The sequence below is a fragment of the Chenopodium album genome, chromosome 22, assembly GCF_948465745.1.
Source record: "Chenopodium album chromosome 22, dcCheAlbu1.1, whole genome shotgun sequence".
NCBI classification, from domain to species: domain Eukaryota; kingdom Viridiplantae; phylum Streptophyta; class Magnoliopsida; order Caryophyllales; family Amaranthaceae; genus Chenopodium; species Chenopodium album.
Genome location: NC_137855.1, coordinates 29,435,613 through 29,507,701, shown reverse-complemented (window position 1 = coordinate 29,507,701; position 72,089 = coordinate 29,435,613). Strand labels below are relative to the sequence as shown.

The following is a 72,089-nucleotide window of genomic DNA, read 5'->3' as shown; positions in this document are numbered from 1 at the left end:
TAGTGAAAGAAACGCCAAAACATTCAAACACATAAGTAAGTAGGTTGCCATATCTAACCTTCCAACCTTTTGGCACACAGTGAGAGAGGTGTGGGATCATGATAGAGGGAAAGTTTATTTGGATCTTTTTTGCTAGACAGTAAATTAAGACAGTGTCAAGCTTGTTGGCACTGTCTCTCTTTTGAGAGCGAGGGATTATGTCATTGAACACAAATTTCAACAGGATTTTGCCAAGAGGGGTCTGGTCATTGTGATTTATGTAGGTTTCTTCAGGGTCACCACCTAAATACTCCACTATTTCATCAATATTGGCATGAGGAATCGGGTTCTTTATCACATTATTTTTAAAATAAATATCATACCCAGTATTAGGCACATCAAACAACTCAGCCAAATACATAGCATCAAACTCAATTTCCTTCCCATACACACAACAACGAATAGAACCTTAGATTACTTATAACTTTTGCAGAAATCTCTCATAGCATCAACATAGAAACTTCGATTAAAACACTCACCCAACAGATTCACCCAATTTTGAGCTTTAAACAAATCTAACAATTCATAAAGCTTAACAGATCTACACCAAGGTAAATTAAGTGCCAAACCTGTCATGAAGTGATCACTGATCTTCTCCTGTTTCTTCATAGAGGCAGGCTTGTCTCGATAGTTGACACCCATCTCCGAAACGCTTTCCTCCTCTTCTTGCATGTCATCGATTTTCCTTTTTCGAGAAGAATTGGACTCAGTAGGAGATTCCTTCTTTTGAGGCTCGGGAATTTGAGTTTCGGGAATGATTTCCATGGTGATTTCTAGAATAGGGTTTATGTTTGCTTCGGCTTCAGTTTGGGTTTTTGGTGAGACAGAAATTGGTGAGAAATTTTGATCGGAGTGATGAGAGAGAAGGTAATTTTTGTGTGGTGTAAATTTTGGTGAGGCTGACATGTTTTTATGGTGAAGGTAACTTGGTGGAGTGAATAAGTGAGGTGTCGTTTGAGAGGTAAGGTGCATTTAGTTGATTTGACACTCCTATTTAATTCTTAGGGAATCGTAAAAAGTGTTTTAAGAGAGTAATGGATGTGGGCAACTTTTTGAACAAAAGGTAATGATGAAATTTGATATATTCATCCGAATTTAGTGTTTAGAAAAAAAAAATGGAATTTTGAAGATTACATTAGCACAATAATTTTATATTTTGAATTCAATTAATGAAAACCACTTGCAAATACAACTTGATACACGGAACAATTCAACAAGGCTCATGTAATCAATTTTGGACTTCCAATATCTATGACTTTCAAATTTACATGCCCTTAGTAAATTTTACTCCTGCTCACAACTTGCCTTAACTATGTAATTAAACATATAACACTTGTGCACAGTATACAATAGTTTAAGCATGTCAGTTTGAGTTTCATACCTGAGGGAACTTGATGCATTTTTCTTAGTATAACTTAATCATTCCAAGTTCCATTCTCATCTTCTCATGCCTTTCTCTATTCAAGGGCTTAGTTAATATATCTGCAATTTGATTGTCAGTTTGGCAGAAATCTAACTTAATTAAACCCTTTTCAACATTATCCTTAAGGAAATGATGCCTTGTATGAATATAATTGACTCTTGAATGATGGGTTGGATCTTTAGATATGCAAATTGCACTAGTGTTATCACAATAGATAGTAATGCAATTAAATTTAATACCAAAGTCACGCAACTGTTGTTTAATCCAAAGGACTTGAGAGCAACAAGCAGCTGCTGCTACATACTCAACCTCTGTAGTAGACAATGCAACAGTATTTTTTTTCTTAAAACCCCAAGAAACTAGACAAGAGCCAAGGAACTGAACCATACCTGAGGTGCTTTTCCTGTTGACTAAGTCACCAGCATAGTCAGCATCAATAAATCCTCTAAGCATAAAGTCATCACTTCTAGGATAAAACAGACACAGGTCATCTGTTCCTTTGAGGTATCTCAAAATTCTCTTAACAGCCGTTAGATGAGATTTCTTAAGGTTAGACTGAAATCTAGCACACAATCCAAGACTAATAGAGATTTCAGGCCTACTGGCTGTTAGATATAGCAATGAACCAATCATACCTCTATAAGTTGTTTGATCCACACTTGTTCCTTGTGGATCATCATCAAGTCTCATTGTTGTTCCCATAGGTGTGTGATTTGTCTTGGCATTCTCCATGTTGTACTTCTTCAAAAGTTCCTTGATATACTTCTGCTGGTGAATCATTGTTCCTTCTGCTATTTGCTTTATTTGGAGTCCAAGGAAGAAATTTAATTCACCCATCATGCTCATCTCAAATTCACCACACATTAGCTCAGCAAAGTACTTGCACAAACCATTGTTAGTAGCACCAAATATAGAATCATCAACATAAATCTGTACTACCAACAAATGAGTTCCTCTAGATTTAAGAAAAAGAGTTTTATCAACCTTTACCCTTTTGAAATCATTTTTTAGGAGGAACTTTGAGAGCCTTTCATACCAGGCTCTTGGTGCTTGCTTAAGCTCATATAGAGCTTTATCAAGCTTGAAGACACGATTTGGAAATTTAGGATTTTCGAAACCTGGAGGTTGTTCTCGAACACCTCCTCATTTAAGAAACCATTTAGAAAAGCACATTTCACATCCATTTGGTGGAGTTTGAAACCCATAAAAGAAGCAAAAGCTACTAGGATTCTAATAGCTTCTAATCTAGCTACAGGAGTGTAGACACCCATTTGTGTCTCCCCAAAACCAAACCCAGTGATGAATGCCTTTCGCGTCGAACCATAATCGAATGAGGTGAAAGTGGTTGAAAGTCAAGTGTTGCGGTTTAGTTTTATTAAAATTCTCTTCTCTCTGTTTTTGAAAATAACTCTATTTGTTTGAAAATAGCCAAACCAGTTTAGTTTGGTCCATAATTAAGGTCCAATAATAGTGTAGTTGGATGGGGATTGAGAAAAGACCTTTCCAACGATATATTATAAGCCCAATTCCGATGAATATTGAGGAAGTTTTGGCCAAAATACTAACCTAGGCCCGGTTAATTATTTACATACGGCCCAATGATCTAGAGGAGGGTCTAATGTTAATTATCATTCCTAAAATCATTAGGATTAATTATAATTTTCTAGAAGTTTCTAGAAGGTTCTTTTTAATTCTAATACTATTAGATTTAATAATTATTTATTTTAAAATAGACTTTTATTTGGAGTAAAACATTATTTTATTATTATTATTATCTTAAAAATACGTATTTTATCTTCTGTACAGATTCCGTAGATCAAGTTGATTAAAGATCGGATTTCGCGTGAAGAAAACGCGCTAATACAGGTTGTCGCCAAACGACAAGTCTGTCGCGTCGCGACAGAGTCGATTCCTGGCGACAGCATGTAGTTTTATTCCTTATCAAATTCTATATTTTTCCGGATTATTTTCATTATAAATAGGGTCCGAATCTCTCTTTTTCCGATCATCAACTCTCATCATAAATTCTCTCTATTCTCCCTCTAAGCAATATAGCTTAATTCTTTCTCTCTCTCTTTCTAAACTAGCTTTTATAAATACAATGTACCGCATTCACAAGATCTTGAATCTCTTAGCCAAGTTTGAAGTTGCCTTCACCCTAGACGTGCAAGGTTGATATTTCTGAGGGTTTGGTCCAAAACTAGTCAAAGCTTTATTTAATTTGATTTCAATTTAATTATTTAATTGTTCTTTATTATTTTCATTGAAGTTTACTAACTTGTGTATTTTGTTATTAGAAAGAGGTACGAGGCTTCAATGTAAGTAGATTAGCATACTCCATATTTCTTTCACAATGTAGATAGCATGTTTATTATTGATTAACTCCCAGTATCATGTTAGGATGTATTTAATTCCTAGTATCATGTTAGGATGTTATTTTATGCTCTCTAGTATCATGTTTAGGGTGCCTTTTTATTGCTTTACTCTTTCTAATATCATGTTAGTACCATTTTAGGTTTAAAGCTTTGATCTTTATTGTTTAGTGACATGCTAGGATTTGTTATTAATCTTGTTAGTATGATGCCTAGGATGTTGCTATTATTACCAAGCTTTATTATGCCTTATCATGTTATTATCATTGTTATTTATTATGATTATATTGTTATTTATGTTGCTTGATATATTATTATTGTTATTTCTTTGTTCCCACCTTTTATGCATTCTAAAGGGAATTTGTACTTGAAATCACGCTTAATAAGATAATTAATAATTTTGGTAAGGCCAATGTGATTTTAATTCAAGTGATCGCCAATAATAGCTTTATTTGTGCATTAATTTCAACCAATATAGATAAACAGGGTAGGTTTAATATAATGTTTGTATGTTATTCGAAAAGCGCACATGAATATGACCAGAACAAAGTAAAGGCCTATTTTATAGGGCGGGTCCTTTCTTTTGTAGATTGGATTCGTACCCTTATCCCCGGACCCTATTTGGTTCAAGACCTTATGGAGTTGATGGTCCTTTTGGATTGTCTTTTGGGTTTACAAGTTCCTAAAACTTGTTGGCGACTCTTTTGCTCTCTTTTCTTTCCCTTTGGAACGCCACCGTACTTTAGTGTATGATCACAGTGGGGTTCAAGTTTGTGGTCATAATGCTTGAAATATTCCCTACAGTTTTTGGCGACTCCACTGGGGAGGATTTCTGTTTATATTCCTGAAATTTATTTTGGCAATTATTTAGAATGAGCGGATGAGACTCGAAAAATTCTAAGTATTTCATGTGCGTGATTTGATTAACATTATTGTCATATGCATTAAAAGGTTCTCATGGGAGAGCCCCATGAGTCAATACCTAGGAATTTTACACGTAGGAAATTTGAGAAATATCTTTCATGACTAGAACCGAAAAGATGATGCGAAATCTGGAAAATTCTAAGAACACAGAAACTTACCAAGGCATGTAGGAACTAGCGTCTAGAAAACAGGGCTTGTCGCCCGTAAAAAGTTTCTGTTTCCTGGCGACAGAGGCTTTTTTGCGACGACAGTCCCTGTAGTTTGGCGCCAAGTTCTTCCAATACCGAGCCAGGGGTCTACCTTCTTGCTTTGACCATTTCTAGCATTGTTAGCTTGATTTTACTTATTGATTGAGTCCTTTTCTCACTTTTCTGAACCCATATGTGTTCTACATATGGATATAACCCTCTGGGGGTTCCTGCTTCACCTGCCCAATGGAATATCCCACTATCATGTTCAAAGTTCAAATTTGGGTACGTGCAAAGTTTGTGAATCCACCAAACCATGGACTCGAGTTCGATTTCATCATGAACTCGCAGAATCCTGTCCATTCGCTCCAACCCTCACGGTAGGCTTGTGTGCAATGCATATGGATTCATAACCATGGACCTTTTTGACTTAACCCATATCCTCGAACTTTAGAGAACTAGAGCCATGGTTAGGTTGCAAACTCATCATATTGTGACTATGTGAACTACTTGTGCATCCTTGCTTGTACATATTATATATGTGTTAACCGTTTGTTTGACTTGTGTTAAAGACTAAATAAATTGATTAATGACTAAAAGGACTTTGTTTAATTAATTAATTTTGAATTAATTAAAGGCTAATAAATTAATCAATTCGACTTAGTACGACTTTAGGCATGTCCACTTTGAGTAAAATTACTGGAAACAGTCCAGATCGATGTTCCTGCAATGGCACAGAAATTTGGACTGTGGCGCTGCATTTTAGTGTCTGTCGCCTGGCGACAATTTTGTCGTCTGGTGACAGGCTTTAAACAGTGGCGACAGTCCTGTTGTTATAGCAACAGTCCAGTTTTCTTGCTCGAGTCATCACGACGAGTCTAATTAACAGTCTACTGATCAGTTTATCAATTTATTAATGGTTCAAACCACGTTTAAGTCTTTAATTGAGTCTAGGCACTTAAAGTCCAATGTTCATACACTAAGAGTCAAAGCATGTCACTCACACACACACACATAACATGTTTGTCACATTATGACCATGTCTAGAGAGTCTTGTATGCGTGTTTTCCATAATTTTTTTAGGGGGGTAAGTCGGATATTAATCCTCCAATTTTAAAACTTCATTAAATTTTCCCTTAAAATATATACACCTTTTTTGCCTATTATTTTTTAATTTTTAAACTATAAAATAAAGTCAAGTCAATTAGAGTCAAGTATTAAAACAAATATGGTTTAACTTACAGCGCGTGGACAAGAAAGGAAGGGCGTTTAATCAAGGACAACACTTTTGTTCAAGTCTTACTTTTTGACAAACCAATCGGTAGGAAAGGAAAGCTAAGAAGGAAATGGCTAGTCAAGAAGAACTTAATGAGGTCAAGGGACAGGTAGCCAACTTGGCTGAAATGTTACAAAACTTATCGCTGCAAATAAGTGATCCTGCAAGACAGAAACAAATGGATCTAATCCAGGAAAGCTTGAGTAAGCTGTCCAACGACTTTAGAATCCAAGAGATTAGCTCACAAGGAGTTTCGGTGGATAAGGACCTTCTCCCACAGAAGTTCAATCCCAATGACATCCCTAAATTTAAGGCTATGGATAACCCTTATTTTCATTTAAGAGCTTTTGAAACTATAATGAACATTAAGGGGATAGATAGGAAAGCATTTCACTCTGTATTTTCATTATCTTTAGAAGCTGTATGTCAACAGTGGTACTTTTCACTTGATAAAGAAAAGACCTCTAGTTGGGAGTCTATTGTAAGTGTTTTCATTGAAAGGTATAAATGCAATATACAAATTGAAACCGATCATAGAGAGCTAGAAATGCTAAAGCAAAAAGAAAATGAAGGTTTCACTTCATTCTTTAATAAATGGAGGGAAACTACTGCAAAAATGGTTAAAGTACCTAGTGAGAAAGAATCTGTCAGGATGTTCATTAAGAACCTCCAAGAAAAATATTCTAAACACCTTAGGTACCAAAGCAATCTAAATACCTTTAAAGCCATCTATGATATTGGTATTAATATTGAAGATGACCTCGCTAAACAAAAAGCTGCTAATAATAACTCAAATAGTGGCTGGAAAAATAAGAAGAACGACAATCCTTCTTCATCCAAATCCACCCACTCAAACAATGTTAGCACCTTTAATCTAAATGAATTTCTAGCGATGAATAACAATCAGGGACAAAAGAAACCATTTAGGAAGAACTATACCCCTATTGGTATGAGTTATGACACTGCATTTGACCTCATACATGCAAAAGGTCTTATAACTCCCATTGGACCATTTGGGGACCCACCTGTCGAAAGGAGAACGGCTAGCTGGAACCCAAATGCACATTGCAAATATCACCAAAGTAGGGGTCATCCTACGGAAAATTGTTGGAGGCTAAAGGAAGCCATTCAAGACTTGATCGATAGTAACAAGCTCCCATTGCCCCCTGCAAGCAAGAAGCCAAGCATCAACACCGCACCGCTGTCGAATTCCTTGGCTATTTCTGACGAAGAAAATCAAGTGGACCCAACTAGCCTCATAGATCCTATCGAGACCATTGAAGAAGAAATCTTCGAAGATGCTCTCGAATCTCACGACCAAGAACCTGCAACTAAGCAAGAGGTTTATGCGTTGACATCAATATTGTCAGACATGTACAAGTTGTTATCCCAAACATACGAGGCCTTAAGAGAGAAAAACGAGTTACTCAAAAATAGACCTCCACCCAAGGAAAAGAAACCTTTTTCTCTCCAAGTGATCGACACTCCCAGGAAAATAAATAAATGTTATACTCCAATTTGGACATCGTACGCTAATATGTTCAAAATGCTCTCCGAGAATGGTAAAATCAACCTCTCGAACCGATACCATTTGACTCATTAAAAAGGATGGACAGATACTATTGTTCATACCATCAATCAGGGGGACATACAATAGAGAACTGCTTCAAGTTCAAAGACTTGGTTCAACATTTGATTGATGAAAAGAAACTGGTTCAACTCCCACAAGATGCTACAATCAATGGAGTGTGGGACAGTGATGATGAGGATGTTTACCTTAAAGATATCGAAGAGACTCCTCTATCAACAATATACCCAGTAAGTGACATTTGGGACGAGGAAGATTCGCCCATAGATGTCCTCACCAGGTCCGGGAGAATACAACCTCCCATTTCAACACAACCTATGCCTACTATCCAGCAAATTCCCATGCCTATCATGGAAGACAACGATGTTGTCAAACAACTAAAAAAGACTAAGGTTGAAATGAACATATAGAAGCTCTTAGCCACATCTCGAGAGCATAGAGTCGCAGTCATGGATGCCTTGGCTAAAGTAGGCATAGATTCGGACACCACTCCTGAGGGACTTGCTAACTTCCTCACGAGTGATCTTCCAAGTCCAATCAACTTGGTCACCTTTTCGGATAAGGATTTACCACCGGAAGGTGACAAACACAATAAAGCTCTAAACCTCACAGTGATATGCAAAAGGATGAACGTTCCTATGACTCTTGTGGATAATGGTTCAGCAATTAATGTTTGCCCACTTAGAACCACAAGAATGTTAGGAATAAGAGATGAGGATTTATCCCCATCAACTCAAGGAATAAGAGCTTATGATAACTCACGCCGTCAAGCGTTAGGAACAATCACTATGAACATGACGGCAGGTGCAATTGAACATGCCACCACATTCCAAGTAGTGGATATTAAAGCATCCTTTAACCTGCTATTGGGACGCCCTTGGCTTCATGATCTAAAGGTCGTCCCTTCATCTCTTCATCAACAAGTAAAAGCCATAGTTGGAGGAATTCCAATTACCATCGATGCTTCATCCATGAGAATCAAAACAGTAGAAAATCCACTAATAATGTAGAGCACGATGAAAATGATGATGATTTGTGGGGCTTTAGCGAAGAGGTCTCCTTAATAGAGTAAGATGAAAGGACCCCTCTTCATTACGACCTCCACTCAAACATGACAACTAATGCTATTCTAAGAAAACAAGGACACTTTCCTGCAATGACTCTAGGAAAGAAGAAAAGAATAGCTAAACATATGGGATTACCTGGCCTCCCTAAATTGGATACTTTCGGACTTGGTTTTGAACCAACTCAAGAAGACCTTAAGCGGGCCCAGGAAAAATCAAGAGCGCGGAAGAATGCTCGTGCACAAAAGAGGGAAATACCCATGGATCAATATCCTCTCACCTTAAATGGACAATTTATAAGAGAAGTAGAGGATTATCCTTGTCATGAATTTCCTAAACCTTTCGTTGTAAATGGCATAAGACAACCTGGGTTCGAGATCTTTTTGGATTGTTACTTCCTAGACAAGATCCCAGCTCCAATTTATAAGGAGAAAGCACCTCCTTGCTTTGACTTTAATGTCATGGGACTCCTCTTTGGAAGAGAAAAGAATGAGCCAAGATACGCGAAAGATGATTCTTCGCTCATTCAAACGGTCCTCCAAAGTGAAAGCTTTGATCCCTCGGAATTTATCACTCCAATAGAAGATCAAGAGCGTGGATGACGCAAAACGGTGAAGATAACCACTACAAATGGAAGGAAGATTTCAGTAACTACAGGACAAGGGCCAATGTTCGAAGAATCGTCTGAGTCAGAATCCGAGTTAGAGTCTTCCCCTGTCGAGTCTTCCAAATCTTTAGTTGTAGCACCCTCGCCTTCTATTTCTACTCCTAGGATAGTTAGCAATCAAGTCCCAACGGACATTTCTTTATTTGATGTAATGATTTCAGAATTCAATAATATGTCTTCTTCCCCGTATTCTTCTTGTTTTTCCTTATCTAAAGATAACGAGCATTGCTTAACTAATGATGAAAATGACAAAGAAATAATTAAAGCAATGAAAACACTTGAAAATAAGACACCAATAATTGAGGATACAGAAACGGTTGATATCTCAAAAGATCCAACCATTAAAAGAGAAGTTAAAATCGAACTAACACTAAGTAAAGATGAAAGAACCGATTTAATTAATCTTCTTACAGAATTTATTGATGTATTCGCTTGGTCATATGAAGATATGCCAGGCATTAATAGAGAGATAGCTCAACATACAATACCATTAATTCCAGGAATGAAACCTGTAAAACAAAAGTTACGTCGAATGAAACCCGACGTAGCTCTTAAAATAAAAGAAGAAGTGCAAAAACAAATAACTGCAGGTTTTATTAGGGTATCTAAATACCCCGAATGGGTCGTCAATGTCGTCCCGGTTCCGAAAAAAGATGGTAGAGTTCGAATGTGTGTCGACTATCGAGATCTAAATAAGGCAAGTCCAAAGGACGACTTCCCTTTACCACACATCGATATTTTGGTAGATAATACAGCAAATCATGCGCTTCTCTTGTTTATGGATGGGTACACAGGATACAATCAAATCCTCATGGCTGAAGAAGACATGGAAAAGACAACGTTCATAACACCTTGGGGTACTTACTGCTACACGGTAATGCCATTCGGGTTGAAAAACGCGGGTGCTACTTACCAACGAGCAGCGACTGCCCTACTCCATGACATGATGCATAAAGAAGTGGAGTTTTATGTGGATGACATGATCGTAAAGTCGAAAGACCGCCCAAGACACCCAATAGCCTTAAAAAAGTTCTATGAAAGGCTAAGAAAATACAACATGAGGTTAAACCCCTCCAAATGTGCTTTCGGAGTTACCTCAGGAAAACTCTAAGGATATGTCATAAGCTCTAGAGGAATAGAGATAGACCCCACCAAAATCAAAGCAATCATGTCCATGCCACCGCCCAAAACCGAAAAGCAAATTCGAGGATTCATTGGCCGGTTGCAATACATAAGTAGGTTCATATCCAAGCTAACCACAATATGTGAACCAATATTCAAGAAGCTTAAGAAGAATGTACCAATTATATGGGACGATGAGTGCCAAAAAGCCTTTGAAAAGATCAAAGCCTATCTCTCGAATCCTCCCGTATTAGCTCCAGCACTCCCTGAAATACCCCTAAGGTTATACTTGACTGTCGCAAAGGAAACAATGGGAGCCATGCTTGCACAAGAGGTAGAAAATAAAGAAAATGCTATTTACTACCTAAGTAAGAAAATGCTCGAGTATGAGACACGCTATACGCCATTGGAAAAGTTGTGCCTCGCATTGGTGTGGGCCACAACTAAGTTAAGACATTACATGCTTGTACATACCGACTACGTAGTCTCATGAATGGATCCCCTTAAATACCTATTCAAAAGATCTACACTTAACGGGCGTATCTCAAGGTGGATAGTGAACTTGGCCCAATTTGATATAAGGTTCATGCCTCAAAAGGCAATCAAAGGGTCAGTGGTCTCGGATTTTCTAGCAGATTTCCCAATAGAAGATTCGACACCCTTGGAAGAGAATGAATTCCCAGATGAAAGTTTAATGATGACAGAGGATGATACATGGACTTTATATTTTGATTGAGCCTCAAACCAAAAGGGATGCGGCGTAGGAGTCTTACTAGTATCACCTAAAGAAGAGCATGTTCCTATATCCATTAAGTTAGATTTCGACATCACCAACAACGCGGCCGAATATGAAGCATGCGTGGTAAGCCTCGAAACTGCCCTAGCCTTAGGAGTAAAGAAACTCCGGATATTTGGAGATTCATCATTAATCATTAATCACATCTCAAAGAGATGGAAGGTTAGGAGTGAAAGCTTAGCTCCCTACCAAACATATTTGGAAACTCTCACCGATCAGCTGGAAAAGGTAGAATACACTTATCTACCTAGAGAGGAAAACCAATTTGCTGACGCCTTGGCAAGAATAGCCTCAATGGTTAGAATTCCTAAGGAATTGAGCAAATGCCTTTAACCATAGAAAAAAGGCATAAACCAACATACATTCAAGCTATAGAAGACGATGAAGTGATTCAAGAAGAAGAACATGAAGAAGAACCATGGTTCATAGATATACTAAATTATGTCACCAAAGGAGAATATCCTCCTCATGCTGACAAAAGAGCGAAAAGAGCACTAAGACTTTTAGCTTCCCAGTTTGTACTCATAGGAAATGAACTACACAAAAGGGTACCTAAAGGTCGAGCTTTATTATGTGTAGGCAAAAAGGAAGCTCAAAGAGCTATGAGAGTAGTCCACGAAGGGATATGTGGAACACATGTTAATGGCAAAATGCTAGTCCAAAAGATAATGCGAGAAGGGTATTATTGGACTACCATGAATAAGGATTGTCATCAATATGTAAAAAGATGTCCCAAATGCCAAATTTATGCAAATTTGCAACATATCCCACCATCTCTCTTCTACACCTACACTTCACCATGGCCTTTCTCTACATGGGGAATAGAAATAATTGGAAAGATCACGCCTCCCGGAACAGGAGGTCATGAATACATCTTAGTCACAATAGATTACTTCACAAAATGGGTAGAAGCACAACCATATGCTAAACTCACTGCCAAGCATGTAGCACTCTTTATCGAAAGAAACATAATTTGTCGATATGGAGTCCCACACGAAATGATAAGTGACAATGGAACTCACTTTCAAGCCGAATGTGAAGAATTGCTACAAAAGTATGGTATTCAACATCATCATTCTTCTCCTTATAGACCTCAAGCAAATGGAGCAGTTGAGGCCTCTAATAAAAATTTAAAGACAATTATTGAAAAAATGACCGAAAATTATAAGGATTGGCCTGACAAACTTCACTTCGCACTGTGGGGTTATCGCACGTCATCCAAACATCAACAGGAAATACGCCATTCAACCTAGTATATGGAATGGATGTCGTACAACCTGTAGAGTTAGAAATACCTTCTCTACGCATTGCGTTAGAAAGTAAACTTGATGAAGTCGAATGGACTAGAGCACGGTATGAAGAATTAATTCTACTCGATGAAAAACGACTATAGGCTCTACATCACACCCAATGCTATCAAACCCGCATGGCTAGACATTTCAATAAGAAGGTCAATATTAGAAATATCAAGGTTGGGGACTTGGTACTAAGCATTAAGGAAAAATGTTTTGGACCCAAGAAGCAAATTTAGGCCTAATTGGTCTGGACCATATATTGTCAAAACAATCCTGTCAGGAGGCGCATGGTAACGAATTTTCAAACATGACAAATCTTGACCAACTTAAGAAATACTACCCATAAGTACTTGAGTAAAACACTCAAGAGAGCTACGTTTGGCCTGATTCCTTGAACAAAGGATACGTAGGCAACCCCGACGGGTGCGGCCACTTTAATTTTTCAAGATTCTGTATCCAAGAGATAAAAGATACATGTCAGCAAAATTTCAAGATTGGCGCCAGCAGATAGTCTCTGTCGCCAGACGATAGTTTTGTCGCCAGGCGACAGAGCCAATTCGACAGCGACAATGAATCGGATCACAGCGCCAGGTTTCTGCGAGTGTCTGGGCAAATTTTGTATATTCTGGAAATTTATTTCGACCTCCGTACTCGAATTAATTCTCCGAAAAATAAATATTGTAATTGTTTTCATTGCTTTAATTAAAAAAGTTAATTGGAATAAAAGCTGAAATTTTATTAATAAAGAAATTACATTATTGATAAAATAAAAGCTTAAAAATTAACTAAAACAAATTAACTTTGTCTAATCAAAGGAAAAGCAATGCTCTAATCTTTTTTCTCTTTCTTGATTCTCTTCCAATTTTTGTCCTCATTCTCTTCCTCTTGATCCATAACCTTTGCTAGGAGACATCCATTAGAAGATCTACACTCTATTTTAGTATAGATAGTTTCCCCTTCCGCTAAAACCCCATGTTTCTTCTCTACCCAAACTTTCTTTTCCGTGGAGTCAACCTTCCTTTTTCCTTTGTCTTTCTTAAAGCTTTTCTTCTTTGGCATAATAGGAGTTTTGAATTCGCTCCTTTTCCCTAGGTGTTCTTTAGCAGGGACCTTTTTGTCACCTAGACGATTCTTCACATCGGTCTTCTCAACCTTGACTTGAGATTATTGAGATTTTCCATTAAGCCATTGTTTCACTTTGTTTGATAAACAAGGTGGATCCTTGTGGGTAACCACCTCCCATAAGGGCCTACCACTCCAATATTTGTCAAATCTTTCAACCTCTTGTGACACAGGAAATTCATAAGAACGGCGGAGATCTTCCGTAGGGATGGTTTGTGCAAGACCATATTGTCTCCTAACTCTACAAGGAAAATAAAAGGTCAATTTTGATAACCTCGGGAGACGACAGTATGCTTGGCTATTACAACCAACCATCGTCTCAATCCTCCACCAAGGGATGACCCAGTTTATGGTAAAATCACCAGCAGCAAACACCATGCTCCATTCACGGCGACCTATCTTCAAAAATCGTTTCTTTCGCCGGACTATGCAATTTGGAATGTATGTGTGTATATCGTCAGGAGGATTAATAAATTTTAACCTCTCCATGAGCCATATCTGTAAAATATACATTTGATTAGTATTACAGTGTAAAAATATTTTTTAGTTCTTTGTAATTAAGAATAGTATTATTTTATACCTGTAATAAAATTGGAGAACCTCGAAAAGGTGCTCTTGGATTCTTTCTCAATGCATCTAACCACAGCATGGTCTCTCCAACAATTAGCGGCATTGGATTTCTCCCGTATTCAACTTGTTCTATAACAGATATAATTATTGCTTGGCCTTCATTATCTTTACCACTAACTAAAAGGAATTGGCTAAACATACAAAAGAGGAAAGCTCTTCTCTTATGGACACGAAATTCAGGATTAGGATTGTCATAAAAATAATGTGCAAATTCTGTCAAATCAACTACATTGCCATGCACTATATTTTTAAGGCCATACCTCTTAGATCAAAGAAGCATTTGAAATCTATAATCAGCAAGGTTCTAGCCATTTCCTCCTATTCTTCCTTTCCACAACCCCATTCTGTTGGGGAGTTCTTGGAGGTGAGAAGTTATGGTTCATGTCATTTTCCCTGCAAAACTCATCAAATCTTGAGTTCTCAAATTCAGTTCTGTGATCTGATCTGAGATGGACTAGTGAGTGACCGCTGATTTTCTGTATTTTCTTGGCAAAAGCGTCAAAAGTTTCATCTTTACTTGCAAGAAAAATAACCCAAGTGAATCTGGAATAATCATCAACAATAACCAAAACATATTTCTTGCCACTCCTGCTTTGAATTCTCATGGGACCACACAAGTCCATATGGATTAGTTCCAAAGGCTTTGTAGTGCTCACCATTTTCTTCAATTTAAAAGATGAACGAGCATGCTTGCCTTTCACACATGCATCACAAACTTAATTCTGTAGGAAGTTGATGATAGGAAGTCCCACAACCAAGTTCCTTGACCTCAGTTTGTCCAGTAATGAAAAGCTAGCATGTCCAAAACGTTTATGCCATAGCAGGGGATCATCTTTAACAACACTCAGACATGTAAGGTTGTTCATTGGGATTAAGTTGAGGTCTACAGTATATGTATTCCCTCTTCTTGTTCCTTCTAAAACAACCTTTCCTGATTTGTTGTTGATGATGTTGCAAGAATTAGAAGTAAAACTTACAGAGTTTCCCTTATCACAAAATTGTGATATACTGAGCAGATTGTGCATTAAGCCCTCGACCAGGAACACATTATCAATGGAATGAGATTTTGATCTTCCAATTTTTCCTTTTCCAATGATCTCGCCCTTCTTGTTATCCCCAAAGGTTACTGTTCCTCCAGGGTAGTCTTCTAGTGAGAGGAATTTTGATTTATCACTTGTCATATGCTTTGAACATCCGCTGTCGAGATACCACGAGTTGTTCCCCCTCACTAGAACCTGCAAGAAAACTAAGCATTAGAATCAGGAACCCAGGTTTCCTTGGGTTCCTTTGACGTGGATGCAATATCAGTTTTCTTGACCCACACTTGTTTTATATTTCTTTTATCAGCTTCTTCTCTAATCCAACATTGACCATAGAGATGTCCAGTCTTACCACAAAAGGTACACATTTTCATGCTAGGAAGTTCAACATATTTCTTTTGTTTACCTTTTCTCTTGGTCATATAACCAAGTCCTTCTGTTCTTTTCCCTTGAGCTTCAGCAATCCATTTTGGGTCAATACTCCTATCCTTTCTAGCATTCAGTTCATTTTCAAGTTGATTCTTTTGATTTCTTAAAGTCGAAAATTCATTTTTCAGATTTTCAAAATCAACATTGAATTTAAGCAATTGATCACTCGAGGAACTGCTAGAACTGATATCAGAATTCATGAGCTTATACTGAGTTAATTCAACATTCAGAAGAATACTTTCATTCTTGATTCTATCAGCTATCTCTTTTATGTGTTTATACTTAATATTCAGCTCTTGCAATTTGCTTTGGGACTTGGCATAAGCTGTTTCCAACCAAGTGCCATGTTCCTTGCAAACTTTAAGAGCCTTCTCACACTTTTTCAGTTTCACACAAGTATCTCTAAAGAATTCTTCTTCTTCTAGACACAAATCTATTAAGACATCTTTAGAGAGAGTTTTAAGCTGTTTAGGATTAAGAAATACCTCTTTGTGGAGTTCCTCAAGGTAGGCCTTTTCATCATCTGATTTGGCCATCAGACACAAATTGGTTGTCTCCTCTTCTAGTTGGTTATCCTCATCTTCTTTACTGTCAGAATTACCCCAAGCTGCTATCATGGCTTTCCTCATGTCCGACTTTTGAAAGTTTGCTTTGCTGAATTATTCTTTTCCTTCCTCCTTACCCTTTCATTTTCCTTTATCATTTTCCTAGAGGGGACAATCCCTGATAAAGTGATCTGGGGATCCACACTTGTGGCAGCTGTAGTCAGGTTTGGCATTGAAGTTCTTTTTCGCGAAGTTCCTTGAGGTGCGGCCTTTCTTGAATATCCTTTAGAACCTTCGTACAATCATGGCAGCCTCATCCTCGTCCACTTCTGAGTCTTCCTCCTCCTCTGCTTTCAGAGCCAACCCCTTGTTCCTCATGGTTTCAATGTTGACTCCAAGGTGTAACTCATGAGTCATGAGAGAGCCAGCAAGTTTCTCGATGTTGAACTAAGTGAAGTCCTTAGTTTCCTGTAGGGCTGTTACCTTATCTCTCCATCTCTCGTCCTGTGGAAGACTTCTGAGAACCTTCCTAACCTGCTCGTCTGTAGGAATCATGTCTACCAAGGGAAACCAGCTCATTTATGATGTTAGTAAAACGAGTTAGCATCTCCTGGACAGTTTCCTTAGGTTGCATCTCAAATCTTTCATACTTAGACATAAGTAGATCGATTTTTTAGCGTTTAACCTCATTAGTTCCTTCATGAGTAATCTGCAGCAAATCCCAGATTTCCTTAGCGTTCTTGCACCCCATAACACGATTGTGTTCATGAGGTCCAAGCGCGTAATGGAGCAATTTCATAGCCATAGCATTGATGTCCATCTTGTCAAAATCCTCTTTTTCATATTCAGACATGGGCTTTGGGATTACCTCATTCTAAGCGTTTATCTTGGTGACTTCGAAATCACCAACTTCAATGACCCTCCATACCTTGTAGTTCTCCGCCTTGACAAAGATCTCCATACAGTTCTCCCAGTAGGTGTAGAACTTGTCGTTGAACATAGGAGGTCTCTGAGTTGAGTATCCTTCCTCGAGCTTTTTGTGAGTATTCATTTTCTCCAAGACATTTCTTCTTCAGGATTTCCTGATTCTCTTAGAAGTTAGGCTCTGATACCAATTGTTGTTTCAATGAATACTACAAGAAGGGGGGTTGAATTGTTGTATGAGAGTTTAGCCAAACTTTTTGCGGAATTAAAATTAAGTAACCTAAAGGAACAGAAAGATAAACTGGAGGAACAAAAGTGCACGAGAGATTTTTACGTGGAAAACTCCTTGGCCCTAATCAAGGAGAAAAACCACGACCACTTGGGATTTTAGGAAAAGAATCTTCACTAGAATAGGGCAGTAAATCCTATTACAAACTAAAGACTCTTACCTCAAGTTCCTCAACAAACTTGAAGCCCCGAGGAACAAGTCACCTAACTTGTTACTCCTTCTCTTCCCTTTCTCTCTTCTCACTTCTCTCTGCTCTTTCTCTTCTCTTTCTCTTCTCTTTCTCACAATACAGAAGTTCACTCAAACTTCCCCATTCCACAAATTACAACTCGAAAGAAAGAAATAAAAACTCTAGTATAAGAACATTAAGAACACTCTAATTAACTTATGTGGAATTGGACTCTTAACTCGATTAAAAGCTAAAACTTATGTAAGCAAGGGTAAGATTTTCCAACTGAAATTATGAACTATTTATAGAGCAGTAAATGTATTGGAAAATCTTCATTGTGCAGCCAATACACTACGCCACTACTCATACCCACTAAGAGGATCATGTCCCTTGAATTAAGGAAGCATGAACTCCTTGATTTGAGCATTCTCAATCCACTTAGGAATACCAAGCTGACCAGTGCTTCTTTCTTTTCTAATAGTAAGTTCCTTTTCCAATTTTGCCTTTTCAATCCTTAACTCATCAAGATCATTTTTTAATTTTTCAAAATGCTCATTAAACTTAGGCAAAGATTCAGAAGAGGAACTTGGAGACAAATCAACACTAGCAAGCTTGTATTGAGTCAAATCTACATTAACAAATATTTTCAAACTTGAGTCTTTTATTCATTTCTTTTAGAATAAGATTTTTGTCAAACAGATCAAAGAATCTGCTTTGAACATCAGTCCATTGATTCTTAATCCATGTACTGTGTTCCTTGCAATCTTTGAGAGCTTTTTCACATTCACTTAATCAAATATTTGCATGGGTGCAATCATCTTTCATTTCTAAAAGCAAATCAATGAGTGCATCTTTAGGGAGATTTCTAAGTTGCTTAGGATCAAGGGATACCTCTTTTTCAAGCTCATCATTATAAGCCTTGTCATCATGTTAAGCCATCAATCAGAGATTGGCTATTTCTTCTTTAGGTTGTTCCTCTTCATCTTCACTCTTATAATCTCCCCAGGCAGCAATCATAGCTTTCCTGATGTCTGTTTTATTGAACGGAGTTTTGTTGCTCTTGCTTTGTTCCTTGGCCTTCCATTTTCCTTTCTCGATATTCTCGAAGTGGACACTCTTGAATAAAATATTCTTGAGATCCACATTTGTGACATCTAGAGTCGGCTTTTGAAGTAGAGGCTTTCTTGATGAAATTCCTTAATCTATTGTTTTGATTGAACATCCTCTTTAACCTTCTCACCAACATAGCAACCTCCTCTTCATCTACCTTTGAATCTTCTTGTACACCATCTTTGAGAGCCAAGCCTTTTCCTCTGTTGCCTTCACTATTACTGGTTCCTAGGTTGTAACTCATGAGTCATGAGGGAACCAACAAGTTGCTCGATGGTGAAATTCATGAAATCTTTAGTTTCGTGCAAGGCAGTCACCTTGGTTTTCCATCTCTCATCTTGAAGGAGGCTTCTCAGAACTTTCCTAGCCTGCTCATAAATAGGGATTTTCTTTCTAAGAGAAACTAGCTCATTAATAATGTTAGTAAACCTAGTTAATATTTCCTGGATAGTTTCTTTTGGATGCATTTCAAAACGTTCATATTTAGACATAAGCAAATCAATTTTAGAGCTTTCACTTCATTAGTTCCTTCATGCGTTACTTGAAGTAAATCCCAAATTCATTTAGCATTTTTACAACCCATAACACGATTGTGTTCATGGTGTCCAAGACCACAGTGAAGTAATTTACCAGCAAGTGCATTAATTTCCCATTTTTCAAAGTCTTCCGTTTCAAATTCAAGACATGGGTTTAGGAACTACCTCATTTTCAGCAGTGGTTTTGGTGATTTTGAAATCACCAATCTCAATGACTCTCCAAACTTGGTAGTGCTCAGCTTTGATAAAAATTCCATCATATTTTTCTAATAGGTGTAGAATTACCCATTGAACATAAAAGGTCGCTGTGTAGAATAACGGCCGGTTCATATTTACTTAATTTCAGTTCAGTTCAGTTTAGTTCATCTCCAATCAGTTCAGTTCAGTTCAGATCCTAATTTTCCTCTCCCATAAAATATTCATTTCAGCTCAGTTTAGTTTAGTTCAGCTCTAATCAGTTTAGTTCAGCTCCAATCAGTTCAGTTCAGTTCAGTTCAGCTCAGTTCAGTAAATGTGAACAGGCCCTAACCTTCTTCCAGCTTCTCATGATTGTTCATCTTGATTCCAGGAACTTAACTCGTTAGGGTTTCTCGATTTCTTCCAGGAACTTGCTTTGATACCAATTATTGACTCGAATGAACAATACAAGAGGGGGAGTGAATTGTATTGTAGAAGAACTAGGGTATTTTTTGTGGAATTAGTAAAGAAACTAAACAAAAACTTAAAGTGCAAGGTGATTTTACTTGGAAAACTTCTTGGCCCTAACCAAGAAAATAAAAACCACGACCACAAGGGATTTTAAACTAATTCTTAATTATAATAGGGCAAACAACCTATTACAATCTAAGACTCTAACTTGAGTTCCACTACGAACTCACGTCCCCTTCAACTGATCCCTCAACTAGTTGAACACTCTCAGTTCTCTCTTTCTCCTTGCTTCACTCAAAGCAATAAACACTTTATTATAGTTTACCCAAACTATAACCCAATACAACTCAAGATTAAACTCTAATACTCTATACAAAGACACTCAAGGACTTAAGTGGACTATAACTCTTTTCGGAGACTAAAAGATTGTAATACTCAAGTGTGTTTTTCTTAACAGAAAACCAAGTCTATTATTTATAGAAGATAGAGGAAGTTAAAATTGTTGTTGCTCAACCTCCACTAAGTCACAACTTCCTCAAAACTAGGAAGTGCAAGTAGTGGGATCATGGGCAGCAAGCAAAACCAAACCTACAAGAAGTGATTTTACTGCTTCCTTAATTTTCTCAACCTCTTTGACAATGTAAAACACACGTTAAATAGATTTTCCAAACGATAAGCCTTAATAAAGTTAAAAAATCTTATTAACTAAAAGATATTTAAACTAAAAGATTTTTTTAAAATTATTTTCAAAGATAAAATAAACAAGTTAAAATATGGAAAATAAATCTTTATCATACAAAGTAAAATCCACTTATTTCCTATTAATCATCAAAGTACTTAGCATAAACATAAGAGGCCTAAAATACAGAATAAATAAATTAGATTTCTTGAACACTCTTTGAAGCTTCGACTCCGAAGCTTCAGTTCCTCACTCAAGGAACTCGTCTTCTGATTGTTTTCTTTATCCTTCTTAGCAGACTTAGACCTTGTTCCATGCTCCTTTCTTACTCCAAAAATTCTTAACATACAACTCGATTCAACTAAGAACCTATCATCAATCACAGCTAAAATAGAAAGTTAAACTATTATGAATTTGCTTAGGTTCCTTTGAGTCATCATCAAAACTTAGGGTCAACAATACTAAATAACATGATCTATTACCTCATAAGATACCATTCATAACTTTATTTGTTAATTACTACTAGAACAAAATATACCATGGTATATTTGTATCATCAAAAGGTATTATAATATCAATACATCATCTAATGTCTAATAGTACTATATTTACTTATTGATACCTTTAGAAAGTTAACAACATTTACAAAAATGCCTAAGTTTGCAACAATGCTTCTCCATCTTTTTCAACAAATGTTAGGTTGTTGCATTTTCATGATAACCTTGCTAGCCAATTCAATCATGATTGGCGATGAATAAAAAAACATGTTTGTAAGAACTTCTCCTATAACATATCCACGTTGGTGACATTGTACATTATTGAGAAATAGATTGAAAGGGTCCCTCAAATTATCTTTGAACTCATAATGTTTGAACATATGGCCTGATTGGTCTTTAAAGGAATGGTCCATTTCTTGTCAACAATTATTTTTGTCTTTTATTTGACTCACCAAACTTAAGTATATATAGATGCTGAGTAACAACTCTAACAAACACCATTACACTAACCGTCGAAAGACCATGTCATTGTTAGTTGTTATTTTAATTAGGTCCTTTTAGACTTGTAGTCTGCCTAAAGTCTTTGATGCAACGGATCTTGTCGTTGCTTATTCTTGGAGGCCGAATAGCCTTATAGTTATAATTGTCGAAAATTACTTTCATATGATTCTTCCATTTTATCTTCAACTAGGCTTTGGCTTATTCGATACACGGGTTATTTCTTATAGATTATCTTAGATGTATGTTTTTTAAAAAATAAAACACCTTAATTTGTTACTTAAATTATGTAAAATGGAATGCCTAGGGTCTAACATTTAGCCATTTTAGCGTAATACAAATTTTATTTAAGTTAGTAGGAATGTGAAAGAAATATTTGTTGATTACATGTAATGAATCAACTTTATTTATTGATGATTTAAATATAAATGTTTTATAAAAATAATAAGAAAAAAAAAAGAGTTTGGTGAGTGTGTGATGTACGTAAGTACTATTGGTTTGTGTGATAGTTTGTGTTATTACACTTGCAAATCATCATCAATAACTATATACTAAAAGATACACCAATTTCTGGTGTGTCCTTAGTATTTTTGTTTTTTTTAAAAAAAACAATCCTTTAATAAAACTTTTATATTTAAGGAAATTATTATATACATTAATAATTGTCATAATTAAACATATAAAATAATTAAAGATCTTTTACATTCTATAGATGGGTTCACAACTATTATAGGTATGAGTTTTGGCAACATTACCATATAATTATTTTGAAAATGCAATCTTTGTGAATTTTTTTTAAGAATATATAATCTTAAGAATGTACTGGACAAGAATAATTACTAAATTAGGAAGAAAAAAAAACTATATAATTTATACATACTTCTTTGATTAATAGTAAAAAATAAAAAGGATACATCAATTTTCTCTTTGAAAAATTAAAATGACGGGCATCAAATTAGTCGATAAAATGAATATTAGCAAATGATTATAAAAACGATCGCTAATTACCGACCGTTTTTAAAATCAGTCATTCAACATAATTTTAATATATTCATTCGACTAAAGTACTAAACAACTCTTTAACATGATATTAATACAAGTATTTAAATATTTTTGTAAAGACATGATATAAGAAGAAAATAACTATTTTTTGGTAAAAAATTGCTCACAATAGTTTTAGAAATTTTTTAATTAAAAATAATGTTATTTAATGATGAAAATTACGATATACCGTGCATGGCACGGTACCTAACCTAGTAAATATAGGTTTAAAAGTGCTCAAAATTGTGTCTAGGTTGGGCATTGGTATCAAAACTCTTGCCCAACCCCGTAAAAAAAGTCACGAGCTTTTTGGGCTGAGTTCGGATTTTTAACTAAAAATGTGTTTTTAAGCTTGTCCAAATATGCATTTTTTTCAGGTCGGGCAAAGCATGCAGGTCTTGTCATAGTTGATCACCTGTACTTTATTTGTAACATTTAGGCTATGTTTAATTCTCCTAATTTTTCTTACCCCTGACTTGATCTAAACTTATCTTTTATGATATAATCTTAATGTTTAATTTGACTTAAATTTGACCTTATGCGTACGATAATTAAGAAGGAAAAATATATTAAATGAGTCTTATTTGATTTGAATATAAATGTGTTTTATAAAAATATTTTTTTTTTCAATTATTTTATTACTGAATTTTGGATATATCACGATGAAAAATCAAACAAAAAACGATAAGATATATTCATAATTTTTTTATATCTGATTTAAACTTTTTTTTTTGTATCCGATCTAAAATAAGTAATAGAGAGTACTTACATAAGACGAACTCTTATGAGTAATGTACGAACTACGAATTGAAGCAATAAATTATTTGTATTTATTCATAAGAGAATGTGCATTTGCAAATATCAATAAGGTTTTTTAATTTGTTGAAGTTCCCTTAATACTATAATTTATTTTTGAAAATTTTGTCAAATAACACCTTTTAAAAGACTTTGGTTGTGAAAATCACCTAATATTTTTTTTTTTTTTAAAAACACACCTAAAACCAGATTTTTTTTTTTTTTTTTCTTGTTGCAAAAACACACCTTCCCCCGGTTTCAGACATTGACTTGTTTACCAGCATGGACTGGTCACGTGAGCCTCACGTGCTTCGATTAAACCCCCCGCCCTTTCTATTTTTTTACCTATTCCCCTCTAATTGAACTCCCTCCAAAACTTGCTCCAATTAAACCTTCTCAATCCCTCCCTTGTACTATTCTTTCACCCAAACCACCTTTTGTTCCATTGAAGAAGGAAACTCCATTATTTAGCTCGAATTGCTTCAAAGAAACTTAATTCACCTAATTTCGAGGCAAGTAAGTTGTTTTAATTAGTGAAATTGGTTGTTAATTTTATTGGGTTTGTGAAATTTCGTAAGTTACGATTTTAAATTGGAATTAGGGTTACAAATTTGGGGCTGATTTTTTCCCACCAATGTTTTGTAGGATGGAGTTAGCATTGATGTCGAGGGGACAAAAGTCCTATTTGCAGCAAGCTTCCCTTTTTACCCATGGTAAGCACAGAGAAAAAGACATAGAAAATTAGCAAAGTATAAATAAAAGCAAAAATTGAGTGGCGCAAATGAGGAGAGAGAAAATTTTACACTTACTCTTTCACTTGGACAGAATTCACCCACTAATTGAAACATTCGATCAATTCGTTCCTGTCATGGCACACGTTCCTCGCAGAGCAATAATGGTGAGGTGAGGAAGACAGAGAGAAGTAAATGATAGGAGGGAGAAAGTTCAATTATTGGCGGGAAAAAAAGGGGGGGGGGAATTAGAAGGGGGGTTAATCATAGTATGTGAGGCTCACATAACCAGTCAACTGGTCTGAAATCACGGTTAGGTGTGTTTTTACAAAAGCATACAAAAAAATCTAGTTTTAGGTATGTTTTTGCAAAATAAAAATTTTATAATGTGGTTTTTCACGACAAAAGTCCTTTAAAAAGTGTTATTTGACAAAATTTTCTTTTTTTGGATCAGAACATCTATTAAGCATTGAAGCCTTGAAGTAGAATAAAATTTCTTACATTGTTAGCTAGTTCATCAAGGAACTCAATTTACAAAATTTGTGACCTCTGGATTCTGGACTTACTGGATATTTGAAGTAGGATTAATAGTCACCTTTTGAGTATGTAAGTTTTTTAAGAAGGGATAGTCTACAGTGCATGACGTGCAATGCGCACTATATACTGTAACTGATATGTACCGCTATGTATTGGTAATTTTTTTTTTAAGAAAAAAAGTTTATTCCTTTTAGATTCCTTTTAAATTTATATTTTTTAGTTGGATATTGTTTTCTTTTTTTTTTTTGGATAGTACATTTATTTATTTATTTATTGTGAAGTTAAAAAAAAAAAAAAAAAAAAAAAAAAAAAAAAAAACGACAACAACAACAACAGATTTAATATAAACCTGATTTATATTCAATGGCTACAATAATTTGGTAGCCATTGTAACAGATTTAATATAAACCCAAATAAAATTTCAAAACTGAATAAATATCATAAAAAAAAAAGATATTAGTGCTGCTTTTCATACCTTCGATTTAGTATGATTATACATTTTTTTTTTTTAGTTTTATTATTCTTCAATAGATTGCTTTGGCTGGTTAATCTGAGGAGCCAAAGTCTTTTAATTGAAACAACTATTCTCGTCAAAAAAGTAATTGAAACAACTACCTAATACGAATTATGGAGACCGAAAGTTTAAAAAGAAATATATATGCTTTTAATGAATTTCCTTACAATTATCAGAATTATATTGGTGAAGTCCTTGCCCCAAAAAAGGAAAAAAAAAAATCAAAATTGGTGAAGAATATATGTGGGGTAGAAAATTGATATAGATTTGACATTTATAATGTCATGATTTCCTTATACAATATAATTTTTATCTAATCTCTAGGTGTAAATTTAAAAAAAAAAAAAAATTATAACAAAAAAAAAGGTATGGTGAGTATACATATTTGATCCTTAAACCACAAATCAAAACAATAATGCAATTTACCATCTTAGCTAGAGTTGAATCATGTTTTTAAAATGAAATAAATATAAAATATATATAATTAATAGTGGTGCATTGCGGTACGTTGCTTTAGTGGTACACGTTGTTTAATGTAGAATTTTCGTTTTAGGAAGCTAAATTATCGCTTTGCAAATTGAAAAGTCTACGTGCTCCTTCACAATGATGCCAGTTTCCGGTTTTTTTTTTTTTTTCGGGAAAACATAATTTTCTAGATTAATTACTAACCAAAATCTTTAATTAATGAAGATCAATGTTGCGGTGTTAAAGCATGCATATATCATACCCACGTACGTACTTTTGTTAAATATCTTAAACTACTTAAAGACAAATTTTATTACTAACTAAAATGTTTAATATTCATAGCAATCATTTAATCAGAGTGGATCCCAGTATAATTTTTAAAGGTCATGTGATTGAATGCTTTCAACTTAAAGTATCATAGAACCAATTAGGGTCTGTTCACATTTACTTAATTTCAGTTCAGTTCAGTTCAGCTCTAATCAGTTCAGTTCAGTTCAGTTCTAATCAGTTCAGTTCAGTTCAGCTCTTAATTTCCCTCTCACATAAAATATTCATTTCAGCTCAATTCAGTTCAGTTCAGTTCCAATCAGTTCAGTTCAGTTCAGTTCAGTTCAGCTCCAATCAGTTCATTTCAGTTCAGTTCAGCTCAGTTTAGTAAATATGAACATGCCCTAATTCAAAGTAGAAGATTTTGGTTTATTATAAGATGGAAAAATTAAAATAATTTTAAATTAATTGCATATTATGCAATTGTCTCACTATAATTTCAAAATTAATATATATTCCCTCGATCTCTTTATTAATGTCCACTTTCTATCATTTATTACTCACATAATAAAGAGAAATTGGATATTAATAAAGAGACGGAGGGAGTACGGAGTAATAATAAATAAATAAACCAATATGTATGCATATTAGAATGTGATTTTCTTATCTAACGTTAAATGTCTAGAATTTAGCAATATTTGTTTATTTTTATAATAAATTGTGACACTATATCATGTTCCACCTTGCTAAATGGAATCCCTTTTAAGCTTTTTGTAACTAGGGAATGATATTCTTTAGGTTTTTTTTTTTTTTTTTTTTTTTTTTTTTTTTTTTTTTTTTTTTTTTTTTTTTTTTTTTTTTTTTTTTTAAATTATTTGCTATGTTAAAGTTGTTTCCATAATGTGGTTAGACATTTAGGTGATAACTTCTAACTCAAGCATGTATGATTAGGCATCACCCATTTAATTAATTTGTAATTGCGGATGACTTGTTTAGATACATTGTTCTTTTTTTACTAGTGTATTCAAGCAACCCAAACTACTTCTTATATAAAAATCTTTGCGATAATGACATTATTAATTTTCAAATAATCCCAAAAAAATCTTGATAGGATTCTCTAATTGTCATCATTATTGGAAGCATTGCAACTAAAATTTTTAAATCAGAACTTTCCCTATGAATCATTAAAGCTAACAATATTTTTTACATGTAAAGAAGTTGCAAGAAAATATCTCAATGAAAAAAATTAAAAATAAACACACGATATTGCCAAATCATATTAGACAAATATGCTGCTGGCAATATCTTGGACAAGTGTAGGATAAGAGGAATAGGAAACTCAATAATTATTGTAAGCAAGAAAACGTGACACTACTTTCTTGGCCCATGCATTATTTATGCACCAACTAAGTAAATACTAATAGCCTAATCCAAACCAAGAAGATATTATCATATTAATACTTTTTTTTTTTTTGGATTGTTTTCATATCAAGGATAAACAAATTCTAATATTATATAGGCCAAATATCATAAAAATTATTTCGTTAGTGTTATAAAGGTTACTTGGCCAGTATTATAGGACTACTTCGTCAGAGTTATAAAGATTGTTAGGTCAGTTTTATAAGAGTTTATTTTTTTTTTACAAGTGACCATATAGTATGGCAAGCTAGAAACTAAAACGTAATGCATCATATTTAAATATTTAAATGGAAAAAAAAAAGGTTAATAAGATAAAATAGTATGTAGGACACATCAATAAAAAGTTAAAGAAAATGGAAAGTAAGACAATATATGCTTTCCAAGTTTACACAACTAACGGCTCAACGGCTAAAAACTGTCAAGCCATCTGTTGAATGCCACGTGGTCCATTGTAACAATAATTCCAAAGAGTGTGACATGAAGCAAAGTGTATTTGACCAAACTATAATTGACACGTATGTAAGACAATGTTGGGGCCGTTAGAAACCGAGTAATCAGCACTCTTTTTATTATAACGGTCGAAATCCCTTTTAATAGATAATTGCCCATTAGCCGACCGCACTAATGTTTTTGTTTGAGTTTATGCATTTACGTAAGACAGCTTCATGCATATGGAAAACACATGTTACATCATCATATTGTATTTCATACAGTTATGTAACTTATGTTATGATGTTTGATTGCCACGCCTATTGTAACTTCCTACCCTACAAATTACTCCCGGCCCTTTGTTTCCGTATAAAAATTTTATATACAATTGAATGCAAATGCATTTAAAAAATACTCCCTCCGTCCCTTATTGATAGTTTCTTATGGACAATTTTCACGGGAATTAAATAAGAAGTATTCCGTAGTAAACTACATTATTGGAAAGATAAATTTACATTGGCTATATAAAAAAGTAGAGAGAGAAAGTAATAAAAGTATATAGAAAAACAAAATTTACATGAGAAAAATAAATTTGCACAATATTGTTGCAAATTGGAGGGGATTTTGGTCAAAATTAATATTAATAGTTGTAGGAAAAGGCTAATAGACAATATATTTTGGCACTAAAATTTAGCAAAAGAGACTATCAATAAGGAACAAAGGGAGTATGTTTCAAATAAACAAATAATATTAAATAAGCGAGCAGAAAGTATAAGTAAGTGCATCATCTTTATGTGCACCCAAATATATATAAAAAGTGCATAATACTTAATATTAAACTATATTTTCTCACTAATCTATGCGTAACAATTTACTCAAGAGCTAGTAAAGGGAATATTTTATTGTATTTGTCTAAAAAGTTCAATTTTAATAATTTTCACGTGTATAAAACTGGAGATATTTGTGTCTTTAGATGTATTTTATAAGATCATGAAAAGTGAAATGGGACAAACAATTAGATTCCAAGCAAGTATTTTGTATGCATGATTTTGAATTTTGTACTATTCGCACAATATATAGCTTAATTTTTTTTAATTATATTTAGTGATAAATAATTAAGAGATCGAAAACATAATCATATTGTGTGAGATCTTGTTATGTTTATCTTATTTTATACTTTAAAATAATTTTTTTTTATAATAAAATCATATAATAATGGTTGAAATTAAGCATCAACAAACTAATCTTGAAATTGTTGCATGCAAAAAATAAACCAATGAAGTACTACATTTGTGTTTATATATTTGTAGAATTACAACAGTTTTAATGATTTGTATCTTCAACTTTTCGAGAATAAAATAAATAATAAAAAGTTGTTGATACTCGTATATTACATACTTTTTAATACTTCGTACCTTTCAAAATAAATAAAATATACTTTGTTAATACATTACATACCTGTGAACAAAATTTAATCCAATAGTATTTTTATAGTTAAAATAAGTAGTCAAATCTAACATATGAATAATTTGAAGATAAGATGCTACAATTATCTTTACATAAATAAATAGAATATATGATTATATAACTAATAACCATTAATATGTGAGTAATGAAAGAAGCACAGATGTAGTACATGTTTGGGTTTAGTGTAGTACAAAGTGTATGGAAAACTATCAAGAGTATCTACCCATCATTTCCCAACATGTGTACTTAATATTATGTGCATGCTTATCAAATGTTAGCTTCTTCTATGGTGATGTGACAATCCTTGTCAAAATAGGTGTAGTTTGTGATGATAAGGATATTGACATGTAATTTTGATTGGTATTTCTAAATCAAGAAAATGCAATATAAAAAGCTTTACCATATTATGATATTAATTATTGAGAAGATTAAAGATATACTTCCTCCGTTTTCTTTTACTTGCAACACTTTCCTAAAAAGGAAATGTCACAATACTTGCAACACACTATAAAAGGAAAGTTACTTTAGGGATAAACTATACTATTTCCCTTATTTAAAGCACATGATCCACTAAATTACACTCCTAACAACCACTCATCCCATTTTAAAGTGTATTATATCATGTAAACCCCACAATTTTTAAATACCGTGAAAAAGTGTGTGTTGCATCTAAAAGAAAACGGAGGAAGTAATAATATAACATCAAAAGTTCTCTAAAGATTTTTTTTATGATTATTGTTTGTATAGTATAAGATTTGGTATTTTGTTAAGTATGTATACATTATGCTTCAATAAATCTTGTTAAATTAATTTTTTTTTTTTATCTATTTATTTATTTATTTATTTATTGGCAACTACTCTACAAAAAATACCATGTAATAACTAATTACATTATTTCCATATATATCATGCACTTTTGAGTTTTTTTTACAACATTCATATAATAACTTATTTACATTTTGTCCTTGTTATGATTATATGAAATAAATGTCCTAATTCTAATGGTTGTCGTGTGAATCCAAAAAATAAGTCATCAAAAAAAATAAAAAAAATAAATCTCAGATACATAGATAAAGCTATTAATAAAGATTAGAGTCATTAGTTAAATGAAATACTATATCAAAACGATACATGAATTATAATTGAGAAATTGTTTATATTTATTATAAACATACACGTAATAAACATCAATAATTTTTTGTATAACTAGCTTTCAAATTTATGCTTGTTCTAATCTAACAAAATTATTTACTCGATAATGTTTGAACTTACTTTCATACCTAAAGTAATACATATACATATATATATATATGTATATATATATACATATATATATATATATATATATATATATATATATATATATATATACATATATATGTATATATATACATATATTATGTATATATATTTCATCTAGATTGAGCATAATTACATTACTACGTAAAACTTATAAATTTTGAGTAAAAGCAGCTCAAAACGAGTACTCCGTACTATATTCCTACATTGCTCAATAAGGTGAATTATTTTTGATACGCTATAAGACGTGCATTATTAGCTATTACATACTCCATATACATTTAATTTTGTATCCTTTTTTGTCAACCTTAAGTCATTGCTACTAGTCTATAAAACTTTTTTAATAGCTAATCTCCTAACAATCTTGATTTTTCCATATTATGTCTTCTTATATAAAAATACAAAAACTTGAAAACTTTAATATCAATAATTATAACAGATTTAACATCCATGAAATCGACGTTGAAAAATTATTTTAATTCAGAAAGATAAACCATCCTATCTGGCTATTTCAGCCGTCAATAAGTAATTTGTCAGAGTTTTTTCTTTTTCTTTTTCTTTTTATCTTATCTGATGAAATAGGATTGGTAGGTTAGATATCTCAAAAAGAATGAATTGAGGAAGTTTCTATGAATTTAAACAAAGATAATGCCACCTGGCAAATAGAGATAAGAGAAGAGAAAGCAAAAACCCACTAATAAATAGTAGACAAAAAAAGGTGTCTTACTAAGAAAAGATAAAAAAGAAAAAACATAGAAAACCTGTTGAAAATAATGTATTTTTGTGTGATTAGGTAGGTACCTTCTTTTCAAAGAGTCATGCATGACGTTTTCATAGAGAACCCCATTAGCCCCATTACAATTACAATTCATATATTTCGTATCAAGAATCTCATGCATTTATAAACTCTAGTCATTGTAATATCACCTCAAGTATATCTGTATATATACATATATAAATTTTAAGATAGAAAAGGAACAAAAAAGTCGAAAAATACGAATGTGAAAAAAAATCTAATTAATTCTCACTCCTTGTCGATGTTGTCATCGGCCTCATCGCCATAGTTGTTCTCAATCAATTATTGTTTCGGCATGTCGCGTTAATCAAGTAATGTTAATGAAATTTTTATAAATTGTGTCAAAAAAAATGAAATTTTATAAATTATTGATTGATTAGATTAGTACAAATAGAGTACAAGTGTGAAATAGGCTCAAAGAAAGTACCAAATGATGCAAATAATTTACTTAGATTTAATTATATTTTTTTTTTTTTGGAAATTAGATTTAATTATAAATACAGCACAAGAAAATAATATTGTGCTAATATAGACTTGACTTAGCTACTACTAGTATTAAATATGCATTGCTACCACACTTGGACTATTGGACATATGACAATTGATTAAACCATGCAATATTGAGTCCCCTAATTTCTCACTTTTATAATATACGAAGTATAATATTGTTTGGATCGTCTAACCCTTTTCTATCATTATGTTTTTAAGCCATTAAAAAATTAAAATCATTCTTATATATTCTCAACCAATTTATTTGCTCTGTTTACTAATTTCTTTTAGTCATTTAAATACACTAACACCCTTGGTATAATCCTCTGAGACCAAAGTTGATACTGCTTAAAAATGTCTCACCACTAAGCTAAGAAGTCATAACAATAATAATGCTAACTATTACGTGTAAAAAGGCGTGTGAATTATTGCAAAAATGTTATAATTGCAAAAACGTTAAATTTATATTTTGAGTATGACCGCCCAAAGACTTTATGAGTGAATATAAAATGAATATGAAAAGAAAAAGATATGGTGCTAAAAGGTGAATGGCTTGAGTATATATAATTGCTAAAAATAAAATAAATTAAAGTTGGTGAAAATTTCAAAAATATTTTAAAAGAAAAAAGCGATCCAAATGATTCTACGTTCCATGTGTCTCTCTATCTTTCATATTTTAGATATTGTTTACTCCGTATACAAGATTGGATCATACAACTTCAATTTCTATTATTTGATAAAATACTACTAAATTGTGTCATATTTCATGTTTGCTTTTGCAAGCAAAGAAAAAGATCAAAATTTTGTGGAATGACAATGTGATAAATATAATAAAATTAAGAAAAGATTAGGCCATGAACTACACATATAATTGAGAATTTTGTGTAATGACCCTGGGTATTGTTTGAGTCTAGATACTAGTTCTAATCAATAAACCTTAATTTCAATTGCAAAAGTTGAATTTAGTAAGAATAAATATTTTGTAATGTTCGATTATAAATAGTTAAATAAGCTGCAGTTAGTAAAAACAAAACAAGGTTGACAATTAATTTTTATCATTTACTGGTACAACTTATTCTCAAATAATATAAAACTAGTTATTGGCCCGGGCGATGCCCCGGGTCATTATAAAATTTATTACTTTGATCAAAATATATTATTTTTGGCTTGTTTGTCACTAAGAGTTTAAGTGGTTTATAATTATTTTTTTAAAAAAAAAGGTGATAGTTTAAGTAATTTTTTGTTTTTATGAGCTGATTTGACTATAAAAACATTTTTTTGCATTACTAAATATAGGGTAAATGATAAATCAATTAATTTGTTGTTAAAAAAATTGATAAATCAAATCTATAAATTTGATGTCAATATTACTTAGTAATGCACAAAAAAATACTACGTAGTACTCAATAATCACAATTGTAATATATGTATATATAAATCAACTCGTTTATTCTATAATTACAATTTTATTAATTAATGCACAAAAAATGGAATAATTTTTAATTTCTTACAATTTTTATTATTGTGCAATTATTTAGGTGTTACATTCAAAGTGAAATTTAAATAGGATGTTATGCACATGAAGAGTTTTTCAATTAAACTAAACATTAATACTATTAATGCATGGAGTTTTACAATCATTTATGGGCTGATATGATGTGGCGCCAAATGGCAAAATCGGTGACACATGGCAAAATAGCATGTTTTGCCATGTGTTTTAATATATATATTGATATTGATATTGATATTGATGTACTATCATGTAATTTGAACTTTGAAAGAAGATTGCAATGGTGCAAAATAAGTTACTCTAATAAATAAACTATCTATTATAGCCAAAATATTGAAAAAAAAAAAAAAATTGCGTTGTCACGTTGTGCAATTTTCATGAACCGTATAGTGTGCCGATGACTATGAGGCACGCCCAGGATAAATGGGCCATAAGGCCATGGCACATGCAAAGCCAATATGGGCTACAGGGCCATGGAGGCATGTTTAAGCACCATGAGTCTAAAGGATTGTGTCACATACTCACATGTGTTCACACAAGGCAAGCACCATGAGCCTAAAGGATTAGTAATGTCAACGGGCGGGGCAAATGTTGGTCTTCCCAACTCTCCATCTAACATTCTTATCCACATTCCTATTCCCATCTCCATCCCCTCAGTGTTCAAAATTAATCCTCATCCTCGCCCAGATGGGTACAATTTCAAAACCATCTATGTCCCATCCCCCACTTAGATATCCACACCACCTTAATCCCCACCCAAGATCAGCTTAATATCCGCCTCCTAAATACTACTACCTTCGTCCCCATTTGATAGTCCCTAATGGGCAATTTTCACGGGAATTAATAAACACAAATAAGAATAGTTAAAGTACATTGAAAAAGAAAATTGACATTGGGTATGCAAAAAAGTGGAGAGAGAAAGTAATAAAAGTACATGGGAAAACAAAATTTACATGGGAAATTTAAATTTACACAAGTATTGCTACAAATTGGAGGGAATTTTGGTAAAAAATTAATACTTCCTCCGGTCCACTTTACTAGCAACTTTGGAGGGGTTTGCGGAGGCCGAGGCAAAACTTTTAAGGGGTGATTTAGAAAAAGTAAGGGTATGTAATTAGGAGAGTAAAATTGGTGGGAAATGTTGTGGTCCCTTTATTGACTTTTGGGACCATTGTCCTTTTTGTGATTTAAGTGGGAAATTTCCCATTAAATTTCTGGCAGGAAATCAAAGAGTAGGGATTTTTGTTTCCCTCCTTATTCCCTCCCAAAAATTTAGCCAAATTCAAAATTTCTGCCAAGTTCCCCAAAAGTTCAAATTTTTCATTTCAATTCAAACAAAATGCCCTATATAAAAGCAGGGCTTGTCATCCAATTCCCCATTTTTACGAGTTCAATTCTGGAGGAATTGGGGAGGGAGGAAGGGGATAGAAATTCATTGTCATCACCAACAGAAATTAAGTTTAGTTAATCCAAAATACAGGCAGCCCTATCAAATTACAAATTTCTAATTTTAGCATTGTTAATTCCTAATTCCTAAAGCTGTGTTAGTAGATGCAGCTTCATTATTTACAGGAATAGGCTCCGTGAAGACCGTCAAAAAACCACCAGCCGCCACTTCATCACCAAAAACAGTCAGTCCTGAAAAAAAAAAACAAAGGGACTCATGGCAGAGTTCATGGATGAACTAATGGATGAGTTTTATCAACAGCAGCAGCTAATTCAAGATGAATTGAATGATGAACAATTCATCCAAGCAGTATATGAATGAGACTCAGATTCTAATCATGAAGCAGAACAAGATGAAGATGAAAATCATGAAGACCAACAGCAAGAAGGAAGACACAACAGAGAGATGACTGTAGAACAAAAAAGAGCTATTGTTGATGAGATTATGTTGCACATGGAGGGGGACTCATTGCCTAGAGGCTTTTTAGCCAATTTAGCAAGAAAACATTATGTGCACAAATCCACAACAACAAGATGGTTTCAACTAATCAAAGTTTGTCTATCTCAAGGTGTTGTTGTTGATGTAAACACCAAAAAAAACAGGCAGAACATGAAGGAAAGCAAATGTGTACACTGATGAGTTTCTGACTTCAGTGCCTTTGTACAAAAGGACAACTGAAAGGGGATATGCTGCTGCACTGAAGATACCAAAGACAGCTTTGCATAGGCTAAGGCAGCAAGGTAGGCTAAGAACTCACACAAACACAAATCACCCAGCATTGACAGACAAGCACAAAATAGCAAGACTGAAATGGGTTTTAAGTCACATAGATCCTGTTCCAGCTGTAGGGGACCCAACTTTCAGAGATATGCAACAATGGATCCATCTAGATGAGAAATGGTTCTATATTAATCCCGAGACAAGAAATTTCTACCTACTGCCAACAGAAGAAGATCCATACAGGGCACAACAATCAAAGAGGTTCAAGATCAAAGCAATGTTTATGGGGATGATAGGAAAGCCATTGTATGATGATGCAAATAACTTGATTCATGATGGAAAATATGGTCTGTTTCCTTTTGTGAAGTATGAAGTGGCCAAAAAAAAAAAGCAAAAACAGAGATGCAGGGACTCTTGAAACAAAGGCACTACAAAGTGTAACAAAAGAGTGCATAAGAGACATGCTGCTAACTCATGTGCTACCAACAATTTATGAGAAATGGCCACAACAACTTCCTAAAGACATCATTATTCAATGGGATAATGCTAGGCCTCATCAAGTGCCCAAGGATGAAGAATTTCAAGCAGCATGTCATGCAAATGGATTCAACATTCAGTTCATTTTCCAACCAGCACAATCACCAGAAACTAATGTTTTAGATTTAGGACTCTTTAGTGTGATTCAATCTTTACAATATCAATCATTTCCAAGGAATCTAGATGAGTTAATCAAAGAAGTTGCTATAGCTTTGAAGAATTTGATCCTATATTAAGCAAGTACACTTGGATCACACTTCAGTCATGCATGATAAAGATTTTAGAAAAACAAGGTGGTAATAACTTCTCCCCCCTACACATGAAGAAAAGAAGTTTGGACAGTCAAGGTATCCTACCACAACTACTTCAGGTGGACAGGGATCTCATTGCACAAGTTGTTCACTTTTTGGACACTGTCCCAAATACACATGATGATCAAGGGTACATGGAAGTTGATGCAGACTTAAGATGAGCAACATAGTATAGGTAATTTACTTTTCTGTTTTACTTTGACTGCCACATATAACCTTATCCTTTTCAAACAACTTTTTGAGTTAGATTATGTATAGGTTATGTCTACTTTTGGTAGACAATTTGAGATGTATTTTTTGGCAGTCATGTAATGCATTACAAAATCACTTAACATTTAGGAAAGGTGTATCTTTTTTTAAAGTGAATTCCATCAGAATGGGTATGTATTCAGTCAAAGCTTTAGTGAATGTTGGTACCTCTACAACAACCTTGATAACAAGGGTGTTGGAGCATCCAGACCACCCAAGTAGCTATCAGATGAGTCCCATCATCACATGGAAAACAAATTAAGGAGTATGCATTACAAACAATAGGGACTTAGTGCATACAACACAAGGTATCCAGATCTAGGGCCTGCATTCAAAGGGACTCAAAGCATACACCCCAAAAAGGGACTCAAAATGGTTCAACACAACAACCAACACCAAACAACACCTACAAGCAAAAAAGACCATATTTTTAACAACAACACAGTTGTATTACCAGATCTAACACAAGCATTCAAAGACTATCAGCAAACAACATGCTTTAGTAGATAAATCCACACCCACAACCATGCAAAAACAACATAAACAACAAAGCAAAGTCCAGCACACGATTTAATTGCAGATCTGTAAATAAAAAACAGAGCAAAAGTAAACTAGGGTTTATAGAATATACGCTGCGCTTTTAATTACGAGGAGGACCAAACTGAGGGTAGTAGATCTGCAAGTATGCCTCAATCACTTCCTCCCTCGTCATGCCGTCTGGGGGACCAGATTTGATGCGTTTCGCTCCAGAGGAAGGGCCCTCATCAAGCTCCAAGGACTCAGGTGGCTGAACCACCTCAGCAGGCTCCAGATCTGGGGGTTCGTTTCCCCTGTTGCAGATCCGGTAGCAGAGATCACTGGGGAGGTAGAACCCCCAGCAGCAGCAGCGGGAACTGCAGCAACCACCACAAGTGGTGGTTCTTGGTGGGTAACCACCACCTTTGGTGTCTCCTCCTCGTCGCTCAAGTGTTCGACGAGCTTCGCTCCCCTGATCCTCCTCCGCGCAATTATGGAAGCGCGTCTCACTGGTTTCATGACACTAGTACTGCGCCGCGGCTTGTACAGCACAGATCCAGAAGGTCGGGTTGAGTCAGAGGACTCAAGGGTCTCATGGCAGGTGAGATCTACTTTTTTTCCAGAGGAGGAAGCCATTGAATCAGTTAGAAGGAGGATACTGAGAGGGAAGCAGAGGAGAAAACAGAGGAGAAACCACGAGAGGAACAAAGAGAGAGAGAGAGAGAGAATGGTTCGAAAACGGCGAGTGAGGAGAGAGAATTTTAGATCTAGGGTTTATGTTGGAGGGATTTATTCTGGAGAAATCTCCAGAATAAATGAACTCCAATTCATCCATCAGATGAATTGAATGAGGAGCATTCAATGGAGGTAGTTGAGGAGTTGATGAATTTAAAGGGTTGGGGTATAATTTTGGTGGGAATGATTAATCTAACTAATCAGTGTTAGTTTTTAATTTTATGTTGTTAGTAAACTAATAAAGATGAATTAATAACATAGTAAGGGTAAATTGGTAAATTTGCCTTTAAAAATTTACTATATAAGGAAATAAATTGGAAAGTTGCAAGTAATGTGGACCATCCGAAAAAGGAAATAGTTGCGAGTAAAGTGAACCGGAGGTAGTATTAATAGTTGTTGGATAAAGCAAATGGGGTAAACATTTTGGGACTAAAATTTGCCCATAAGGGACTATCAAAAGGGGACGGAGGGAGTACAATACTACATAATATAGATTGTAAATTACAATTATATAAAAAAATAAAAAAAAAAATTCATATATCAAAAAAAAAAAAAAAAAAAACATTGTTAATATTACATTTTTTTTTGGGTTTATTGTACAAGTCTATTACTTTATCTAACTTAATTTTTTTTATATAAATAAAATAGTATAATAATATACAGTTTTTTTTTAATAATATATACAGTTTTTTTTAATTCACCTTGCCCCATCACACATGGCGGATATGATTTTTATCCCAATACCAGCCCCACCATTTGCCAAATCAGGACTCGTATCTGTAGACGTCGTTTGAAGTACGCCTACGTTAAGCATGTGTGAATATGCTTAGCACTTATAGGAAGTGGGTACGATTAGGGACAACGATTAGGGACAAGGAAAGTAGGGAACCGCCAACAAGTATTTAAGGAACTTGTAAACTGTTCACGGATCATTTAAGTCAACTACGATTAAGAGACAACAAAAGGCAACAACGATTGACCCGTGAAGGTTACACCCCATTCATAATCCATGAGATTACTAACTCCATATGGTTAGGAACCACGAAATGAGGATCGAGGATGATGGTACGAAGTGATTCATGGAGTCACATTCGCCCGTATTGGCCTTTACTCGATTCTTATTGTGAAAAGCATTCCTGTGATCTCAAAGGCATACAAACAAAATATTCAATTTGCTCCAAACTATTATTATGCTAAATTGGTTGAATATTAATGCACATATAATTCTAAAACATTTGTGATCACTTTGATTAAATAACAAGATTAAAGGAACCTAAATGGTTGTATAAATTATCTTATTAGTCGTGATTTTCAATTACATATTCCCTTTAACATGCAATATGGTGATCAATAAATAATAAGAGAATCAACATTAATATTGAAAGGAACATAATTCCTTACTTTGACTTTGCTTGTTTGCAACTATAAAAACAATAAACGCATTGGCAACTTCAAGCAAAATTAATAAAACAATAATTAAAATTAAATTAAGGGGTCAAACCCTCAAATAGTTCTAGCTTTCACGCCTTGATTTAAGGACAAAACCTCGGGTAAAGTACGAACTCCTTGGAGTGCTAAAGAAGGTATTAGAGAATAGGGTAGGCTAGTGTTTAGGCTATAGCATAGAAGAAAGAATGAGAGAATTCATTGATGCCCCGAACATCAGAAATGAGGGGGTATTTATAGGGAAAATGAGCAAAGGGAACACACGGAAGCCTAAGAAGATAAAAACCCTAAAAACTACTGCCGCGACATGACAAATATACCGTGACACGGCGAATTATGTCATGACACGACGCAAGACAACTTGGTGTAACGCCGGACAGAAAATAGGCTACATTAAGTAAAACACGTTTAGGGGTTACGTGGAGAAAACACGGAGCAGTCCCGTGTCACGATATATGCACCTTGTCACGGGAGAATATACTGTGGCGCGGCAATATCTCCCATGAAGCAGCACAGCTTGCCGTGACGCGGCAGACTCTGCTTCCTTTTTTCCGTCCAAATACATTTTAACCCTAATTACGTTCAGCATTTTCAAGTGCCTCTTCAAAATTTCGGGCTATTTCAGGTTTATTATTTATTAATAGGGCTAAAATAATATATAATGTGAAATAAATAAAAAAAGGTTTGGGCCAAAATAAAAATTGAATTATGCTTTGACTAAACATTAGGACTGATCCGTTGAGTATTTTATAAACTAAATTTGATTGAATATGGATTTTAAGCACTCCTGGGATTAAATACTCAACCCGACCAATAATGGCGGTGAAAAATTTTTCATCATCAGGTTTGGTTTCAGGGAGACATTTTTAGGTGTCTACAATATCCGCTTCACTTGACCGCACCCCACTAACATCCCTATTAAAATAATGTGTCACATGTGTGCACATCAAGGAACCATAATACTAACCCTATGGCTGGGTAGATTGATATAAACACATCTTTAGCCACCTATCCTTGAGAGAAATTAGATCTCGGTGGTTACACAAACTTTTAAAGTTGTCCTTAAATGAACAAGAGTTACTTTTAAATTAAATAAAAATTGTCCTAATATAAATGAAAATTATCGTAATACAAACAAAGGAATTTATGCTTTATTGGAAAAATTACCATCTTTCAATGAGTAAACAATTTTCAGTAAGTAAAAATAACTATACTACCCTTATAAAGCTGATCCCACTATCTAAATACAGCTTGATGATTATTATTGTAAATCGGTGTAAACTAAAGTTTTAGCGGTTGTTTTAGGCTACCATACTCATATTGTCCCAATGGAATACCTATAAAATGACAACAATTAGTCTTAAATTGCCAAAGGAATGCACACATCAAATGTATAATCAACTCTTGTTAAAGATTCTAATTAGGGTTATTTCCGTACATTTATTAAATTATCTCAAACCCCAGGAACAATAAAATGATACTTCGTATATACGTAGATTCCTTACCTCACTATGCCCACTTCTCCATCATGAATTCTTCCCAAATCTACATCCCATCTCGTCTTCTAAACTTCTACCCAGATCATAGTCAACTTCCCCACTCTTGTCCGGAAAGTCTGATACAACCGCTCCCTTGATCGACTTTAGAGGGATGAGCTCAAGGTCGAATTCTGCGAGCATGACCATGCATACCACAAAGATCCCTTCTCATTTCTCATTGCATTCAAAGCTAATTTGATTGTTATAAAACAACGGAACAATATTAACATAAAAGATTGGGATTAGCCCAAGTCAAATTTTACATGATTATATTGAACATATTTCATTCAAGGCCTATACTTCCTCTTATAGTAAGAATTAAAAGATTATGCTCCCAATTGTTACAAGCTAAAGGATTAAAGTATTTCTTCGCATGGCTTGATTCTTGTTCAAACGTTGTTATATGGATTAAAGCTCAGACCTAACTCGGAATATAACAATCAATCAAGCTCGAGCTATAAACTTATACTCTGTGAAATAGTTGAGCCGTTTTAGAGTTAGCTCTGGTATGCTCTCGACTGACCTCACAGTCTAACTTGACTTGTAGCTCAGTCAGCTCTGGTATGAGGTAAGTTTTGAGAGGAAACCCAGTCTAAGCAGCTCTGAATCTAATAATAGCAGTCTAATTAGTGTCAACGCGAATAATAATGTCACATGGGCTCCTAATGCTTCTAACACTGTAAAAACTCGCAATCTAGTTTGCACAATACACCTCTTCACTTCGCAATGGCACGAAGTAAAAGACGTATCATGCAGGGACCGTATTAGCAATTGTCACAGCTTCCACCAACAGCAACTCCTAGACTAAGCTAGGGGTCAGCATCCACAAATTCTTATGAGGTACAAATGATAATGAAGGTTGTATTGTCACCCAAGTGGCCAAGTATAAGTGCAGTTACTGTCACCCGAGTTATTAGGCTTGAGGGGAGTAACTTTCGGAGCATTAGCAAACGGGAGAAATGAGAACTTGACAGGGACAAATTGATCGGTTGTTTTTTTTCAGGGAAAAACGAACAAGTAAACAAAAAAGGAAAACTGAATCTTAGAGTACTGCTAGTGGTACAGTGGTACCAAAGTTATCAGGTTTTTCAGAGCATCACCAAGGGAGACAAAAGGGGGGTTAAGGACATAAAATGATCAAAATCAGATACTCAGGCTCAAGGTCATCCCTATTTACGGTTGCACCAGAACCTCAAAATTGTTCCTTTTGCTAATCCTAACAACCCAAGTAGAGGTGACAAAAGTACATTATTCTTGTGTGCAGGAATTATCGAATAACCATAGATAAATGGGTTAGGCAATAAAACATTAAAGTCGGATACTGTCCTGAAAAAACTTCAATTGAAGCAGAGCAGGGTCCTATATGTTTGAACCTCATGGCAGGATGACTATTGTTAAAGGAACAAGAGACATCAAAGAGAAATCAAAGTTGTTCACCATCCCTTCAACAAGGTGGTCTTTTCCTGATTGCATTAACTACATGTTGGCCGCAATCCACGAATCGTGGATTTGGATGAGAGCTAACTCAATTTGATGCTGGTCGAGGGAGTCTTGGCCTCACTGGTGTCTTTGAAGGACTCACCCTACAAATTTCACAAGATTTAAACATGCTTATTAGCACTTTCAAACCATACACATGTCATTTTCTAATAAATATACGAAGTTTACACGAAGTAATAAATTCACAGCAAATGGAGCACTACTTTCTGGGCAAAACACTACCTGATGGGTTGAGTTCCTAAAATCATCCCACTACAGTTCAAGGCCATGATAGCACTTTCAGCCTGCAGAAGAAATACAGGTGTTATATAATGGAAGCACCATGGAGAAGGGGGGCAATATTATTATCTTATAAAATAGAGCTTTCCATTTGGAAACAAGAATAAATTGGGGAATAAATAAGTTGGGTAGGCATATGATTGTCGCTAGCTCGCTACCAGATGATAAAATATCAAGCTTACTAATTTACTATTAGAACTTGATATTATTGAAACTTGAGGGAGCTTAATTTCCCAAATCACTACACTTTACACACCAGATATACATGATTATATAGCAAAAGTGCAAAACAATTAGAGCATGTATCGTCCCCCATGCTTTAGTGATGCCATGTAATATACGAAGTATGTAATAGTCAATTAAATATGATCATAAAATAAAATTTCACTTGTAGGACGCCCAACATCATGCTACCACACTTGAAAATTTCAAGGAAACCACACAAATATATGCAAAACAAGAGCCCGGTACTTGGCAGGGTCTAGGAAGCTCACCTTAACCATGTATTGAACTGACTAAAAGCTAATAATAAAAAAATAAAAATAAAAAACTAAACATAAACACTTATGAGGGTACTATATTCAAAAACATGAAAAAAATTGATTTCCAAAAAATAATCTTTCAACTAAAAGGGTAACAAACACAATCCTTATTCCTTATCATAAGAGGGAAGGTAGACTTGACACTGCATTGAAGTGGAAAAAGGTCTGCTTGCCATTGGCAACTAGTTGTTAGTACTTAAGTCAGTTGTAACATTAGTTATTTATAAAATTGTTTGGACAAATCTGGTGTTGGAAGGAAATCTAGTTAGAGTTTGGTCTACATCTGACTGATCAGAAGATATAATCCAACCCAAATCCAAAAAAGAATCTGAGTCCAATTCAAAAGTCCAATAGTAAGATTTATTTGGTTAGGATTGGACCCTGTGTAGAGTTCATTTCAATGAAAGATGCGGCACAAGTTCTCGAATATCCTAGTCAAAGTAGTAGTTATAGTTAAGACCTTTTTACTTCTTCCGCCTTAAATAAATAGGATTCCGCAATCCTAACTAATGAATATTATGTCAATTAACTTCAATGTAGAAGAGATTGACCCAGCAAGAATTAAAGATCACAATGAGCAATCATGTCTTATATTTTTCCACTTCATATTTTTTATTATATTAGTCAAGTATTTGCATTGAAAGTTGAGTGTATAAATTTACTCAGATGCTCATGCTTGCTAGATTTCATACCCAATTATTTCCAGCTAATTTCATGCCCAGGTTGAGGGAGCTTATAGACTAAGGAAATGGAAGGAAGGAAGTGGGGAGTTGCATTGCTATTAGCTAATACAACAAGGATAACAATTGCATTGGAGTAGACCATAACTCAGAGGCAATGAAGTCCACTAATAATCACATTCATATTTAGGTGTACGTTCTCCGACTAAATAAGAGAAGAAAAAAAAATCAGTCAAAAGATAAATAAAAAGATTTTTTTTTTTAAAAAAAAAAAAAAAAAAAAAAAAAAAAAAAAAAAAAAAACAACGAAGGCCGAAAAAAAAAATCAAATAATTGATATTCTGGTTAGAATCAGATCAGTCCAAAACTCCAAAAAGAGTCATACCAAGCCAGACCAGAAATCAAATCCATTAATACCAGATCACCTTGTTATAAGAGAAGCTATGTTACTCGGACTCTTTCATTTACCTCACGTGTCCGTGTTGACACAACACGTGTCGGACACCGACACCGAAATTTCATTTTTAACTAAAAACACACCTTTTTTTCAAGAAAATGGGCGAGTCCGATGCTTGTACACCCGTGTCTAATTTGACACTTCATCCTCCCAAGTAGAAGAGAAGAGAAGAGAACAAAACTAATTTAGGCCAGATTCAGATCAAACAATATCTGACAGTCTCACGCTCTTACCCATTATTTATTAGTACACACATGGCAAGCTCTTTAAGCAAAATTTTCATTCATATTAATGAAAAAAGCAAAAGACAAAAAGAATTCAATCAATCAATCAATCAATCAATCAAAGCCTTAATCCCAAAAGTGGGGTCGGCTAACATGAACCAAATTTGATTATTCCGTGTAGTCATCAACATAAATCTTTCTCCTCCATCCCTTACGATCCAAAACTTCATCCTCACGTAAATCCATGCACTTCATATCCTTCCTCACTCCTTCCAACCAAGTCATCTTTGGTCTCCCTCTTCCTCGTTTAATCCCTCCATGGTCCCACTCTTCCACTCTTCGCACCGGTGCACCCTCGGGTCTCCGTCTTACATGTCCAAACCAACGCAGACGATTTTCCCTTAATTTATCTACAATGCCCGCCACACCTACTTTCTTGCGAATAACCTCATTTCTGATTCTATCTCTTAAAGTGTTTCCACACATCCACCTTAACATGCGCATTTCCGTAACCTCCATCTTTTTAATATGCTCTTTCTTAGAAGCCCAACATTCTGTACCATAGAGCAACACTGGTCTTATGGCAGTCCTGTAGAATTTTCCCTTCAACTTTAAGGGAATGCTGCGGTCGCATAGCACTCCCGTGGCCGCTCTCCATTTAAGCCACCCTGACTTAATCCTGTGGGTCACGTCTTGATCAATGTCACCATTCTTCTGGATGATCGACCCTAGGTACTTAAAACATTCACTCATGGTCAAATCCTTTCCATCCAAACTCACCACTTCATTGCTTGTCCCCCTCTGAGTGCCAAAACGACATACCAAATATTCAGTCTTACTCCGACTTAGCTTAAACCCTCTAGATTCCAACCTTTGCCTCCATTGCTCCAACTTGACATTAACCCCATCCTTAGTCTCATCCACCAAAACGATATCATCTGCGAACAGCATACACCATGGAACCTCATCTTGAATTGGTCTAGTTAATTCGTCTAGAACCGTTGCAAAAAGAAAAGGGCTTAATGCAGACCCTTGATGCAATCCGATTGTAATAGGGAAATCTTTTGTCAACCCTCCGCATGTCCTCACATTTGTTGACACATCCCGATACATATCCTTAACTAGGTCTACATACCTTCGTGGGATACCTTTCTTCAACATTGCCCACCAAAGTATCTCTCTTGGCACCTTGTCATATGCCTTCTCTAAATCAATAAAGACCATATGAAGATCTTTCTTCTTTACCCTATAAAACTCCATCATTTGTCTTATCAAATGGATTGCCTCCATAGTAGATCTCCCAGGCATAAAACCAAATTGGTTATCTGAAATGCTTGTGCATGCCCTCAACCTTTGTTCAATCACCCTTTCCCACAACTTCATAGTATGGCTCATAAGCTTAATTCCTCGATAGTTAGAACAATCTTGAGCGTCTCCTTTGTTTTTATAAACCGGGACCAAGGTGCTCTTCCTCCAATCTTGTGGGATCCTTGTAGCCGTCCATATCTTGTTGAAAAGGTTTGTTAACCAATCAATACCAATCTTACCCAAACACCTCCACACCTCTATCGGTACCCCATCAGGGCCAACCGCCTTCTTAGGTTTCATCTTCCTCAGTGCAATCTCCACCTCTACTCTCCTAATCCTTCGCACATACTCCATGTTGATTTCTTCATCACTCATAGAGGTATCTCCTATCACAACTCCATTACTTCCATTAAATAATTCATCGAAGTACCCCTTCCACCTGTCCTTGATGCCCTCCTCTTGCACTAGGACCATTTGGTTCTTATCTTTGACACACTTCACCATGCCAATATCCTTCCTTGCCTCTTGTCTTCTCTTTGCCATCTTATAAATGATCCTTTCTCCCTCCTTGGAATCAAGCTTTTCATAAACCTCCTGATATGCCTTTTCTTTTGCTTGGCGAACAGCTGCCTTTGCCTTACTCTTAGCCTCCTTATACGCTGCAAAGGTTTCATCACTCCTACATTTTCCTAAGGCTTGATAGCATTCCCTTTTTTGCTTAATTACTGCTTTCACCTCTTCATTCCACCACGAAGTATCTCTCTGTACCGAAGTTCTTCCCCTTACTTCCCCTAAGACCTCTTTGGCCACTCTTAGGAAACAGTTCTTCATTCGTAACCAGGTCATGTCCGGATCCACCTCTCCATCCCAATCCGCTTCTTCAATTACCTTTTCTGTAAAAACCTTAGCTTTTGCATCCCTTAGGGTCCACCATCTTATCCTTGGTTCTTCTTGTCTAACTTTTTTCTTCGCCTTCTCTTTCAGACGAATAGTCATTACCAATAGCCGGTGTTGGGTGACCACACTCTCCCCTGGGATAACCTTACAGTTTATGCAACTTTGTCTATCTATGCTCCTTGTGAGCAGGAAGTCTATTTGAGTTGCATTTGCTCCATTCCGAAAAGTTATCAAGTGTGAATCCCTCTTCTTAAACCAAGTATTAGCCAAAATTAAATCATATGATTGGGCAAAATCCATAATAGCTTCACCACCGGCGTCCCTCTGCCCATACCCAAAGCCTCCATGGACACTCTCATAGCCATCTCGGCTCGCCCCAACGTGCCCATTTAGATCCCCTCCAATATATAACTTCTCTGAGTGGTTCTCGATGAGAGGTTGGCAAAAGAGGTGATCGAGGTCTATCGGAAGAACGATAGGTTGATAAGGCTGAAGTTGCTATGTGGCAAGGAGATTGTGAATGTTATCAGTGCTTATGCTCCCCAAGTGGGTTTAGATGCAGAAGAGAAAAGACAAAAAGAATTAAACTGCTAAAAAGACAGCTATATAACTAATGGAGGGAAAATCAAGATTTCTTCATTCTTCGCAACAGAAAATAAACTTGGTTCGACTCACTATATATATTTTGCCAATTATCAGAAAAGATAGCTAGTGTGACAGATATTTTGATCCAATCGGAAACAGCTTAAGAACTTTGGTGCCACAATGCTAAGAGGCTCAAGCAGAGCTAGCATTTCGTCAATGGTAAGGAACAGAATTTATTTGACAACTAACAGGAGACCCAAAAAAAAAAAAAAAAAAAAAAAAAAAAAAAAAAAAAAGATCAGTCAAAACCAACAAAATATAGCAACCGGCAGTGCAATTAATCTCTTTAGCATTTACTAATTTCTGTCACACTAGCAAGTTTAACACTCAGATTTACTATTATAATCAGAATCAGGAAAAAGATTTAACAATTAACGCCATTAAAAAAAAAAGGTAGTAATTTAATTATCTATATTATCAACTAACCCCTGCCACCTTTAATTATCCATTTTAAAAGGTAGTAATCTATAATCTAGTCCGTTGCTACCTTTAATTTCAAAAGTTAATAACTTATGTTTCTACAGTGGTCATCCTTAAAATGACCACCACTATTTTGAAATCTGATTGGCTAATTTTTCCTTTTTTTTGCTTGGTCAAACCTCTTTTTTGAATTTTTTATTCATTTTCTTTTTTTCAAAACTTAATTTTTCATTTTTAAAAATGTATTTTTTGTTTTCATAATTAATTTACTAAAATCAATTTTTAATAAAGCCAAAAAATAAGATTTCATATAAAAATTAAAATCAAAATATTATTCTTCGTTGTTATTTAATGTTCTTCAAGGTTCTTCATGGATGAAATTAACCATCAATTCATGATCTTTGTCCCATACATACACTCACGAATTGACGAATATTGAAAACATGCCCCGATCTACACATTATATGCAAAATTTTAAGTTTTTGGAAATCAGAGTTCATGCGAATCTAAGTTGATTTTTAATCCTACGGTCTACATGATAATTGATTTATTATTTGCATAATAAAATTCATTATGAAAAATATGTGGGATCTTTGCATACTTGAACTTCAATGCTAATAAAGAAATGCGTTACATTGTTGAAGTTCTCTTCAATGGATTACAGCGTTTAAAGTATTGAGGTTATGATTCTGCCGGAATTTCAATCAATTCTTCTTGAATCGGTGGTTAATTTCATCCATGGATGAAGAACCTTGAAGACGTTGAAGAACAATGAAGAACAATATTTTGATTTTAATTTTTAATTTAATATAATTTTTTGATTTTATTATAAAGTGATTTTAATAAACTAATTATGAAGATAATTAAATACATTTTTGAAAAATCAGAAATTAATTTTTGGAAAAATGAAAGAAAAAAAAAAAGAAGAGGTTTGACCAAGTTTTTTTTTTTTTTAAAAAAAAAAAGAAAAATCAGCCAATTAGATTTCGGAATAGTGGTGGTCATTTTAAGGATGACCATTGTAGAATTTATATTTGGTAAATGTACCTCTACCACTAAACACTACCCACCACTACATTGCCAAACACTCATTTTTCTTTAATACTTTTTCATTAAATAGAAAGCCAAACAACTAAATTTTTCCTAAAAGCTACTCAAAAACTACGGTTAAAAACACCCGTTGACCATCTTCTGTGATTTATAGGCAATGAAAGATATGTTGTTGAAGTTATGCATTGGCAAACATGAAAAAGCATCATGTTAACTAAAAATAATGTATGTGCCAACTGCCAAGTATATCTATGTTATGGTATTATTCTTGCATTAACAGTTTTAACACCAAAAGATAATGCTCACACACAAGCTTTGAAGAATGTAAGCCTATCATGGGAAACGTAGATGTCTACTATCAGCAGATACCATGCTCAAACTCAACTACTAAGAAAACCAACATTGACATATAAACATTTAATGAAGGATAAAACAATAAACTGAAAACAGGTTCCACAAAATTTGCAGGCCTCCAGTAAAGTGTTACTTACAATATCAAATTCAACAAAAGCAATACGAGTTGAATGCACATTGTCCCCCAAAAGCCTCAAGCGGGAAACCTGTGAAGAAAAAATCATCATTGTAAATATATATTATTGAGGCTTTATTGCATTTGAATAAAACTGAGTTCAGTATATATATGGGCATACCTCACCACAAGCACTTTCAAAGAAATTCTTAACATCCAACTGAGAAACCTAAAACAACACGATAAAAAATAAAAATAAAAATAAATAAAAACTGGTCAACAGCATTCCAAGGTTCATCATCATTGATACACAAACAAGAACTTGATTGAAACATGCAGTGTAAAAACAATCATTGATTAGGACTTGTTATACCTTTTTATCAATATTTGTACAGTAGACAGTTCTTGCACACATTTCTCTCTCATCTTCAGACTGTTGTAAATCATTGAAATATAGAATGATTTTATTTGTGTGAGTTATGAGGATAATACCGTTAATTTGGAAACATATAACCAAGTACACATACCCTGGGAAGAAATGTAGGATTCACAGGGAGTATAGCAGTTTTTGAAGGCAAAACCCTGACTGGATAGTAACCCAGCATTGTTCCACCTAGGCTTAGAGCAGCTCTAGCACCATCTGCTTACCAAAATTCAGACAATGTAAGCATGAGATCAAGGAAATAGAAAAATGGAAATCAAAGGAGAGTCAAGATCACCACTTACGCTCATCAGCAAATTCTACAAAAGCAAAACGAAGAACTGAATGAGGGTCACCACAAATCCGACAGTCAACAACCTGCAAATCACCACAAATATATGCCAATTGGTCAGACAAATTTGGACTTTTCATTTAAGCATATAAATCAAGTACACCAATCACTTCAACTACAATCAAATTATAAATAATACACAATTTGTCCCAAAACAAGTCAGAAACACGCTGTCGATAAAGTCCCATAAACAACTGAGAAATTAAGAGTAGCTTGCAACTAAATCCCATAAAAAATTAAAAAAAATCATATAATAGAAAGTAAAAACAAAAAAATAAGCATCGTTTGGCATGTACACAGATCTAAGAGAAGAGAAGTTGTAGAAGGCGAGAAAGTTTATAAACACAGCTGATGTGGTTCACCATATACCAAACCCATTACAGGGCATAAGCAAAAATAGGTGATCATGGGTCGGATGGGGCCAGACCAGAGGAAAATAATACCCACTATGTCGTGCCAGGCCAAAGTACGGCCAAAATTGTTTGTTCAAAGCCCGTAAAATTGGGGTGAGCTTTTCAGGCAGGCCGAAAAAAATAACTAAATATCTTAAGACACCTGTCCACGGCCTGCCCAGCCCGGATATTAATGTCCAAAGCCCACCCAAAATCGGTCTGGACAGGACCAATTGATCAGCTCTAACCAAAATGATAAAAAAAATCCCAAATCATACACTTAAACAGAGAGCTAAGATCTGGGTCGAGAATAATCTTCACTTATTCCTCAAATAGCCTCAACAGAGCATGTTATTTGTGATGTCACCCACCATTTCTTTTACTACTCTAATTACCAAATTTGACATAGAAACTTTACAGGTATGTAAGATTATCCAGAAATAGAGATATTTGGGAAATACTGAGGACTAAGAAAGTAATATCCTTTTGAGAGTTCGAGAACAGGATAAACCTTAGATCTCTCATTTAATCAGATATGTTGTTCATCACTACAATAACACTATCACAGACTGCATTACCACATATCATGTCATTTCACTGAATGTCAATTGCCAATACATGTCCTACAGCTTTTCTTCAAGTTAGAAATTGAGCAAGAACCACCAACAGTCAGACTAACAAAACTTACAGTGAAGATTATCTATGAGGTGACAATTGTACACTTTTACATAATTCTCTAAATAGTACAGAAGGAAAACCTCATTTCTATGATGTAAAGAGACAAAATGAGACCTATACTAGAACACCATATTCAACCTACCCAAAACCCAACAAGCAGCTAAACAAAAGAAAAAAAACCAGAAGCTCCAAAGCAGATAAGTATTAAATTAAGAAGAAAAACCTGCCAAGTATCAACTTTTATGAAGGGTTATTTTGTGAGGAAAAAAACCTTTTATTATTCAGTTTGTATCAGGGAAACTAGTTTTTATGATGGTTTTGGTAGAAAAATCATACCTTACACCGGATTTAGGTGAGAAAAGTAAACAATCCGGCTTTGACCGTCACCAGTATGGTTTTTAGCCTTCGTCTGTTGCCTTTTTCTTCCCTTTCTCCTCTTTTCCATCCTTTCCCTCCCTTCACCTTACTCCCATCCATCCTTTTGCTTCACTTCTAACCCCCTTTCCTTTGATCTAGTTTTTGTCATCCTCAACCTCATTAACTTCTAGTTTTATTCAATTAAGAAATAGTCAGAGCTCCGTCAAACAAAAGAGTAGCAATTGAAATAAGGTTAATAATTTTCTTTAAATGAAAGGTTTTGAACAAAAAGTTTACAAGAAAGCTTTCAAACAAAGGAATTGTAAAACAACCTAATTTTTTTTTTTACAAAAATCTCCTCAATTCAAATATCCTCCCAATCTCCCTCAAGCCTAATTACCTCAATAGTCCCTCATAAAATAAGAAAAAACTGCCTAATCCCAAATACAAAGGTGGAATTCTTGCACTCCAATTTAAGAGCGTAAAAATAGTAAAGGCATAGCAAAAGCCATAACAACTGGCCAAGGTAACTGAGAATCATTGGGAGGTGCTTTCAACCAACTTAGTCTCTGCTTTGTCTCATCCATGTATTGGAATAATTTCTCCCTTTCCAATTATCTATGAATCAATAAGAGAAGAGAAAGAAGCGAAGAATTGCAAATATAGAAGAGATATTAAAATAAAAATAAATAAAAAATGGGTAGTAAATCCTTGATTGATCGAGCGAAATTGACATAATTTCAGTCTATCGGAAGAGAGTTAAAAGATATCAATCAATCAATCAAAGCCTTAATCCCATAAGTGGGGTCGGCTACATGAATGAAATACAAAAGCATGTGTATGTATGTATGTATGTATGTATGTATGTATGTATGTATGTATGTTGTAAGTCCGTGAGTAAATTATTGAAGGCAAAGTATTAGCCTAGTAGGTGAATGATTGGAGCTCTCTGCTCTTAACCAATATTAGGACCAAAGGAACACTGGGATATCAATTTCGTCCTTAGTAAGATGAGAAAAGAAAAACATATTAGCATAAGGAAGATGAGCTACAGATCTCAATAATACAACTAGGAGATACAGAAAAGATTACACTAAGTATAAATTACTCTCTTGGTATAACAATTCGAGTTTTGCATATTCACATGTCTCACTTTGCAGTCATTTCAACGTATAATTCTAGCATATCAAATTTTCATAAATTCTGCTGATAGAAGAATTAGAGATTTTATGTATCAAAGATGCATTTGCATTCACCTGAAACGAAGGGAATTCAAATTTATTAAACTGTATAAAGCTAGTGCAATAGTCTTTAGCCAATCAATAGCATTGATATTTTGATACATAAAACACAGATAATTAATACATCCTAATTTTACCCTCATCTCCCTGTCAAAAAAATATAAATTAAAAAAAAAATAAATTACATTCATCTTATAGGTTATAATAAATAACTTAATAAGTAGCTTTGCGCCTTTGAGGGGAAAAAAAAATATTGTTGAATTATAGAATCCAGTCAACTATGAATCATGGCTATAGATTTAATTTTTTTTTTTATTGTTGACTATAAGCTATGACAATTTTGCATATCATTAAATTTACTTTCAAATCATTTCAAATTAGCAAAGTTTTCATGAAAGATTATGGTTTTTTCACGATAAAGTTACAAAATTTTATCAAATGTGAATCATGGTTTACTACAGTTAATTTTTTTTGTTTTTATTTTTTTGAAACCATAGTTAATTTTTTTTTTTTTTTTTTAATTTTATTCGTATGATACATCCAAGCATCAACAACAAAGCCTTAGTCCCAAAATGATTTGGGGTCGGCTAACATAAATTATCATAAGGAATCGCCCAAGCATGACTTTATATAAATAATTATTTAATTTAATTATATATCATTGATTTAAATTTTGAAAAAACAAAATTATATTTCAAATTAGCAAAGTTTTCATAAAAGAAAAGAAAAAATTACTCCAAGGTTGACTCAGTAGCTGAAAACTGTTGTTACTCCATTAAAAATAAATGAATGAATAAAAAGTGACGAAATTGTGAGTGGGTGTAACAAAAAGATGTGTTAAAGTAGTAAAAGAAGGGAATACATTGAATTAATTTGGAATAATTTAAAAGTGAGTCAAATTTTTTAAAACCTATAATGGAAAGTAAGTCGAACATTAGTAAAAGAAGGGAATAAATTGAATTAATCTGGATATGAGAACAAATTGGATTAAGAATGGTCAACATGCATGAAGCCAAAAATGGTCCACACATTAAAACAAATATTCAAGAAACAAATCTGTGCACAAAAGGTATTTGAATGTAAAGAGTTATTCTGAAGGGTTTTTTAAATTACAAATGATATTACTATTTTTCTACCTAAATCTTGATCACCACCTTCCCTTAGCCTTTACACAAGCCTTTCCTTAATTCTATGATTATTCGTTCTAGTAAAACTACAAGTTTCATGACAAATAATATTCAAAATGGTTAACTTCTTAATAAAATTTGGTAGATAAATTAAAATGTTGTTAATAGCAGTTAATTCAATTTTTATTTTAAGTTACACTTTCAGTGTATTGGCATGTTAAAGTCACTCTTGTAATGAAAAAAGATAAAATTTCCAAATTCTTTGTTTTATTTCAAAAACAGAACTACAAATAAATTCCATTATTTCATGAAATCCACCCATTAAATTAACAAAAAACATCAAGATACATGCACTCAAAATTTTAAGAACTTAATTCCCATATAAGAGAGATTTCATTCCACTACAGTAAAAAAATTCAAGCATGTTCTAGGGGCTTACTTGGTTTTATATACAAGACAAATCATTGTAGGTAATGCCTTTACTTTACTAATTCACAACTATAAAACTTGATGGTTTGTATTATATGTACATCTAAGATCTTTTCTTTCAATAATTTTTAAAAGGGAGAGTAAACCCTAATAAACAAATATCATATCACAGTTTGCCACTATCACCACTAACACCTTGCCACAAAGCTACTTACACCCAAACACCATTAAACACCTATTTAAGCATGCAAAAACTATCATCAAAGCCACATATGGCAATTGGCAAGGTGGCCTTCATGGTTAAAGTTTTACTTTAGATAAACACAATTGTAAAAACCATATAACCAAAGTTATAACATTAACCTTCATTGTATTCAATTTACTACTCTTCACTAGACTTTTTTTAAACTTATTTTCCCTACCGAAAAACATATTTGCAAGAGTGCCACACAATGGATGTGGCCATGTGGGTATGAGATATGGTAATGTAATAAATATTCTCATACAAACAGAGCTTTAGGTAGTAGTATATATTAGGAATGTTTATGCTTCGAAAGTTAAGCATAATATATGCTAATTAAATAGTCGATAGGTAATCAAATCTTAAACATACCCCATTCATTCATTATAATCTTATGAAGTAGATTAAATTATGTTGTAGAGATTAGATTCATGCCTTATTATATAGGGATGTACACATTTTGGTCTGGACTGTTTACAGACCAGTTTGGTTTGGTTTACGGTTTGTAACAATACAGTTTGGTTTCGATTTTTTGTAACTAAGGTTTGTGGTTTGGTTTTTCAAACAACATAAACCAAACCAAACCAAACCGTAAACCAGAAAACCGTATTTTAATATTTATATAATTTTTAAATAAATTAAAATAATTATTATATGTTATTAAAAAATAATAATAAAAATAAAAAACATGAAAAATCCAAAGAAAACTATACAGTGAGTATACTCTATACTCATTCTCAATACTTCAAATTCAATAGGTATTAATTTCCTTTGCAATGTAATTTAATCCCTTTGGGCTAACTATTGTTAGTTACTAAAATTTATTATAACTTTGTAATGTAATTTAATCCCTTTGGGCTAATTATTTAAATTTATTATAAATTTATTAAGTATTATTTGACAATTTTTAGGAAAAAAATGTCGTCTCATCATAAACCGCAAACCAAACCGCATTATTACGATTTGGTTTGGCTTGGCTTGGTTTCAATACTAATATGGTTTGGTTTGGTTTGGAAAATTGACCAAACCGTATCTTGTGGTTTGGTTTGATTTGGACTTAAACCGCACCAAACCAGACCATGTTCACCCCTATTATTATATGTGAGGTGCATAACTTTTCGTCAATAGCATCCCAATAACACACAGAGTTATATGCCAAATTCTTTAGCCTCAACTTGATCTTTAAGATGTTGCGATTTATGGCTTTTTTTTTAGTTACTTACTCAATAAATTCGAATTCAAATATAAGCAAATTAAAGATGAACATGACTTTTGCTATGTATAGTCCTTAACAAGAAAACTTCATCCTCAACAAATCTTGATTCCTAGTAAGGCTTTTTAGGTGTTTTATTTTAATAATGTTCAGTTTCAACAAAATAAGATGTTAAAAAACAAGAAGAAGAAAAAGAAGAAGAAGAAAGAAAGAAAGAAAATAGGGTTTTTTAAATTAGTAGGATAATGTTAAAGAGAAGGAGAGATTAAAGAGGAGAATTGACTAAATGAATGTGGTAATGGAAATTCAAGGAAGTAATAGAAATCGTGAAGAAAAAAAGAGAAATGGAAGAAGATAAGTCACACTAACAGATTCATGGATGGAATCCATGTGGTGGCAAAATCCAATTTTTATTTGTTTTGGTAAAATAAAACTTTTGTTCCTTGAGACAATTCATCTAAGCTGAAAATAAGGCATTGGTGGTGTTGGTATAAATCATTTTTTAAGGAGCTAAAATACAAATTGATATGGTGAGAAAATTAAAAGATAATAAAATAAAACCTTAAATAAATAGATTAATAATTTTATTGCTATACTATAATAACAATAACAATAACAACTACGGAGTAATATTTTAGACTTAATTTGTCACTTTTTTTTCCTTCATGACAATTTTTTGTATATAATTGGCATCAAAAAAACAATAACACTACTTAATCATTAAAATCATATTTATACCATAGCTTATACTTTTCCTAAAATTTGTTTATGATCATCTCTAAAATAATGCTACTTCAAATTTAAAGAAAATAATTATATATAAGCATTAGGATAAATCAATCATTTAAAAGCATATTTTGAGCTTTTTAAATGGTATAAAAATTACGAAGTATTATTTTTCAAATTGTGCAACGAAAGCTATAGTTAATTCCACACATGCGCACGTAGGCACAAACACACACACTTTACTGTTGTATGAACTCTGACAACCCTCTTTTTATGCAAGAGAAGGGTTTTTTTTTTTTTTTTTTTTTTTTTTGACATATAGATGAATGATCAGCAACATTGAACTACAGAACAATTTAGGAGTACACTTTAGTATACCATACAACAGCACCTGCCATAAAAAGTGTATATGCTCTAGTGATTCACACAAAATAAACTTCACTTTAAACTACGATATCACATTAAAGTATATTAGATAAACAACTAAGCACCAACTTTAACGTATTCATTAGGGCAGTGTTTGGTAACAATGTGTTCATTCGAAATAGATTCATCTTCAATTCTAATGCCAAATCTCTTGTTTGGGAAAACATAATGATCTGAATTCTGAAATTTCAAATATCCCCATGTTGTTTGGGAAGTGATATTTTAACTATGGAATTGATATATTTGATACATCCAAAAAAAAATACACTTTCATGTTGAAACTTTGAAAATTGCAAGGGCTTGCATTATTTCCCCATAAAATAATTAAATTGAAAAGGAAAAAAAATTAAGAAGACTTTTAGAGTGCAGCAAAGATGAAAGGAGATTGTCCTTTATGATATTATAGATTAGAGAGATGAAGGAATGACATACTAGTGAGACAAAAGGAGTGAGAGGGGGAAAAAAAATAATAAAAAAAAATAATAATAATAAAAAAAAAAAAAAAGAGGAAAAGGAGAAGTCCAATGGCTGTAAATTGCTACAGAGCAATCTAGCGGTCAATAAATTGTGAGAGAGAAAGAGATAAGATAGAGAATTAGGAAAGAAGAGAAAGAAATCTATTGAAGTGCATCACATACTACATGATTCAAGAAGCGAGAAAAATAGAAAAGAATGAAGAATATGTGGTTTGGCGGGAGAATTTGAAATGATAGCAAACAATATGCATTTGGATATACACATTCATTGGTCTCTAACACTATTTAAAAATTTAGGACAACAAAATCCTATGTTCCCAATCACCTCATTTCACCCAATCCATATCCAAACACAACATAAAAGTTTGGAGATAAAAGGAAGACAGAAAGAAAAGACACAAGAATAATCCAATACTCAACAGACATAGAAATTACCTGTCCACAACTACTAAACAAGGCAGCTAATCGCTCTTCAGTGACCTAATTAGAGAATGTGTAAAAAAAAGTTCCATCAGCACAACTTCTCCGAATTGTCCAGTAAATGGCATTTCATAAATCGAAAGAGACTATTATTCAACTTCCTTACATGCTGGTCAATGTCAGAGACATATACTGTCCGCCTAATGCTTTCTTCCCTCTGAGCCCGGAAAGATCTTCCATTCATCCGTCTCCTCCCTTGGTTAAAGTTATTCCTCCTCTGGAATAGATTGTATAATAAATAAAACTAAAAGAACGAAATAGAATACAGACAAAAAATGATGCAAAGCTCTTCAGTGTTCCCTAATCTAGTCAAATTACAACACCACCAATCATTCTTTAACCTTTATTGATCCAAAAGGGATAAGTATTCAAATAATTCAAATACTAATTCCATTCTTCTTAATACTATATACACAAAATTCCATTTCAACAAAATCTATAATTCGAATAATGACCAGCTCATGCACAAATGATCAAGTTGAAAATTCACATATAAGCCCATAAAGTTTGCATGAACATTTATAGTGCAATTATAGAGGGGGTGGGGCAAAGGGTACAATCAAGAGTGCAAGACAAAAAGCTACTATGGCAACTCGTTTTCACATAACACGATCCACCAAGACGAAAGAGGCCGATGATTCCTAACAATATTTACCATGATCACAGAATAAACAGCCATTTAAACCCCACAACAATGCTAAGAGTTAATATAGACTCCTCAACAAAAGCAAAAATGGCAGAAAATCATCCCAGTTTTCTAGTTCTAAAACACCACAATTTCATATATTACAAAAAAAATTAAAGGCATCCCAAAATTGTAAATAAACACAAGAACACAAAAACCCGAATTATAAGGCGAATTTACCCATTTTATATGAAAATTACCAAAATTAAATAACTAAACAATAATCCAAATGCAGAAACAACAGCAGTATTATAAAATATAAGATCAAAACATAGATAAAAGACAAATACCCTCCGATTATTAGGAAAATTATCATTGCTCGAAACCTTGGAAAAATTGTTCTGAACAGACTGATCATTCTTGAGACGAAAAGAAGAGGGGATAAATTCCTTAGCCCAAGGATTCAACTTGGATAAAATATCAGCAAGCTCGTTAATATTCTTCTGGAATTCGGATTTTGAATCAGAACTCTTATTAGTGTCAGTCTCAGAGTTCTGGGTAGGTGAGTTACAATTTTTAGTGAACTGATCATCAGAATTCACAACATTTTGTGCAACAGCAGCCATTAAAATTGCAAAATAAAAAATTCCCAGATAAAATTAGATGAAAATTTGAAAAGGGTATTGAAGAAATTACAAATTAAACAAGTAAATTACCCAAAAAAAAAAATTAAAATTATTGTTAGAAATAGAGGAGGTTAGATTCCTTTTTTCCTCTTTTATTCTTAGGTGAAAAATCTAAGGTGTTAGATTACACAGAAAAAGAGACAGAGACCCATTTTCAGAAGAAGAAGATGACGATGATGATCAGAAAAAAAGGATTTAAGAGAGAAAAAGGAAGGGAGAGTGAAGAAAAGATTCTAGGGTTTTTGAGGAAAAATAATAAAAATGGAAATTAATATTATTTTTAAAAAAATATATAAAGGGTTTTAATTAAATTTTAAGGATTTATGTGGAAATTAAAAAGAAAAAGGGGGGGTTTATGTTTTATGTAAATGTGTAATGTGTTGATTTTGGTTGCTGGTGAATGGCGATGTTGGTGGGGGCTGTTAGTGAAGAAGGAGAAACAGGTGGCTTTGAGAGTTGGCCACAGTCTATAGACTGAGGAAGAAAGAGTTGGGTAAAGTGTAGGTTGCTGCTACTATATACAACAAGTAGTATATAATGCTAACATAAGATTATTTCATAAAATTAGACCAAAATAGAATCCAAATATTAACTTTAATTTGTATTAGTTCGGTTTCGGGTTTGATAAAAATGATTTAGGTAAGTTTCAATGATCATATAAGAATTGTAAAAATTGTAACTAACACCAAATCGTTAGTAACTCGAAACACTTTAAACTCCAAGGTAGTTTAACTTGAGAAAAATACGCTTATATCTAACTCGTTTTAATTCGTGGATCGTTTAAATGGTGATTGCAATTAATGTCTTGTTTTACAAAAACCACTTACTACAACCTAAGGCCCCGTTCTTTACTTCTTTAGAGCTGCTCTGCTCAAATCAAATCTGCTCTGCTCAAAAGAAATCTGCTCTGCTCGGCTCGGCTCTATTTTCAAATAATAATTAATAATAACAACAATAATAAATAATATTCAAAAATAATAATTAATATTGTATTGATGATAATAGTTTATTATTTTGAATAATTAATAATTATTAATATTAAAAATATTTTAATAATTATTAATATTAGTAATAATAATTTATATTTATTAATCATAATAATAATTATTAATAATAATTATCAATAATAATATTTAATAATTCAAATTATTAAGAATTAATATTTAATAATATTATTAATTAATAATTTCTAATAATTGTAACAATTCTTTCAAAAAAATAAATAGTAATAATAATAACAATTTATAACAATTTCTTTTATAAATATTTAATATTAGAATCACAATATTTAGAAACATTTTATGTGGGTATTGGTTGTTAATTCATAGAGTTAAATTTAGTTTTCAAATCTTTTCATACAATTTAAGAATAATAATAAAAAAAAAGGTTATTTTCAAGTAGTACTTTGTATATTATTATTATTTTAGGGTTAAAAATATATGATTAAGACAAGTTTATAAGTAAAATCATTCTTACTGATTAAATCATTATATTTTAAAATTTTTAATTTGTGAAATAAATATAAGTAAACTGTTGTCTTTTATCTTTATACTATTAACATATGTTGAATATGGTACACATATATTTATGTTTTCACTCACCTAAATCTATATGCACTTAACAATAATAATAATAATAATGATAATAATAATAATAATAACAATAATAATAATAATAGTAATAATGATAATTGTTTCGGGGTTTTTTGTGATTCCCTCGGATACTAGTCGCGCTCTGTTGACAAAGACTCGGACACCTGCAAAATAACGAATATTCCGGTGATCGGAATATTCGCCTCCGACGCTCAAGTTAGTGAACGGAAACGGAAAAGGCTAGAGAGAGAAAGTAGAGAGAAGTTGGAGCGTTTTTAGAGCTCTTGTATTAATGTCACATCAAATTCCCCCTCCCATCATAAATGATTGGGGTATTTATAGGGGTGGGAGCATGTGCCCCCTTAGGGTTTATGCCCTAAAATCTCGGGACATGATTGGCTGCGCAATCAGAGGTCGCCACGTGTCGTGGGGGGGCGCCGTTTTACGGCTTTCAAGGCTTTCTCGGGATTTGGGCCTGAGGTCATCAGAGCCCTTTTCTCTCTCTGATTGTAGCTGTAGGGTATTTAGACATGGCTGACAGGTGTCACCATAATAGGGAGACACGTGTCTCACTCTCATAGGGTCACGTGTCACCTGTTTATTGGGCCACGTGTCACTATGAGATTGGGCCACGTGTCACTATGAGATTGGGCCACGTGTCACTATGAGATTGGGCCACGTACCTGGGGTATTTTTACCCTAAACATTTGCCCCTCAGAGGGGGTGGCTCGTACACTTACTGGCCGCCTCCTCTGATCTTGCATTGTGGACGTCCTGGTACTCTGGGTTGGATTTGCTTCCCATCTGCCCTGGACGTCCTTATACTTTTGATTCAAGACTCTTTTTGCTACGTGGACGTCTATATATCTTGCCTTGGACGTCCTCGTAGCCTGGAATGAGCTTGGCTTTTTGCTTATTTAGACGTCCATATTTTGTAGTGGACGCTCCCATACTCTGAGAGAGACTTAACCTCTGAAGTCATGCGGTCATCCACTGGACGTCCTCACACTCTAGGAGGAGTTGCTCCTACCATCCCAGAGCGGCCACAGAGATGAAACTGGACGTTCTGGTACTCTGGGAGGAGCTTATCTCCTAACCACCCAGAACGACCGCAGAAATGAGACTGGACGTTCTGGTACTCTGGGAGGAGCTTATCTCCTAACCACCCTGAACGGCCAAAGAAATGAGACTGGACGTTCTGGTACTCTGGGAGGAGCTTATCTCCTAACCACCCAGAACGACCGCAGAAATGAGACTGGACGTTCTGGTACTCTGGGAGGAGCTTATCTCCTAACCACCCTGAACGGCCAAAGAAATGAGACTGGACGTTCTGGTACTCTGGGAGGAGCTTATCTCCTAACCACCCAGAACGACCAAAGAAATGAGACTGGACGTTCTTGATTTCAGACGTACTTTTTGGCTTTCTAATCATGCTTCGTACGTTTGAATTCCCGTTTTGAACTGTACGTCTGAGAACTGGGCGAACGCTTTTCAACTTAGATTTTCTCAAGTTGTGGAGGCTAAGTGTTGAAGGTGTAAAATTCTTGAATCTTCCACTTAACTCATTTCTATTCACTTTAACGTGCCGTTAATGGTCCGTCTGTTCTTTTTCACAAGTTAACAGAACCCTAACGTCGTCCACTTATTTCTTCTAGTAATTTCTCAAGGAATTACCGTTTGAATGTTTAGGCGGGAAAAATGATTTTACCATTTTACCCCCATGAATTCATTCTATAAATATGGGAAGTAAATTCTCATTTTCACACTTTACCCAATTGTGAATTCTAGAGAGAAGGCAGAGCATTCTAGTGAGAGAAAGTGATTTTCCCCCTAATCTTCAAGAGCGCCGCCGTGAGTTTGAGTTTTCCGGTCAATCTTCAAGAGCTTCACCACCACCTTCAAAGTTTTCAGAACGTACAGAGGTAGGCCGTCTACATTTCCCTTTTTTTTGTTTTTCCTTGTTTTTCTTTTACTTCAATTCTGGATCCATACTCGGCTTCGTCCGACTCTTCTCATGAGGCCGGCCGTTCGCCTGGGACTGAGGAATCTAGAGTGGACGGAGAAGGGATGTCTCCTCCTTGGAGTGAGTCTATGTCTGATATGTACATACTCACCCCCACTTATTCTTCTTTGTCCCAACAGGCAATGGCAAGAACTATGCGTACGCGTGAGCGTTATGCGGCCAGGAACCCAGACGGCAGTCTGGTCCACCCTTTGGTCCCCTACGACCCTAACAATCCCAGTACTATGGTGGAGACTAACTCCACCACTCAAACTACGACCGCCTCCACCGGTTCCCAACACTTGGCCGTGGAGGTCACTTCTTCCTTCGAGGAACGCCTTCAAGATGAAGGCGCCTCGTCCGCTCCTGCCCCGGAACTTAAGTTCCCTCAGTTCACCGACTCGGTCATGGATGGGGCCGAGCTGGTAGCTTGCAGAGACAACCCTTCCAACCCCGGGTCGGACGCTGCTGGTTCGTCCGTCCCCACCTCTTCTTCTCGACCTCGGCCTCAACTGGGTGGGGCGGACAGGCTCTTAACCGGAATCTCCATCCGAGAACCGTCCGCCCTGCCTATTCGCAACGCCCCTCCTTCGGGAAATGAGGCGGACGCTGCCAAGGATAGGGGCAAGCGTCCAATGTTCGAGGAGGACGTTCCTTCTTCGATGGGCATCCCAATGTTCGAGGAGGACGTTCCTTCTTCGATGGGCGTCCCAAGTTCAAGGGGTCCAATATCGACCGAGGCAGCAGACTTGGACAAAGTGCTGTCCTCAGAATTTGGGAATGCCCCTTCTCACCAAATGGAAGAAGAAGAAGTTGAGAAAGCGGCCGTGGGTGAGACGGCTGACGGTGAGGCGGCGGCCGAGGAAAACGTCGCCAATGTGGACAACTTCAGGGACCCGTACGCTTGTACAGTTGGGGAGACAGCCCTGAAGTTTTTAAGGAAGGACTTCGAGAAGTACAAGGAGTTCCTCCATTTGGGGGAGGGATTCGAAATTCAAGTCCCTAGGAAGGCCCTGGCCGTGGCCACCTGGGATGAGGAGAGGCCGTGCAAACGGGCGTTTTGCGTTTATAGGGCCGCCTTGGACGTGGGGCTCCGCTTCCCTCTTCATCCGTTCATCAGGACACTCCTGGACGAGTATGACATCGGCCTCTTCCAACTGACGCCAAACAGTTTGTTGAACATCTTTGGGTATTTGGTGACGTGCATCGCCAAAAAATTCACGCCAGACTTTGCGGTCTTCTGTGAGATGCACTCACTTACTCGGCTGGAGAAGGACGTGGATGGTTGGCTCATCTTGAGTTCAACCAGGGACTATATGGTCGTGGTCGACCGTGTCAGCAAATGGAGGGACTGGAAGCACCGTTTTTACCGCATCAAAACTCAAGATGCGGAGTTCAACCTTCGCATGAACAGGTGCCGTCCAGAGCCTATTCAACTCGGACGCAGAGACCACAAGCCTGACAAGCCGCCCATCCACCCAAACCACGAACACCAGCTTGAGTACTTCAAGGTCAACCGAGTCAAGCGGGGCAACAAAACTGAACGGGTCCCTAGCCATTAGGTTCCTCTTGCCAACTGGCTTAGGGACCCTGTCTTCATGTCTGCGTACGGCCTGTACCAGAACATGCCCCAAGGTGGACATTTAGAAATATAGACCCCTCTTTTGTACACATGTAGAATTTTTAGGAAAATTTTCTAACACTTTTGCTTTTTTGTCTTTGCAGCGGAGGCGTACGCTATGCTTGACTCGGCCCAAAAAGCTGAAGTGGAGATGTCCGAGGTGGACTTGGCCAGGTACAAAGCTCGTTTCAAGATGTACGAGCAAATCAAAGAGGTAAACACTTAGATTATTTTTCAAATTTTTCATTCCTTGACGTGGCCGTTCTGCTATATTGGGAGGAACCCACTTCCTGAGTTTGCACGGACACTTTATGTCCGTTCATGCATGCTAGGAGGGAGCTTCTTTCCCAAATCGCACGGACACCATCTTATGCTTTGACTTCAAAAATTTTCCTAACTTTGTATTTTTGCAGACCTCCTCTTCCTCCCCAAAGGCCAGGCGGAAGCAGCCGGCCACGTCTACTCCAGATGCGTCCGCACCCAAAAGGAGAAAGACGGTTGTTTCCAAGCCGTCGTCCAAGGCCGCGGCAACGGCAAAGCCGCAGACTGTCTCGACACAGTCTAAAGGAGAACAACCCCGGCTGACACAAAGCGGGGTCTCCAAGCCCATGGAACCTGTTGCTGATCAGGTCCATGCAGAGTCCGTCCCTTCGGACGGTGGGGATAGGTTAACCCCAGAACAAATGACCGGTCGCTGGATCGGGACGGTGCTGGTCAACCCGCCGTCCAGCAACGCTGAAGAGGGCCGTCCGGAGGAGGGGGAAACTCCTTTGCCGCCTCCTCCCACCAACCTTTCTCCTCCAACCTTCTCCACTGGTTAGCCATCTTTTCTCACTTTTCATAAGTCTTTGTTTACTTGTGATTTTTAGCTAACTTTTCTTACACGGTCGTCCGCAGATATATCAGAGGAGATGCAGTTGAAGGTACCCGGCCAGTCACTGACTGGCGCGGACAGGAAGGCCATGCGCGAGGCCATGGTTCGCGCGGTCCCCCAAGCGTAGCGTGATAAGCTGCGGGGGATCAACGAAGGCTTCCTCGGCCCCATGCCAAACTGCAGCGCCGAGGTATACTTCTATCTCCTTATGTTTTTGCTTTCCAACACTTAGCCAATTTTTCCATATTTTTGACTAAGTTTCTTCCTTCTGTCCGCAGCTCTTCCTCCGTTTGAACGCCTTCCTAGATTGGAAGGACAAGGAGAACGAACGGTTGAAGAATGCTTGGCTTGAAATCAGGAAAGCCGAGGATGCTGTAACTGGGACGGTCGCCGTCCAAAGGGTGCACTTTGAGACCCAGATAACCGCGCTGTCCGACAAAGCGGCGCGGCAGATGGAGGACCTAGTCAAGCTGGGCAAGGCACTCGAACAGGAGTCCTTGGCCAGGGAGGCCATGAGGGTCGAAAGGGACGAGGCCGTCCTGGAGAAGGAAAAATGGAAGTTGGGCTTCGAGGCGTCCGAGGCCCTGAAGAGTGAGCTGAAGTTGGCCCAAGCCAACCTTAAGTCTGCGCTAGATGAGGCGGACACGCTGAAGGCCGAGGTGGAAACCTTGAAGAAGTCCCTTGCGGACTATGAGGAGAAACTTAAAGCTCCTCGGCCAATCAGTGTAGACGAAGTCATCCGCATAGAGTAGAACGCGGAAGACAGACTTAAGGCATACTTCTTTGATGCCTTTGACTTGATGGTGGACGAAGGGATGGCCGCCTATTACGAGGAACGCTTTAAAAAGCGGCTTCAGTATGTCTGCCTTCGAGAAGATGCATTGAAGGCTGGCATGCCTCCTCCGGAGCTGGTCGTTACTTCCCCCGAGTCCGGAGAGGACGGGGATGAGGAGGAGGAGGCGGCCGAGAAAGTGGAGGAGCCTGCCAAAGACAACACGGCTAAGTAGAGCTCAGGTCCTCCAGCAGCCGTCTGCCCAGCTTCCCAACTTCTTTCCTTTTGCAACTTTTCACTTAGCTTTTCATGTACTTCTCTTTTTTTTTTGTCATTTTTGAGGCCGCTTGTTAGAGCGGTTTTGTAAACATTTCGGCCGCCTTTGCGCGGTCTAATTAATGAAATTCTGTCCGCCTATTGAGCGGTTTTTACTTCTGTTTCATACTTAGTAATTTTTTTGCAATTTTCTACTTTTTGCAAGTTTTTCGTACGTCTCAATATTATGCCTTCTCGTACGCCTCTAGGGGTATGCCCCTTTATTCGGTGTTCGCCTAGTCCATTTTCACAGTGGTTTGATTAACTTGGTAGTTTTTATACCTTAAAAGGGTATGACAACTAGTAAGTTAATCAAATCATAATAATGATTGCCCTTGGACTAGGCGAAGCACCGAATCAATTTAATTGGCCGTTTGTCTTTTATTGTACGAGTGGTCCGTTGAATCTATCGCTCGGACGCACCCTATAAATCCTAAGTATTATTTCAAATTAGAGATTCCTTGATCGGCCGGGCCAAACGCCTAGGTATGCCCTTGCCCTATTTGTAAAGGACACTTGCTTTCTACACAAGTTTGGAATACCTTGCCATAATCGTCCGCCTAAAATTGGGGCGGACGCAATGTTCTCTGAATTTCAATCAGTTTTTCTCCCTTTTTTTTTGCATGGCCGAATTGCTATGTTGGGAGCAATCTTGCTTCCTTTTTTACCGGACTTTTCATTAATATTGTCAAGAGTACATTGTTGTGGCCGTATGGCTTTAATTACAAGGCTCGGTCAGTAGACCTAACTGTATATACAGCTTTTTGGCTAAGTACTTAAAGAAAAAAAACTCAAACATAATACTTCTTCAAGTTATCAGTGTTCCATGTCCGTGGGATCTGACGGCCATCTATTGCCTCGAGGCGATATGTGCCGTCTCGGACTTCTTCCCTGATTCTGTACGGCCCTTCCCAGTTTGGAGTCAACTTGCCATCCTCATTGGCACGGCCAACAGCTTCCATTTTTCTCAACACCAGGTCCCCCATCTTAAGCGGCCGCTTAAACACTCGGCGGTTATATGCCCTTGTCATCCTTAAGCGATAAATTTCATGCCTAAGCACCGCATTGCCCCTAGCTTCTGGAAGGAAGTCTAGAGCGGTCTTCATGGCTTTCCAATTGGCCGATTCATCATAAAGCATTACCCGCAAAGTAGGCTCGTACATTTCAATTGGAAGTACAGCCTCGGCTCCATAGACCAAAAAGAATGGAGTCTCCCCTGTAGAACTCTTTGCTGTTGTCCGTATGGACCATAATACATTGACCAACTCGTCTGCCCACAAGCCGCCTGCTTTTTCAAGCTTGCGCTTGATCCCATTGGAAATCAACTTGTTATAGGCCTCAACTTGACCATTGGCTTGTGGTCGGCCGACTGAGGCAAAACAATGCGTAATGCCTTGGTCTCCCAACCACTCTTTGAGTTGACGCGTCTCAAACTGGGGTCCATTGTCAAACACCATTGACTGAGGTACCCCGTACCGAGTGATTTTGCTTTTCCAAATGAAGGCTGACACATCCGTCCATTTAATGCCCCGGACGGCCTCAGTTTCAACCCATTTGGTGAAGTAGTCTACTGCCACTAGTACATATCGTCTCTGGCCGGATGCAGGAGTATACGGCCCCAAAATGTCCATGCCCCATTTGGCAAAGGGAAGCGGACTACTGATGGCTGATAGACTATTTGCTGGACGATGAATAAGGGTTGAAAATCTCTGGCACTTGTCACATTTTTTTACCATTTTCATGGCGTCCGACTTCAGGCTCAGCCAGTAATATCCCAAATGTGTTGCCTTTTCAGCTAAGGCTCGTCCTCCAATATGTGAACCACAATGGCCCTGATGGAGGTCATCCAACACATCATGCCCTCTTTCAGGAGTTATACATTTAAGGTAGGGCTTCACAAAAGCTCTTTTGAATAGCTCCCCATCCTTCATCTCAAACCAGGCCGCCTTCCTCTTTAATAGCCAACTCTCTTTTGGATCGTCTGGAAGTATTCCATCTCTTAAGTAGGAAATAATTCCGTCCATCCAGGTTGAACTTCTATCTATCATCTGAACAGGCTCGGCATCAATGCTCCTTTTTTCCTTTACTTCCCAAAACACTGATCTTGGAGTATCACATGATGCCGAGGAAGCCAATTTGGAGAGGGCGTCCGCTTGATGATTCTCAGAACGAGGAACTTGCTTGAGAGAAAAAAGTTCTAGGCCCTCTGCCTCATCCTTAACTAGCTGCATGTACTTCATCATGGCCGGCTCCCTAGCCTCGAAGCCACCATTGACTTGGTGGACTATCAGCCGGGAGTCCGAGCATACTTCAATTTTGGTTGCCCCGGCCGCTTTACACATCCTTAGGCCGCCCAACAATGCTTCGTACTCAGCTTCATTGTTTGACGCTTGGAACTGAAACCTCAGCGCGTACTCATACTTATCTCCTTCAGGAGATTCACATATAATACCAGCACCACACCCGGTCGCTGTTGCACTACCATCCACAAACACTTTCCAGACTTGGTCCCCGGCCGGCTGAAGATCAGGCCGTGTCATTTCAGCCAAAAAATCCGCAAAGGCTTGCCCCTTGATTGCCTTCCTTGGTTCAAACACAAGATCAAAACCTCTGAGCTCTAAGGCCCACTTAAGCATGCGGCCACTTGCCTCTAATGTTGAGAACGGCTTCTTCAAAGGTTGGTCTGTATAGACCACAATTGAATGGGCTAGAAAATATGGCCGCAGCTTCTTTGACGCCATATACAAGGCAAGGCCAAATTTTTCTACTGGGGGGTACTTCAGCTCGGCGTTATGGAGTACATGACTGACGAAGTATATCGGGGCCTGATGGCCGTCCCTTTCAGCAAGAAGGACGGCACTTAGAGAGTGTTCGGAGATGGCAAGATAAATATATAGCTTCTCATTCTTGAGTGGACTGACGAGGCGAGGCAATGTATGCAAGTGATTTTTTAACTGTTCTTGATGGTTTGAAAGAAGTAACGGCACTTATCCCCTGATCTTGACAAAAATCTTCCAAGGGCTGCTAAACAGCCGGTCAGTCTTTGCACTTCCTTAATTGTTCTTGGAGACTTCATGTCAAGGACGGCTTGAATTTTTTCAGGGTTGGCCTCAATTCCACGTTGATCAATCAAAAATACGAGAAACTTGCCGGACTCAACACCAAATACACACTTCTTTGGATTTAACATCATCTTATGCCGCCTGAGTTCGGTGAACGTTTCTCGTAGGTCTTTGAGATGGTCGGCCGGCTCTTTTGACTTGACAATCATGTCATCAATATATGCCTCCATGTTCCGGCCGAGCTGATCTCTAAAGACCGTATTTACAAGCCTTTGAAATGTAGCAGGGGCATTCTTGAGGCCGAATGGCATAACCTTGTAGCAGTACAACCCCTGCTCAGTCACAAACGCTGTTTTCTCTTGATCTCCTTCCCACAAAGGAATTTGATGGAATCCGGAGTATGCGTCCATGAAGCTCACAAGGGCGTGTCCGGCCGTAGAGTCAACCAAGCGGTCAATCTTAGGCAAGGGGAAGCTATCCTTTGGACACACCTTGTTCAAGTCCGTGTAATCCACGCACATCCTCCAAGTTCCATTCGGCTTTTTCACAAGGACTACATTGGCCACCCAATCTGGGTAAAAACATTGCCGAATGAAACCGGCGTCCAGCAGCTTTTTCACCTCTGCTGCGGCCGCCTGATTCCTCTCTTCTCCGTGATTTCTCTTCTTCTGACGGACAGGCTTCATCAAGGGATTCACGGCCAATTTATGCACGGCCAGGTCAGGACTTATTCCTGGCATTTCACTAACTTCAAATGCAAACACATCTTTGAAATCCCTTAACAGCCAAACCAACTCATCCCCAAGCAATTCCAAGGCTATAGTGCCGACACTTACTGTCCGTTCTGGGTAGTTGGAGTCAAGCACTATATCCTGATGGCTGCCGGCCGGCTGGGGCCTCAACTCATCTGGCCGACCGACAGTCATTAATTGCTAGGCTTCTTCTGCCCGGGTCGCCTTACGCTTCTGGCCGACCTGGTATGCTGAGAGTGAGGTTCCTTCTTCCTTAACCTCGGACAGTTTTGGGCCGCGTGCTGTTGGCTTCACGGCCAGCTGATTGCATTCCTTAGCCATTTTCTGGCTTCCTTGAATTGTTCCAATTTTTCCGTCCGACCTTTCAAACTTCAGCAACATCAAATGGGGCACTATGACCGCCTTGGCTGCATTGAGAGTAGGGCGGCCAAGGATTACATTGTACCCAGTCAACTCTTTTACAACAAGGAAACGGACGACCATGTCTCTTCCTTCACCCTTCTGCCCAAAACGGACGGGAAGGTCAATTCGTCCGACTGGATGAATGATATTCCCCCCCCAAATCCCACTAAGGGGTGAGTTATATCTTGGAGGGCATCTTCTGGGAAGCTCAAATTCCTCAAGGCAGAGAGACTTATGATATCGACCGAACTACCCGTATCAATCAATATCCGTCCCACTTTCAAATTTCGCTATTTTCATTACAAAGACCATGGGATCATTGTGCAAAGCTCTGACCTCTCCTCGGTCAGCCTCACTTATGATCACTTTAGGAAACGGCTCGGCCTTAACAACGTCCGTCTGCATCACATTTGAAAAATTTCGAGCGTCCTGCTTGATTCCTTTCATGGTAGGGCCGCCTGAAGCAAAGCCTCCTGATATGACAGCCACAAAGCCTGAATCAGTACTATTCCCATCATCTTCCTTGTCATTCTTTTCATTTTGTTGCTTTTTCTCGGACGTGTTGTCTGTCCGCTTGAAGGTGAATTTGGACTTAGTTACATAGGGTTTCAGTAGACCCTTGTCGGCCAACTTATCCAACAGTCTCTTCAAGTTGATACAATCATTCGTGTCATGACCCACATCCTTGTGGTAATGACAATACTTGTTTTTGTTTCTGTACTAGGCCGAGCCTCTCAAAGGCTGAGGCTTCTCAAACTCAAACTTGTCTTTTATCTCCATCAAAATGGAGTAGCCATCCTTGTTGAACTCATACTGAGGTTCGTACGTCTTGCTTTTCTTTGACTTGGGTTGCTTGTCATCAGCTACCCAGATTTCTTTTCTTTTGTTTCCTTCTTTCCTTCGGCCGGCCGAGTCTTGCTGAGAAGGTTGCTTCTTCTCAGCCCCCTTGGCCGGCTGTTCAGATTTGGTGAGCGAACAAAATTCCGCGGCCTCAATATAGGCTTCGGCTTCCCGCAATACACCTGCGTATGACCGAATCTTCTTTCTTACCAAATCAAACTTGAAACCATTATGCCTTAATCCCCGGAGAAATTCTGAGTAAGCCATTTCGTCCGGAAGATTATGAATTTGGGCTTTTTCTTGGTTAAACCTTTGGACGTACGAGCGTAGTCCTTCACTCTTTCCTTGGACAATTGTAGCCAAGTTGAGACTTGTCTTTCTTGGTGGG

At 36.0% G+C, this 72,089-nt stretch overlaps 1 protein-coding gene across 1 annotated transcript; it reads right to left on the bottom strand.

Moving 5' to 3' along the window:
• Positions 1-42,230: 42,230 nt before the first annotated feature.
• LOC145603468 (polyadenylate-binding protein-interacting protein 9-like) lies at positions 42,231-59,941 on the bottom strand. The gene is made up of 10 exons (XM_081659379.1): positions 59,134-59,941; positions 58,265-58,375; positions 58,114-58,158; positions 50,326-50,398; positions 50,127-50,239; positions 49,973-50,032; positions 49,781-49,828; positions 49,622-49,690; positions 42,851-42,912; positions 42,231-42,711 (listed from the first exon to the last, which is right to left on the bottom strand). The coding sequence occupies exons 1-10, from the start codon at positions 59,407-59,409 to the stop codon at positions 42,654-42,656; spliced, it is 915 nt and encodes a 304-aa protein (XP_081515505.1). The 5' UTR covers positions 59,410-59,941; the 3' UTR covers positions 42,231-42,653.
• Between the last annotated feature and the right edge of the window lie 12,148 nt (positions 59,942-72,089).

What these genes read in the sequence shown, in the direction of transcription:
- LOC145603468 (XM_081659379.1), bottom strand. Translation starts at nt 59,409, where the DNA reads ATGGCTGCTGTTGCACAAAATGTTGTGAATTCTGATGATCAGTTCACT. An exon ending in TGTTTAGTAGTTGTGGACAG is followed by an intron (nt 50,399 to 58,113) that starts GTAATTTCTATG and finishes GGTGATTTGCAG; the next exon opens with GTTGTTGACTGTCGGATTTG. An exon ending in TGTAGAATTTGCTGATGAGC is followed by an intron (nt 50,240 to 50,325) that starts GTAAGTGGTGAT and finishes TTTGGTAAGCAG; the next exon opens with ATGGTGCTAGAGCTGCTCTA.